The 72,089-nt window shown below is 36.4% G+C and overlaps 1 protein-coding gene and 1 non-coding gene across 4 annotated transcripts; one reads left to right on the top strand and one right to left on the bottom strand.

Annotated features, from left to right (window-relative positions):
* Positions 1–5,193: 5,193 nt before the first annotated feature.
* Ttc14 (tetratricopeptide repeat domain 14) lies at positions 5,194–14,281 on the bottom strand. Of its 3 annotated transcripts, none has more exons than XM_046466878.2 (12): positions 13,970–14,280; positions 13,412–13,536; positions 13,095–13,294; positions 11,636–11,720; positions 11,356–11,485; positions 10,567–10,722; positions 10,079–10,150; positions 9,612–9,731; positions 9,391–9,513; positions 8,360–8,477; positions 7,307–7,416; positions 5,194–6,519 (listed from the first exon to the last, which is right to left on the bottom strand). In XM_046466878.2, exons 1-12 carry the CDS (start codon positions 14,128–14,130, stop codon positions 5,607–5,609), a joined length of 2,313 nt encoding a protein of 770 aa, XP_046322834.1. In that variant the 5' UTR covers positions 14,131–14,280; the 3' UTR covers positions 5,194–5,606. The 3 variants fall into 3 exon arrangements, 2 of the variants coding, with proteins under 2 accessions (XP_046322834.1, XP_046322835.1); XM_046466879.2 differs by lacking the exon at positions 13,970–14,280 and adding an exon at positions 13,810–13,951; XR_006856671.2 differs by lacking the exon at positions 5,194–6,519 and having other exon boundaries at positions 7,288–7,416; positions 7,851–8,477; positions 13,970–14,281.
* Positions 14,282–39,950: 25,669 nt separating this feature from the next.
* LOC124108425 (U6 spliceosomal RNA) lies at positions 39,951–40,057 on the top strand. Its single transcript, XR_006856681.1, has one exon. It is a non-coding gene; the product is annotated as a U6 spliceosomal RNA (small nuclear RNA).
* Positions 40,058–72,089: the final 32,032 nt, after the last annotated feature.

The raw sequence follows: 72,089 nt of genomic DNA, 5'->3' as shown, positions 1-72,089 counted from the left end.
GAAGGGCAATAGCTGGGTCAAATGGTGGTTCCATTCCCAGCTTTCCCAGGAATCTCCATACTGCTTTCCAAATTGGCCGCACCAGTTTGCAGTCCCACCAGCAATGTACAAGTGTACCCTTTTCCCCACATCCTCGCCAGCACTTGTTGTTTGATTTCATAATGGCTGCCAATCTTACTGGAGTGAGATGGTATCTTAGGGTGGTTTTGATTTGCATTTCTCTGACTGCTAGAGATGGTGAGCATTTTTTCATGTACTTGTTGATTGATTGTATGTCCTCCTCTGAGAAGTGTCTGTTCAGGTCCTTGGCCCATTTGTTGATTGGGTTGTTTGTTCTCTTATTGTCTAATTTTTTGAGTTCTTTGTATACTCTGGATATTAGGGCTCTATCTGAAGTGTGAGGAGTAAAGATTTGTTCCCAGGATGTAGGCTCTCTATTTACCTCTCTTATTGTTTCTCTTGCTGAGAAAAAACTTTTCAGTTTAAGTAAGTCCCATTTGTTGATTCTTGTTATTAACTCTTGTGCTATGGGTGTCCTGTTAAGGAATTTGGAGCCCGACCCCACAATATGTAGATCGGAGCCAACTTTTTCTTCTATCAGACGGCGTGTCTCTGATTTGATATCTAGCTCCTTGATCCACTTTGAGTTAACTTTTGTGCATGGCGAGAGGAGGGGATTCAGTTTCATTTTGTTGCATATGAATTTCCAGTTTTCCCAACACCATTTGTTGAAGATGCTATCCTTCCTCCATTGCATGCTTTTAGCTCCTTTATCAAATATAAGGTAGTTGTAGCTTTGTGGATTAGTCTCTGTGTCCTCTATTCTGTACCATTGGTCCACCCGCCTGTTTTGGTACCAGTACCATGCTGTTTTTGTTACTATTGCTCTGTAATATAGTTTGAAATCTGGTATCGCTATACCGCCTGATTCACAATTCCTGCTTAGAATTGCTTTTGCTATTCTGGGTCTTTTATTTTTCCATATGAATTTCATGATTGCTTTATCTATTTCTACAAGAAATGCCGTTGGTATTTTGACTGGCATTGCATTAACCCTATAAAGAACTTTTGGTAATATCGCCATTTTGATGATGTTAGTTCTGCCTATCCATGAACAGGGTATATTTTTCCATCTTCTAAGATCTTCTTCTACTTCTCTTTTTAGGGTTCTGTAGTTTTCATTGTATAAATCTTTCACCTCTTTTGTTAGGTTGATTCCCAAATATTTTATTTTTTTTTGAGGATATTGTGAATGGGGTGGTTGTCCTCATTTCCGTTTCAGAAGTTTTGTCGCTGATATACAGAAATTCCTTTGATTTATGCGTGTTGATTTTATATCCTGCCACTTTGCTGAATTCATTTATTAGTTCTAGTAGTTTTTTTGTAGACCCTTTTGGGTCTTCTAGGTATAGAATCATGTCATCTGCACATAGTGATAATTTAAGTTCTTCTTTTCCTATTTTTATGCCTTTAATTTCTTTCGTCTAATTGCTCTGGCCAGTGTTTCGAGAACTATATTGAATAGAAGTGGTGATAGAGGGCATCCCTGTCTTGTTGAACTGTCTTTTTAATCACAATTAAATTTTATTTCAATTCTGCTTTTAAGGATTTCCTGTCTTCTATTGATTTGGGTTTTGGTTTGTTCTTTTCCTAAGGCCTTGACATGTAGTGTTAGGTATCTTTTTGGTATATTTCTATTCTTTTAATGTTTGAGCTCATTGCTGAGCTTTCTTTAGAACCACCTTCATAGTGTCCCAGAGATTTTGATATGTTGTATCTCTATTTTCATTTTCTTCTAAGTATTTTTCTTCCATCCCTGATTTCTTCTGCTCTCCATTCATCATTCAATAGTGAGTTTTTTAGTCTTCAGGTATTAGTTTCTATTTTTATCTTATGTTTTTAAATTTCATTCCATTATGATCTGTTAAAATGAAGGGTATTATCTCTATTTTTTTGTATTTGCTGAATTGCTTTGTAGCCTAAACTGTGGTCTATTTTGTTCCATGTGCTGAGAAAAAAGTGTGTTCAGTTATTGATGGATGAAATATTTGGTATAATTCCATTAATAGTCTACTTTAATATTTTTTTAGCTTTAAAATTGTTAGTTTTTCATCCACTGTGGGATCAATGGAGTCTGTTAAGGCATTCTGGGTTATTTGGGATGATTTGTTCCCTTACTTTTTCCCATTGTTTGCATGTCTACCCATCTATATGAATGGATTTGAAGCAGCAGAGTTTCTACCCTATGAACTTATAGTATACCTGTTGGTTTCTAGTACCTCACAGATTAGGGGAAGCCAAATAGCAGCAACCACCTATGTAAACAATATATGGCAATAAAGTACCTGGTTTCTATCATATCAACAATGTTAATTGGCACAATAAACAGAATGGCTAGGATCAGCAATTTCCATCAGTAGGAACAGTAAGTGATCATGTTATTATGTTTGATGTAAAATCCAAAGTAGATATTTGACTTCCATAGTATTACTACTACAGCATTAGTGATAGGGTCTGGTGTTATGTAAACCAACTAGTGCTAAGAGATATTTAGAATTAAGAGGAAAAATGAAGAGATAGGTGGATAGAAAAGGGTCTACAATTTCTGATTCTTCAGGTGAATGTGGAAATGCGAAAGCAACATAGGGTGTGATAATTATGAGGGCAGATTTAAAAAAAAAGAATAAAAAATTAAGAGTGAAGAAGAGAAAAATGGAATTAGGCTTTTAGCAAGATAAAAGAAAAAGAAACAAGAATAGAAAAGAAACCAATACAAAATCAAACTATAATAATAAAAAACGTAATCCTTAAGACAGAGTAAGCCTTCAAAAAATGCTAGAAATGAGAAAAACAGATACAAATGTGTATATCCATGAATCATTCAGCACACAAGAAAAAAAGAATAGAATCTTGATGAAAAATAAAAAAGGTTCTTTCCATTGCTGTTGACCAAATATCAGTGGGAATGTTTGCTGTCTGTGCCCAACTGTCTTTTTTCCATTTCTTCTTGAGGTATGTACCAGGTGCAAGAGTAAGGGCTGCAGTTTGTCACCTCCTTTCTTTTTATTGTGTTGCTCACCAAGATCTGGGTGTTAAGATGAAGTTTGGGATGGAAAATACTGTCAGCTTGCTCCAGAGTGAAGTCATTGGGAGATAATTCTTGAGATGAGGACCTGTAGATGGAGCTCTCAGGAACATGGCTTAGGTCTGGTGAGACCCCAGGTGCTATATTACATGGCTAGTTGTCATGAAGGTATTAAATCAATGCACTTTTAGAGTGCATCAGCTATCAAACTGTACTGGGAGACTGTACTCCAGGAGTCTACCCAGGCATCCACTCATAAGACAGGGAGCCAGTCCCTTGTCACTTCTGTTGCTCACAGCTACTGTCCTTCATGGCCTCCCACGGCCTGTCTCACATGCCATCAATTCAGGTTACTGACCCACTGCAGCTAGTCCTGTGTCCTTACTAGCCTCCTGGGGTTGGTCTCGAGTGCCCACACCCTTGCCTATTCAGATTCCTGACCCAAGGTAGCTGGTCCTGCAAGCCACAGGACTGAAGTGGGGAGGGAACTGGATTCTTCCCAATTTGTATTCCTGGGAGATAAATACTCTCTGTGCCTAATTTTCTCCAGATTTTGGTAGGCTTAATCTAGGTTATGTAGCTCGTGTCCCCCTTGACTGTGTATGGGAGCCAGCCCAGTTTTCCTGGATCCAATGCTGGCCAACAGTGTAGTTGGTAGGCTCAAGAAGGCTTCTACCCTGGTTCTCTGTGGACAACTGATAAACAGAGCATCATTTGTGTACCAATTAACTGTGCCCAATAGCTTCCTGATTGACCCAGGGCAGGCTGCCCCTCAGATCTCAGGATTTTCCATGCTAGAAGTGTCCACTGCATTTCTTGACTTTTTGTCCTTGTGTGCTAGTTCCACTGCTTCCATCAGCAGCCCAGCTCTTCTTTTTGTTCATTTTCCTTACTTAATATACCTAATTTCTAAGTCTCTAAGGTATCTTGGCTATCTAGTATTGAGTTTTAATAAAATCTCTTTCACACATCTCACAGAAAAGCAGTATTCCTGCTGCTTGACTACCAGGTTGCCAAGCTATGAAAAATGCTGTTTCCCTCTGGTCTCCCATCTTATTCTCTGTCTAGCCTATTTCTAATGCCGTAACTACCTCTTTTAACCAGTTTCTTATTCCTGTTCCACTACAAAATGAATTTGTTAGATTTTTATCACTAGGATTTGAAGGACACAAATAGTATACACCAATATTAAAACTTTATAATTTTGTGGCAAGCACTGCAACACAGAATAAGAAATGAGTCACTTCTTTGATCATTTTCTCACTCAAGCCTTTGCAGGAGATACCCATCTATACTCATCCTGTACCATCTTCAGCAGCAGGATTAAAAGCCCAATGCTGTTCACAGCTTATAGAGTCCTAATTTTTCTAAATATATCAGAAGCCCAGCACATGATTCCTATCTGTATCTCCCAGAGTATAAAATTTTCAATAATTCTGGGAATCTTTAAAATCCAAGTGCCTTCCTTCTTGAGTTCCAGCTGCTGAAATTTATTTTGAGTAAAATCAGGCTCTGGTTGAGACATCAAGTCATTTATTCAGTTCCTAAGATGGCAATATTGGAGAGGTGGTAAGTAGAAAATGGCAGATTAGCTCAAAACTTTAAAAACATGCCTAGAGACTTCCCAACTGAACCTCTGCATTTTTTCCTCCAGAAGAAAACCAGATTTAGTATGCTTCTCTGCTATTTTTGCTAAAAGGATTACTTTCTATTTTATCTACTCTTGCCTAGAACATAGTTTCTGAGGGTCTTGCCAATATTTAAAGTCAAAAAATTTCACAGGGCCATAATGGTACCAATAAGTAAATAAGAAATAAGCAAAACAGGCTTCTAATCATCTAATATGTTCTTATTCCTAAAGGATTTGTTAAGCTCAGTAGAAGCCACTGGAGGTGGCTCAGTGGTAGAAGGCTTGCCTAGCATGGGGATCCTGGGTATGATTCCCAGCACCACACCCACACATACACAAAAATTTAAAAAAATTAAATCAGGATCTAATTTACAGGAAAATTTGGACATAATCTACCAGTCTAAAATAAAATTATGCACAAAAGTAATACATGTTAGATATAAAAAACAGCACTCAAAAATCATCCAAACACACGATCTTTCAAAAGTTGAGGGCTTTTAATTGAATAGAATATACAATTTTTGATGAAAGTGATCCAAGCGTTCAATGCATGAATTTAATTTACTTGCATACGGCAAGGTAGGTGAGCCACAGAATTCTCACACACCATAATATAACAAAGAAACAATGCTGTCAGAGAATTATCTTCAAGTGAAGAAGTTTAAATAGAATAAGAAATACACTATACATAAACATACCCACAAAAAGCCTAAAACTCAGGTTGTGACAATGGGACCTACAACTGAAACAAATAAAATTTGAGAAAAGGGATTCAGTAATCTTTACAAATAATCTTAAGAGCAGACATTTCTGCATCAGATTGTTAATGACTAAAACACTCCAAAACTTTCAACAGCATTTTAGTGTAACCATGCAGATTTCCATGAAATATTAATTTTTTTGTTTATTTCCTTTTTCTTTCTCAAACTCAGCTATCTGATTAAATATATTGAGTAAATTTTGAGGTAAATTTTTTTTAACTCTGCTTTCTGATTGCTCTTTGCTATTTAGTCCATCTTCTTCTGGAATCTCTGTTTTGTTATCTTCCTCAGAATTGTCCTCTCTTTCATATTCTTGATTTGTATTTACCCGGTATCTTTGCTCATGTCTACTGAAATCACGTGATCCAGAATAAGTGTATTTTTTGTGTTTTTCAACTGACTTCCAAGAGTAGTCTGAACTTGCTGGTGAAGTGGAATACCTCACGGAACCTGGCTCCCACCTTCTATAGTGCTCTTTTCTTCCCTCTATGTCTCTTTCAAATCTCCTGTGACCATACATTTTTATCTTGTCCTCTGAATTCCTATAGAAGGAATCTGAGGAATTTCTTCTACTGGAAAAATGTCTTTCTGATTTATATGGCTTTTCAGTTTTGCTACTACTTGCCTGGGTTTTATAGCTATTGTAAAAATCTCTTGGATCTTCAGACCTACCTCCAAAATCATCTGGTATTTCAGCTGAAGAGGAAGAAAGAGGGCATTTATCTTTCTCTTTTACCTGTGTCTTTTGATATTGAAACCTGTCTTGCTTTTCCAGTAGTTTTTCCACTTCTTGTTTTTGGTTAAGAAAAGATGCAGAAGTATTACTTGGAACTGGATAGCACTCCTCTTTCCTATTCTGATCTATCTGACTTGAGGATGCCCTAGATGAATGCCTTTTGGAACTGCGAGAAGACTCTGACCGGTTCCTCTTTCGTTTCTTATGCCTTCTGTGATCAGAAGAAGAGGAGGATGAGGAAGAAACTGATTCATCAGCAGAAGAAACACTTGAAGAGGAGGATGATTTTCTTCTTTTCTTCTTTAGCCTAAAAAAAAGCCAGTTCACTCATCAGATAATGTTAAATACAAAACTGTTATTAAATTATCCATAGTTATTTTAATCCTATTGTTTCACTTACAGATTTCCTATAAGCTATAGCTCAGATAAATGATGTAACAATAATCTGTAACTATGAGGTCCAATTTTTATCATCAATCATATGACTTCTGGGAAAAATATCTATGTGGACAGGTGTCACTGTAAGCAGGTCAATTCTGAAGGATACAGTGACATTTTCAATACTACCTTAAAAACTAAAACTATATTAACACACAGGGAGAAAACTGAAGTTTTATATCTGACCCTCTCTAGTTTCATAGTTTCTCCACCTTAGCACAACTAACATTTTGGACCAAATAGCTCTTTGTGAGGGTGTAGGTCCTGTGTATTGCAGGATGTTGAACAGAATCCTTGACCTCTGTCCACCAGATGCTAGTAGCATACCACCACTTATAACAACCAAATATCTTCAAACACTGACAAAGGTCTTTTGGGGAACAAAACCATCCCTAGATAAGAACCTGCTCTTCTAAAACATTTCTTCATGACAGAAAATTAAAATAACTTATTCTATATATTTTAATTCTAAGATTAATTTTGTTTTTTTGCATAATCTTTTATAGGAAAACAAGTTGAACACATACTTGTTAAGAATTCTTAAGACATTATCATTTGAAATACTTTTTTTTTTTACTTACTTTACCTCCTTATGGCACTTTGGGCTCAACTCAGTAGTTGCTTTAAGTTAAAAAATATTGAATATTTTAGTTTACCTTTTCTCCTCTTTTAAGAGCTTACGCAACTTTTCTGCACTTGTTTCTATTTTCTTTGTTTTCTGCTTTTCTTCCTTTTCAGCTTGTTTTTCTCTTAATTCCAAAGATTTCTTTTAGAACCCAGATATCGGAAAAAACCACACGTTAAAAATAGCAGAATATACAAAATAATATTCAAAAGACCACCCCCAACCAGAAACCCAATTTATTTTAATCAAATCACCATATTGCCAGCATTAAACAAGTATTTGATTTTTAACATAAAAAAATTAATCACATAGATGTTTGGCATTAATCATTGGAATGGCCAGAACAGTATTGAGGACCATATTGCAGTTGGTATCCCATGAAAAAAGGGGAAGCCATTGCAGTGGTACCAATGACCCAGAGTGCAAGAAAGGGGGAAAAAAAAGCATGTGAAAAAAAATAATTTTTTAAAAGTTGAAAAATTTAAATAAGATATAAATTTTAAAGGTCAGATGCAAATACACATATTCCATTAATGTGAATTGAAGGGAGGAAATCACCACGTTCAAATACAAACCATTTTAAAAATAGCACAGCCCAGTTGGATGCATGATTACATAAGATATCATTTTCCAGTTTGTGGATGGGGATGAGCAGCACCAGATGTCACAGACACAGCAGCAATGGTCCAATTCAGAAGAAAATGCATGAGAAAACATCATCATCAGTATTACAGGAAAAGGCAGATGAAAATATGTCTCAAAAAGATTTTTATAATTAGCTCAATTATCCAGTAGCAACACTGATAATTTCATATTTACCAGGTAAGCCCATAGATAGTTTTCATACCTTTATACTGAATTTAGGCAAAAGGAATTTTCTTACAGGGCTATTTTTGCTTTTGAATATAAACAAACAAAAAGAGGAATAGGCACTATGAAGCAATGCCAAACCTAATCATGATAGCTAAACCTAAAAAGGAACTTCATAATGTTCCACTAGGTAATTAGAAGTTTTTCCTAGAACATTATACTTTGGTATTACTTTTAAATATCTCTAGGTTTCTAAGAGGAAATAAAGAATCACCTGCATATATTTATGAAGTTTCTGCAAAGCATCCTCTGCATCTTTAAAAGTCTCATCCAAAGCCAAAGCTTTCTTATAGTAACTTTCAGCATTTAAAAACTTTTCTTCTTCTTCTAGCCTAAAAGGAAGATTTAGCATTTTTATACAAACAATAAAAGCACCCAAATACACATATAGGTCAGAGGCTTATGTGATGGAACTTATTAGGGAAAAGTCATGTTTACCAAATTATTTTCCAAAAACCATACCTAAACTATGTTTCTCACTGTAATTTACTTGATAAAAAAGACTCCATAAAACAAATGAAAACCTATTACTAGTAACTAACAATATTGGCACATTTATTGTAGAAATACAGAAAGAAACATGATAAATTGATGTCTGCAAATTTAGTGTGATCTCAAGCTTTAACATAAAATTATGTATATAGGCTTTTCCTAGTAGTTTATAAAAAATTTTCCTTTCTATAAAAATTTTTTCCCCAGAAAATCCACTGTTAACTTTAGGAATACCAATACACACACACACACATAATTTTTTTTCCTCAAATATTTTTTAGTTGGTGAGGGACCTTTATTTCATTTATATTTATGTGGTGCTGAGAATCGAACCCAGTGCCTCACACATGCTAGGCAAGTGCTCTTCCATTGAGCTACAACCCCAGCCCCTTAATATATATTTTTGATGTTATATTATTAGAATGATAAAATCAGAAAGTAAATTCTTCATTATTAGAAAACTCCTAGTATATGTCTTGAAAAAAATAATACTCTGGTACTTTTCCATCTATATTTTTATGAAATGAGAATATTCACAGCAATAAACTTGAGACACCAAAATATACCCAAGCATAAAAACCTCGGGAATAAGGCAGGGAGGGGAAGAATTCAAAAGGACTATATTTAAAAAATATTTTCATCCAAAACTGAAATGAAAGGTGTTTTGAATTGAGTGAACTAAAGATGCTTTTTCCTTATGTAAGGTTTTAATAGTAGCTGGTTCCATATTAGATCTCTAAGTTTGACACTTACTGCCCTCCTCTTTCTACAAGTGTTTGGCAGAGGTATTTTCTTGCATTTCTGTGAGTTGGACAGTTTTCCAATGCAAGCTCAAAATCTTCTATGGCTTTGTTCAGACTTCCTTTTGTTGCATATCTAGAGATATTAAATAAGAAAAATGTAATCTTGAGCTATTTATAAATATTTTTCAGATTTATCTGTAAATATTCCTTAAAAATCCATAATTCACTTACAATGCTCCACGAGCTACCAAAGCTTCCACATTTTGCTTATCTATTTCCAGAGCTTTATTGTATTCATTCATAGCATCCACATGGCGTCCAACCTTAAAATAATCAACTCCAATCTTCACACTAAAAATCACAAACATTTCATAAAATATCTAATGTTAATAAGTTTTAAAAGCAAATGTCTTAAAATTTGCAATATACAAGAAGCACTCTGCATTCTGATATTTTCATAATAATTATGTTGATACTACAATCAATTTAATTCTGAAAGACATTAAAAATGGTGGATGAACTTAAGTCTGTTTTTTTACAATGTAAGACCAATGTGATACCTACAAAATAGGCTAATGACAAAAAAACTTTATTTTATACGTATGAACACACGCTGATCTTAATGATTTAAGAATGCCTGACTTTCCGTACTCTTTTAGACTACATAATATAAGTGTTAAAACAAAACATCTTCCTACCACTTTAAGGCCCAAGACGCAGACTGTTTCTTTCTTAATGCAGAAGCATAATCATCTTCAGAGAAATTTTTGCTATTAAAAGAAAATCAAAGTCAGACTATAAACACTTTAAAAATAACTATACTTCACTCTGCCTGACATATAGGCACTCAATATTGAATGAAACCCAAGCAAGAAATTAGTATTCCATTTACATAGCAAAATCCTTCAACTGTCAGAAATGAACATTACTGTTAAATATTATTTTTTCTTAAGCACATACAAAAAAATTTTTATAAAGTTTTTGCATCCCTCTTTACTTGGTCACATGATACACAACTAATCATCAATAAGTGTACTGTCCTGAAGCAGATGAAATCATCCAGTTCATTCAACCTGTGGCATATTTCTTTTGCTAGGCCAATGATGGTCAATATGTTCTTTATGTAATCTTTGAGTTTAGCCCATTCCCCTTACCACCTTAGAGAATAATACTGATGTTACTATACCTTTGTAGGCCTCTCATTAAAGATGGTGGATTAGATTCATCTATTCCAAGTTTTTCTAGAAGGAATTCAACTACTCCAGGATTAACAAATCCCAGAGAACTCTGCATGATATTTTCATAGGACTCCAAAGAATTACTATTTAGTTCAACACTCCTCCTTGGGGTGGGGGGAACAAAAATGCAAAAATTCAAGAATAACAATTAGCATATCCCATTTCTTTAAAGATACAATATCATAAGATAAGGTTTAAATACTAATAGCATTTTTTTGTCTTTTATGGAAGTAAGTGGCACTATTAAGATGGTTCATTCTACCAAATTTGAAATGCTTTGAGGATCAGAAAAATAAGATGAACTCATTTTATAATAAAAGAAATTAAAAGTGAGGGGAAAGGGGAAAATAATACAAGGGGGAGAAATGAATGACAGTAGAGGGGGTAGAGAGAGAAGAGGGGAGGGGAGGGGAGGGGGGATAGTAGAGGACAGGAAAGGCAGCAGAACACAACAGACACTAGTATGGCAATATGTAAATCAATGGATGTGTAACTGATGTGATTCTGCAATCTGTATACGGGGTAAAAATGGGAGTTCATAACCCACTTGAATCAAAGTGTGAAATATGATATATCAAGAATTATGTAATGTTTTGAACAACCAACAATAAAAAATAAAAAAAAAATAATAAGAGAAACTAAAATTCCACCATTTTCAGAAGCTTGACTTGACTAAATTTGCTATTTCAATTCAAGAAATTTGTAATGAGCACTGTTGAGACAGTATGGATAAATACCTGTAATACAAAGGAAGCTCCTCAGAAGTAATTACACCTAGTTTAATACCAGACAGGTGTGGTGGAAGAGCTGAGCTATAAAGAGATACTGCAAGCTTTTCATGGTATCTGTCGATATCCTTGATTCCAGCTTAAAAGAAAAAAAACTGATTAATAAAAAACAAACTAAAATATATATTAAATAAAACTTTCTCAACACTACCCTCATTAGACTACATTTTCAAAATTAATAAAAAATAAACAGCTCTGACTTTGTTATTAGTATGATGAACATGCTTACCTCGAATGATGTCACCAGTTTGGTAATATGATAAAGGATCCCCATGGTTACTGTGAGAAGGCACATCTCTTAATGGACAAAGAGCCTGCAATTAAAAATTCGTGAAAACACTATTCATTTCACTTTTTGTTGAGAACAGTATCTTTTCTCTTAGTTTTTAATTGTTCAGTAATAATTGACATGAACATTTAAACAACCAACATTCTACAGTCTATTTTTTAATAACGACACAGTGATAACTCAATACATGTATAAAATGTGTAATTATTACACCAAGATAATTAGCATTTCCAACTTTTTATCATTTCTTTCTAGTTGGAGCCTTCAAACTCCTCTAGTTCTTCATAAAGTATATAATAAATCGTTGTTAACTATAGGCACCCTACTATGCTTCAGCACACTAGAACTTATTCCTCTTACCTAATTATATTTTGGTACCCATTAACCAATTTCCTTCTATCCCCCCATTCCCCTCTCAGTCTCTGGTAACCACTATTCTAGCCTTTCCTTTGAGATCAACTTTTTAGTTCCACATTATAAAGGAGTTTGAACATGCTATATTTGTCTTTCTGTGTCTAACTCATTTCTTAGTAGAATATCCTCTAATTCCCTCCATGTTGCCATACATGAGAGAGTTTCATTCTTTTTTCAAGGCTGAATAATATTTTTAATTGTGTGTGTACATATCTCATTTCCTTATCTATTCATCCATTGATGGACTCATAAATTAAGCTAAAGTCTAAAATTTAAATAAGGATTTTAGTTACAAGAAATTTCCATGTCCAAACACAATAAACATTTTTAGTTCAGTTCAAAAGATAAAATCTCATGAATTGTTTTCTTTAGCTTTAGGAACCAAATACAGATTTTCATTTGACAACAATAAAACTATAATCTGCTCATAAAGAACAGGATTCCAATGAGAATGAAACTTGAATTCTTCAAAGTTCTGCTTTTCTTCCTTTCTATGTGTCTGGACAGACAGCAAATATCAAATCTTTAAAAGTGACACATTATTAATTTAAGACTATTTATCTTAGGCCTTATTATCAACAAATTTTATATTTATGTAAATTATAAATCACAGAATTTTTTTTTCTAAATTACCCACATTCAAATGTCTAATGCTAAATATAAAGTAATCAAGAATATGTTCAACTAGAAGATATAATTCCAGAATACCAATGGACTTCACCATGTCCACTGATATTTCTGAGTATGTAAAAAGGAAACCCCTCCTGTAGCCAGAGTCCACAAAACCTCTAAATTCAGAAATGGAGAAAGAAGCTGTAACTCTCTCACCAGTAACTTTTATTTTTTAAGGAAAACTATTTTTATCCAATGTTTAATTTCCAAAGCAGATATTCTTAAACACAACTGGATGCAAACACATAATTTTTTGCAGAGATGTCTATCAAAAACAGAAGTAATGTAGATAGGTGAAAAGACAGCAACTTACTGTGATTTCTAAGTGGGATATATCTCTCATGATGCCACTTCCTAAACAGATCAATACCATGAAAAAACCAAATTCTCGAATAGAACTAATTCTTCCAATCACTATATCACCACGCTCAATATCACGGAAAAACAGCTCTCTCCGATCCATACTAGGTATCTCCATGAATTGCTCTAAAGGTGGCATGACTGCATAATGATCTGAAAAAAAATAAAGAAAAAAAATTTAACATCACTAACAATAGTTTTGACTTGTTTTATCTGAAGGACTGTTAAATCAAACCTCCTATGTTAGAAAGGTTTGGAGACTAAACTGACCTTCATTGTCTTCATTAACTTCAGAAGTTGCAGGTGCATCCGATTTCCAGGAAAGTGCAAAAAGCAGATCTGCTTTTTTGGAGATGAATTTTTGTATTTCAATGTTGTCAACTCTTTTCTCTTTTCTTAAAAGAAACAAAAACTTATGAAAACTTGTTTATTTGCAAAGCCGTTTCATGTCTAAACTTCTGATTATGAAAAACCCACTCCGTACAGCCCAGGAAAGTTTTAACCAGGCACTCCCTCATCCGACAACTTGGAAGCGGAGGGCGGGAAAACCTAGAACGTGGCGCCTCCAGCTTCAGATAGGAAAGCCCAAGAGATTTTAACTAAGGAATCCGTGGCTCGATCTAGCAGTACCAGAAAAGTTCAGCTCGAAATCCTCCTTGCACACAAACCTGGTGCGCCAACCTTCTTTCACTCAGCACTCTGCACCAGCTAGCCAGTCTCACGTGCCACCGCTCCGCTTCTTTTAGGTGCAGCCCGGGGCTGCGGGAGCGGAGCCCGAGTGGAAGGCGTCCCCACCCCGGTCTCACAGCCGCGCAGCAGCACCATTACCTGCCCTGTAAGTGCTGCTGGGGCGGCGGGCCGCGGGCGGGCTCGGATGCCGACCCTAGGAGGCTCCGGAAGTGCGGATTGTCCTGCTGTTCGTTCCGCAGTAGGGAGAGCAACGACGACCCGTGGCAATTCAGCGACTGACGTAGAAGATCCCGGTCCATGGCGAGAGGCTGCGGGGTCCGACAGCCGGTGGGCTGCTAGGACCCAGTTCCGTGTCTACTGCTTGAGCCCGTGATCCCGGAGGCTGAGGCAGCAGCCTAGCAGCCGCCGGAAACACACACTTACTTGCTCACCTCCCGGAAGTGTTCCCGAGGCGCCCCCGGTGGCCGCGCGGCGGAGCTCTACCTCGTTCTCGCGAAACCCAGCGAGATTACGGAAGCCGGAAGGAGAGCGCTAAGCGTATTCTGTGTTGAGGACTGAGTGGGCTTTCAGGTAGACTGCTTTAAAAAATTGACGTGGTGAAATAGCCCGATCTCTAATCTAGGGTGAATAATTCATTTTCATGAGGCGGTGCAAAATGCCAGTACCTGAGTGAGAACGTAAATCAATATCTGTGTGGGGGACATAATCACATTAAAACTGCCCTGGAAATGTTACCTGGAAGACTAAAGTGCAGAAGAAAGGAAGGGAGCTAATATTTTTTAAGCAACTGAAGTTGTGTTTACTATTCTTACTCCATTTACTGTTAGCGATTTTAGAGTTACAAAAGACATATGCATATGCCATTCTAGTGTTATAGCTTTACACTAGTAGAGGATAAGCAGGATTCATTAAGGGTGATACTTATCGGATGCCTATTGTATATAGAGTAGTAACAAGAGAAATTAACTATAAGCAGGTGTACTTGAAACTCAGTTGGAGATTTTCTAACTTTGGTTAATATTGGTCTTAAGTGGAGGTAGCTACATTAGGTGTCAAGGAGAGACTTCTTCTTAACTCCCACATATACAGGCATATTTGAATTCACTTTCTGTTGGGGCATATAAGGTGTTGATTTTGAAGGGGACGGAACACTGGATCTTTAATAGGATTGGAAGGAATGAGGAGAGTAAGTGAAGGGACTAGTTTTGCTTCTCATTTTGGAGAAAGTAGTCTTGCTTATGTTGCTTCTCAAGGTGAGCACTGAAAGAAAATGCTTTTTTTTTCACTTCTTTGCTTTCTTAAAAAAAAAAAACTTTAAAAAATATTTTTTCTAAGAAACTTCCAGATTAAGCAATATGAATAATTAAGCAAAGGGGGGAGAGGGAACAGTTGAGGTGAAGAAAATGGGTAAGGCTGGCCAGGCAAAACACATCTCTGATGTCTTACTTTAGGCTGATTTTTAATGTGATGTCAAATTTCATCTTTAAATAAACACATATGTACATCCTTTAATAAACACTCTAGACCCTGGAAATATAAAGATGAAGAAAACACTTCTGGGATGAAATTATGTCATTTGCCAAAAAAAAAAAAAAAAAGGATGGAACTTGAGAACTTTATATTAAGTGAAATCAGCCAAATTCACAAAGTCAAAGATCAACAGTTTGCTCTCACATGTGGAAGCTAGGGAGTAAAAAGCAAAAGAAAAGTGGTGGGAACCTCACGAAAATCTAAGGGAGATCAGTAGAGAAAAAGTACCAGGGGGAGAGAGGAGGGGAGAGAAACACGAATTACTAGAGAATGACACTGGTCAAATTATATTGTGTGCATGTATGAATATGCAACAATGAATCTGACCATTATGTACAATTATAATGCACCAATAAAAAATTTGAAAAAAAACCACTTCTGTTTCTTGAGTGGCTCACAGTTCATTGATGGAATAGACATAAGAAGGAAGAAATTTGGCACAGTGAAAAGTTCTATTGTGTGAACACATACTATAGTGTCTGTTAGGTCTCTCTTCTCTGGGAAGTGAGGTAACAGAAGTTGCTGTGGATAAGAGGGAGAGGGGAAGGCAAGTATGTGTGGTCCAGGCAGAGGGACCAATATCATTAAAGATAAGAGGTATGAAAAAGCAAGATGCATTCTGGAGATCACACGTGTGATTGAGGTAGGTAGGGACATTTTAGTTTATGGACATTTTCATTACATAAGTGTGTCATTTGAGGAGGGGTACAGATGTTGATAAAACCTCCTTTTTCGTCTGTGTGCACATACACACCCAGTTTAAAATAATAATTTATTTAGCAAAGAACACAAATTAGGTTAAGTAAGGTAGTCACATTAAATAGGGGCAGAAGCAGCATATCTCAGTATAGCTTTTCTTGGATCTTCCAGGTTTCCCAAAATAATATGCACAGCTGCTAGCTTATCTGCAAAAGATAAGGTCTTTTTTTTAAATCTCAGGAACTTTCATATTACCATTTGTAAAGGACATACAAATAATCTATTCATTTATAAGGACTATCTGTTGACAATTTTTTTTTCTTTTCTTGTTCTTGATCCTGATGCAAACAATTTCAATAAGACCTCATTCTCATCTGGGGTTAAGGATGAGATGAATGTGTCAGGGAAGGCCGGTAGGAAGTAAGACCCCAGGGGGTCTATTATGTTATGTCTTCTTTTCACTTCTGAGCATCTTTTTATGGCTCTCTCTCTCTCTTTTTTTTTTTTAAATAGGCTTTTTTTTTTCTTAGAACATTTTAAGTTCATAGCAAAAAGGAGTAAAAGGTACAGAAATTTCCCATATATGTCCTATTGCTACATATACATAGCTTCCCCTATTATCAACATCCCCCACCCCCAGTGGCATATTTGTTATAGCTAATGAACCTACACTGACACATCCTATCACTCAAACTGTAGTTTACCTTAGAGTCTACTCTTGATACAGTCTATAGATTTGGACAAATGTATAATGACATGTGTTCAACATTATAATACCTTGCACAGTGTTTTTGCTATCCTAAAAATCATGTGGGTTCTGTCTGTCCTGACCCCAGAACTAGTGGCAACCATTGAACATTTTACAGTTTTTGTATTTTTTCTTTCTCAGAATATATAATTGTGATCATACAGTATGTAATTTTTCAGACTGAATTATTTCACTTAATAATTTAAGTTTCTTCCATGTCCTTTCATGGCTTGATGCCTCATTTGTTTTTAGTGTTGAATAATATTTAATTGTCTGGATGTGCCATAGTTTATTTATCCATTCACCTACTGAAGGGCATCTTAGTTTCTTCTAAATTTTGGAGATTATGAATGACATTGCTATAAACATCCATGTGCAGGTTTTTATATGAACATAAGTTTTAACTTTTGGGGGGGGTAAATACCAAGGAGTGTGATTATTGAGTCATATGTTAAGAATATGTTTAGTTTTGTGAGAAACACCAAAGCGGCTGTGCCATTTTGTATTCCCACCAACAATGAATGAGAGTTCCTGTTGCTCCACACCATCACCATTGGTGTTGTCAATGTTTAGGATTTTGATCATTCTAATTGGTGTGTAGTGGTATCTTATCTTAAGTTGCATTTCCTTGATGGCATACAATGTGAAACCCCTTTTCATATGTCTATTTACCATCTGTACATCTTCTTTGGTGGGATGTCTGTAGGGTCTTTGGCCCATTTTTAAATTGGCTTGTTTGTTTTCTTATCATTGAATTTTAAGAGTTCTTTGTGTATGTCTTTTGTAAATATTTTCTTCCAGCCTGTGGCTTATCTTTTTAGTCTTTTGATGGTATCTTTTGTAGAGCAGAAATTGTTAATTTTAATGAGGTTTAGCTTATCAATCTTTGCTTTCATGGATCATGCCTTTGGTATTGTATCTAAAACATCATCACCAAAACCAAGTTTATCTTGATTTTCTCCTGTGTTATCTTTTTGGAGTTTAGTGGTTTTGTGCTTTACATTTACATCCATGATACGTTTTAAGTTAATTTTGTGAAGGGTACAAGGCCCATGTGTACATTTACTTTCCTGCAAGTGGATGTTCTGTTATTTCAGCACTATTTATTGAAAGAATACTGACTTTTCTCTGCTATATTGTTCTGCATCTTTGTCAAAAATGAGTCGACTGTACTTATGTGGGTCAATTTCTGTGCTCTCAATTCTTTGGTATCTGTTTTTCTATTCTTTCTCCAGTTCCACTGATGAACCCAGCCTAATTCCATCTTAAGATTGGGAGCCATCTCATCACAAAGTCATGAAAAGTTAATTTCTGTTTTACTATAAATTACTGCAATTTCTAAACTTGCTTGGAATGCCTGCCTGTGCCTTGAACTCACCCATGCCTGGCTTTCCTTGACCAGATAACAACCCTCTCTGAAACCTTAGTGGAGCCTAATAAATTCTGATTTTTCCCTGACCAGATAACAACTCTCTCTGAAATCTCAGCAGTGCCTCATAAATTCTGGTATTGGGACACTAAATTTACTCCCTATCTTGAAATGTTGAACCATTTAGATCATTAACCTACCATCTGCCTTTGTATTATGTTTGTCAAAATCTTGTTATCTGTAAGTTCTCAAGACACCTCCCTTTTGCAACTTTTTTTTTGCCATGCTCAGAGAGCTGGGGTACTGTTCTCTAGCCAAGGGTTTTTTGGGAGAGAGTCCTGGACAGAATTACAAGCTTGCTTTAATTTGATTTAAAACTGGAGTCGGTGGTCTTTTCTTTACATCATGGTTTTAACACCACATGGTCTTTTGTTCCTTTAACAGTAAGTCTCGAAGTCAAGTATTCCAACTTTGTTCTCCATCTCTCCACCCCTACTTTTTTTTGGAGGGGGAACAATCTCTTTTTGTTACTTAAGCCACATTGAGTAAATTTTTGGTTTGGAACCAAGAGTCTTAACTAATACACTAAGAAGCCACAAATTAGTAGCCTCTGCCTCTTTCACTCTGCCATTTTGAGAATGAAGAAACAAATGTGGAGAGGTTAATAAATGCTTTTGCTGTTCAAACACTAACTTTAGAATCCTGTCCATGACTGTAAATCTAATCATCTTTCTACTATGCAGTGCAAGTTTAATGAGTTAGCTGACATTGTGTTTTTTGAGGATGTAGTTTTAAATATACATGTATGGAACTTATTTTATTTCTAAATATCGGGATAATTTTAGGTGTCAACCTGTCTGTGAAGATATTTTTGAATGAGATTAGCATTTGAATCTGTGAATACAGTAAGGTAGATTGCCCTCCCCAGCATAGGTGGCCTTCATCCAATACATTAAGGACCTGCTTAGAACACAAGGCTGAGGAAGGAGGAATTTGTGGCTTTGTCTTGACTCAGTGCTTGTGCTGGGACATTTCAGTTCATCTTCTGCCTTCAAATTGAGAATTACATAATTGGCTCCTCATTCTCAGGCCTTTGGAATCAGACTGAATTGTACTACCAGCTTTCCTGGGTCTCCAACTTACAGATATCAGATCAAAGGACTTCTCAGTCTCTCTAATGCTCCATAATCATGTGAACCAATTCTTCATGATATGATATAAATGTGTATATATCCCCTATTGTTTCCCTGGAGAATCCTGGCTAATGCACACATCCATTATTATGCTAATATTCAACAGTAGCCTTTAACCTTTTTTTTCCAATAATGGGGCATTTGGTTTCTTTCCTAAGCACATGGTGCAAGATATTTAGATTATAGTTTTGCTACCATATTATGTTGCTAGCTGTGTTCTATTCAAAATTCTATTTAAAGTCACCCAAAGTGACTCAAGAAAGATTGAGATATACTAATAGAAAGTCTAGCTAATTAGCCAAAACCCATCTCTATTAGAGGAATAATTAGAATATAAGTCAATCTGACTGATAAGGATTGATACATCTTCATTCATTCCAATAGTCTTTGAAAAGATTCTAACTTCTCTTTTTCCCATCTCTTCAAGATTGGAAACATTGTCAGGCTAATCCACTTGGGGGTGCTATAAGATCATTGTGGTATCAAGTGTATATACCAAAAATTCTGACAACCAAACAAGGAATCAGAGATGAGGAGCCTGCCATACAGAGTTATTTTAGATAATTATGTCTCTATTATTTCTCCATCTTTTAGTGACTGGTAAATGTTTTGAGAATATTATTTTAATGTAAATAATTCTCAATGCCCAGAATTGATTAACTTGGGATTTTTAGTTTACTTTTTTCCCCCTAGAGGAAAGTTCACTGTTTTTAATTCCAATCTAGGCTGGTTAGTTCTGAAGAGACCCAGAGTGAACATTGTACAATTCCAGGGTGAGGGGACAGAGTGGAGGTACTTTTGCACCCTAACCCCTGTATGGTATGCATCCTGGAGGTGTGCAGTGCCTGACCATATGTAGTAGCCATCTGCAATGCTGGCCTCCCAGCATTTCTTCCATGTTTGTCTTTGTTTACAAACAAAGCTAGGATATATAAGATATTTCAGAGTAAATCCATCATGATTTGGGGGGGGATGGTTGAAACACGTGTGTAATACTAACATGAAATAGGTTTGTGTGCTGATGTTCAGATAGTTATGACTGCTTATAAAGACACACTTCTTAAATTCTTAGATTCTCGTTTTGTAATAAATTTTCAGAATGCTATACAAAGAACATGGGAGGATTACAACCAAGAAAAATTGAAAGTTTAATGTAAATAGGTACTATTATTTGTCAATAATCCTGGATTGCTTTGATACCCATTTTAATGCAAATTAGCCATTTAAAAAAACATGAGAGTAATTCATTGTTAATTATGAAATAGCAATTTTTTAAAATTTTATTGATGACAGCACCAAGGGAATTTCAGGAATTAGAAATGTATTGGTTGGTTATCTTATTACCTTTCTTAATGGAATGCACAGGAAGATTCAGTATGAAGTTATATCAGGGGAAGGATTTAACTTCCGTCCTGGGTACTTTAGATATGGCATTTGATTATCTGTAGACAGAGTGATTAGCCTGTCAAATGCATTAATGCATTCATTCAGTGAATATTTGTGGAGAGTTAGGCACTGTTTCAAATGTTAGTGATGTAACAGTGGAAAAAAATATATTCTGGAGGGAGACAGATAATGAGCAATCAACATAATAAATGAGTAAATGATGTAGTAAATTAACATCCTGCAGAAAAAGAAATAACCCTAGGTAAGTGGCATTGAAAGTTCAGGGGGATAGGTGTAGTAGTTTTAATTAGAATAGTTAGGAAAGGTCTCATTGAAAAGGTGACATTTAAGCCAACACTTGAAGGAGGTGAGGCATTTGTCATTTAACTCATTTGAGAAAAAAGGCAGAGGAAACAGCCAGAACAAAGGCCATAAAGGGAAAGGCATTTGGTATATTTGAGGAACACCAGGAAGACAGGGTGGCAGGAACAGAGTGAGCATGCAGGTGTATGGTTTTGTGGCCACTGCAGGAACCTGGTTTTTACTGATAGTGGTTGGGAGTCACTTCAAGGTTTTAGGCAGAGGGGATTATGATTTTCATTTTAAAAGCATTACTTTGGTGACTTTAAGAGCTGAAATCAAGTAAATACCTATTGTTCATAAGTGGGAGGGAGTTTGATAGAAGGATAAATATCTCTTCTTATTTCTTAAGAAATATAATTTTACTTTAAAATTTACCTGTCATTGCATAGAGTGAGAACATGAAATTTTAATGGAATCAGACTAAGATGTAAGAAAGTATTACTCTGAGGTCTGTATTTATCATAGTGGAAAGAGCATCAGCCCAGGAGAATTTGGGGCAAATCATCTAATCTCCTACCCTTCTCTTGTCACTTTTAATATTAAGGGGTTAGACACAGTGAACTTTGAGATCTAACCCTCAATGCTCTGTCAGAAGATAGAAACAGTCCAAGTGATAAGACTGTGTGTCTGTCTTTAAGCCACTGTGCTTTTTCCATGAAATCAGTATGAAGTTATTTTCTTATTGTACTGCAGTGCTGGTAAGCGTGTGTTCCTACTGTGGCTGGTCCCTTTAAATGAATAAGATTCTGTTTTTCTTGTGGTTGTAGTTACAAAAGGACCAGCAACAGAAATCACAGGAAGAGATTGGCTAATCACTGTTGTAAAGTCTCAGTGTGATACTTCTATGAGGTATGAAGATTCTGGGCACTGATATTCCATTTTTCCAGTGCAGACATTCCCTAGCTGGGGATGTAGCTCAGTGACAGAGCACTTGCCTAGCATGGGTGAGGCCTTGGGTTTCATCCCCATTACAGAGTCAGGGGAACCTCAGTGTAGAACTTCAAGTCAAGCATGGCAGTCTGATATACTCTAATCCAACTAACTGAACAGTGTTGTAGAAATCACACTGATGATGTATTGATGGTTAGATATCATTGCTATGTAGATCAGGAACTCAATATTAAGTATCAATATATTCTACCATGGAAAGCCAGCTTTAGTTAGAAATTTGTTCATGAGCCTTGAATAAAAGAAAATGCAAATCAACAAAGACAAAAGGTAAAAAAGCAAAGAAAACAAACAAAAAGCCAATGTAGTCTATCAGGTGATGTTAATGACTGACATCATCAAACTATGTAATATTATGAATTTATTTCCTGTATGTGGTTATTCTGCTAAGGGAATCAATGGTCTGTTCACCTTGGCACACTTTCCCAGCTCTCTCTCTCTCTTTCTCTCTCACTCTCTCCATATATGTGGGTGTGTGTGTGTGTGGGGGGGCAGTATTTGAAAACTGCTTTCAAATGCAGTTTTCATTTTTAAAAAAACATTCTGAATATGGAAGTCCAGTGTACAAAACAGATGACAACCATTGAAGCAAGTCTGGAAGCAATGACAGGAAGATACTGAGAACTCAACCCAGTAATTCCTTTTCCTTTTAGTTCCCACCCTCCCATCCCGTGTGCACATCAAATTGTGGCTGGAGAGGTAGCTTTAAGAAATGTCTCAGACTTGTTAACAGATCACTTCTGCAGGCAGAGTTCTATATCTTCGATCAGGTTACAGTTTAAGTTAAAATCATATGCTAATCATTTGTCTCTGTCCATCCTTCAGTCACTTTGCAGTTGTGCATTTCTCATATACTCCAGCCACATGCACACATTTTTCTCTTCTACTTGTATCCAATTGATATTGGATGATGATTCCTGTTCATTATGCTTTGACCTTTCCTAGTTTCACTTTCTCAGAAGGTAATTTTATTTTTCAGTTCAGGAGGGCTCAATAAATCCCTTATAAAAACCTTCATAATCTGGTCTTTGCCTATGAGTCCTGAAATTCAACCCCTCTCCTTCAATGATCATTAGGATTCAATCACATAGATTTTGTTATCTTCTAAATACTCCAAATTTTTCTCACCTCATAGATTTTGTATTTGCTGTTTTCTGAAATGTGCTTCTTTTAATTTTCCTTCTTTTTATCTTTGGGTTTCACCATAAAGAATATTTCTTCTCTAGGCTGGGGTTGTAATTCAGTGGTAAAGCACTTGCCCGACATGTTTAAGGCACTGGGTTAGATCCACATAAAAATAAACAACAAAATGAAGGTATTGTGCCCATCTATAAATAATACATATATGTACATATACATGTATATATCCTTTAGAAAAAAAGAATATTTCTCCCTCATACATTCCACTTATTTTCTTGTTTTAATCAATTTATTTGTTTTAATTAGTTATATATGAGAGCAGAATGCAATTTGATTCATAGCACACAAATGGAGCACCATTTTTCACTTCTCTGGTTGTACATAAAGTAGAGTCATATTATTCGTACAATCATACCTGTACTTAGGGTAATGATGTCCATTTCATTCCACCATCCTTCCTACCCCCATGCCCCCTCCCATCCCCTCCCTCCCCTTTTCTTTTTTTTTTTTTTTTTTTTTTTTAATTTTTTATTGTGGGTTGTTCAAAACATTACAAATTTCTTGACATATCATATTCCACACTTTGATTCTAGTGGGTTATGAACTCCCACCTTCACCCCATACACAGATTGCAGATTCACATCAGTTACACATCCATTGATTTACAAATTGCCATACTAGTGTCTGTTGTGCTCCGCTGCCTTTCCCATCATCCACCCTCCCCCCTCCCCACCTCTCCCCTCCCCTCCCCTCCCCTCCCCTCCTCTCTCTCTACCCCCTCCACTGTATAACCCTGAGGGTCTCCTTCCATTACCGTGCAATTTACCTTCTCTCTCCCTTTCCCTCCCACCTCTCATCCCTGTTAAATGTTAATCTTCTTCTCCTGTTCTTCGTCCCTACTCTGTTCTTAGTTACTTTCCTTATATCAAAGAAGACATTTGGCATTTGTTTTTTAGGGATTGGCTAGCTTCACTTAGCATAATCTGCTCTAATGCCATCCATTTCCCTGTAAATTCTATGATTTTGTCATTTTTTAATGCAGAGTAATACTCCATTGTGTATAAATGCCACATTTTTTTTATCCATTCGTCTATTGAAGGGCATCTAGGTTGGTTCCACAGTCTTGCTATTGTGAACTGTGCTGCTATGAACATCGATGTAGCAGTGTCCCTGTAGCATGCTCTTTTTAGGTCTTTAGGGAATAGACCAAGAAGGGGAATAGCTGGGTCAAATGGTGGCTCCATTCCCAGCTTTCCAAGAAATCTCCATACTGCTTTCCAAATTGGCTGCACCAATCTGCAGTCCCACCAGCAATGTACAAGTGTACCCTTTTCCCCACATCCTCGCCAGCACTTGTTGTTGTTTGACTTCCTAATTGCTGCCAATCTTACTGGAGTGAGATGGTATCTTAGGGTGGTTTTGATTTGCATTTCTCTGACAGCTAGAGATGTTGAGCATTTTTTCATGTACTTGTTGATTGACTGTATGTCCTCCTCTGTGAAGTGTCTGTTCAGGTCCTTGGCCCATTTGTTGATTGGGTTGTTTGTTCTCTTATTGTCTAATTTTTTGAGTTCTTTGTATACTCTGGATATTAGGGCTCTATCTGAAGTGTGAGGAGTAAAGATTAGTTCCCAGGATGTAGGCTCCCTATTTACCTCTCTTATTGTTTCTTTTGCTGAGAAAAAACTTCTTAGTTTGAGTAAGTCCCATTTGTTGATTCTAGTTATTAACTTTTGTGCTATGGGTGTCCTATTGAGGAATTTGGAGCCCGACCCCACCGACTGTAGATCGTAGCCAACTTTTTCTTCTATCAGACGGCGCGTCTCTGATTTGATATCAAGTTCCTTGATCCATTTTGAATTCACTTTTGTGCATGGCGAGAGAAAGGGATTCAGTTTCATTTTGTTGCATATGGATTTCCAGTTTTCCCAGCACCATTTGTTGAAGATGCTATCCTTCCTCCATTGCATGCTTTTAGCCCCTTTATCAAATATAAGATAGTTGTAGTTTTGTGGATTGGTTTCTGTGTCCTCTATTCTGTACCATTGGTCCACCCGCCTGTTTTGGTACCAGTACCATGCTGTTTTTGTTACTATTGCTCTGTAGTATAGTTTGAAGTCTGGTATCGCTATACCGCCTGATTCACACTTCTTGCTTAGCATTGTTTTTGCTATTCTGGGTCTTTTATTTTTCCATATGAATTTCATGATTGCTTTCTCTATTTCTCCAAGAAATGCCATTGGGATTTTGATTGGCATTGCATTAAACCTATAGAGAACTTTTGGTAATATCGCCATTTTGATGATGTTAGTTCTGCCTATCCATGAACAGGGTATATTTTTCCATCTTCTAAGATCTTCTTCTATTTCTCTCTTTAGGGTTCTGTAGTTTTCATTGTATAAGTCTTTCACCTCTTTTGTTAGGTTGATTCCCAAGTATTTTATTTTTTTTGAAGATATTTTGAATGGAGTGGTTGTCCTCATTTCCATTTCAGAGGATTTGTCGCTGATATACAGGAATGCCTTTGATTTATGCGTGTTGATTTTAAATCCTGCCACTTTGCTGAATTCATTTATTAGCTCTAATAGTTTCTTTGTAGAGCCTTTTGGGTCTGCTAGATATAGAATCATATCATCTGCAAATAGTGATAATTTAAGTTCTTCTTTTCCTATTTTTATGCCTTTAATTTCTTTCGTCTGTCTAATTGCTCTGGCCAGTGTTTCGAGAACTATGTTGAAGAGAAGTGGAGAGAGAGGGCATCCCTGTCTTGTTCCAGATTTTAGAGGGAATGCCTTCAGTTTTTCTCCATTCAGAATAATGCTAGCCTGAGGCTTAGCATAGATTGCTTTTACAATATTGAGGTATGTTCCTGTTATCCCTAGTTTTTCTAGAGTTTTGAACATAAAGGGATGCTGTACTTTGTCGAATGCTTTTTCCGCATCTATCGAGATGATCATATGGTTCTTATTTTTAAGTCTATTGATGTGGTGAATAACATTTATTGATTTCCGTATATTGAACCAGCCTTGCATCCCAGGGATGAATCCTACTTGATCATGGTGCACAATTTTTTTTATATGTTTTTGTATCCGATTCGCCAGAATTTTATTGAGGATTTTTGCATCTAGGTTCATTAGAGATATTGGTCTGTAGTTTTCTTTCTTTGAAGTGTCTTTGTCTGGTTTAGGTATCAGGGTGATGTTGGCCTCATAGAATGAATTTGGAAGTTCTCCCTCCTTTTCTATTTCCTGAAGTAGCTTGAAAAGTATTGGTATTAGTTCTTCTTTAAAGGTTTTGTAAAATTCTGCTGTATACCCATCGGGACCTGGGCTTTTCTTAGTTGGTAGTCTTTTGATGGTTTCTTCTATTTCCTCAATTGATATTGGTCTGTTTAGGTTTTCTATATCCTCCTGACTCAATCTGGGCAGATCATATGACTTAAGAAATTTATCTATGCCTTCACTATCTTCTAATTTATTGGAGTATAAGGATTCAAAATAGTTTTTGATTATCTTCTGTATTTCTGAAGTGTCTGTTGTGATATTGCCTTTTTCATCCCGTATGCTAGTAATTTGAGTTCTCTCTCTTCTTCTCTTCACTAGCATCGCTAAGGGTCTGTCGATTTTGTTTATTTTTTCAAAGAACCAACTTTTAGTTTTGTCAATTTTTTCAATTGTTTCTTTTGTTTCGATTTCATTAATTTCAGCTCTGATTTTAATTATTTCTTGCCTTCTACTTCTTTTGCTGTTGTTTTGCTCTTCTTTTTCAAGGATTTTGAGATGAAGTATGAGATCATTTATTTGTTGGTTTTTTCTTTTTTTAAGGAATGAACTCCAAGCAATGAATTTTCCTCTTAGAACTGCTTTCAATGTGTCCCATAGATTCCGATATGTTGTGTCTGTGTTTTCATTTATCTCTAAGAATTTTTTAATTTCCTCCTTGATGTCTTCTATAACCCATTGATCATTCAGTAACCTATTGTTCATTCTCCAATTGATGTATGCTTTTTCCTTCCTTCTTTTATCGTTGATTTTCAGTTTCATTCCATTATGATCAGATAAGATGCATGGTAATATCTCTACTCCTTTATATTGTCTAAGAGTTGCCCTGTGACATAATATATGATCTATTTTTGAGAAGGATCCATGTGCTGCTGAGAAAAAAGTGTAACTGCTTGATGTTGGGTGGTATACTCTATATATGTCAATTAGGTCTAGGTTATTAATAGTGTTATTGAGTTCTATAGTTTCCTTATTCAACTTTTGTTTGGAAGATCTGTCCAGTGGCGAGAGAGGTGTGTTGAAGTCTCCCATGATTATGGTGTGGTGGTCTATTAGACTCTTGAACTTGAGAAGAGTTTGTTTGACGAACATAGCTGCACCATTGTTTGGGGCATAAATATTTATGATTGTTATGTCTTGTTGGTGTATGGTTCCCTTAAGCAGTATGTAGTGTCCCTCTTTATCTCTTTTGATTAACTTTGGCTTGAAATCTATTTTATTTGATATGAGTATGGACACGCCTGCTTGTTTCCGAAGTCCATATGAGTGATATGATTTTTCCCAACCTTTCACCTTCAGCCTATGTATGTCTTTTCCTATCAAATGCGTCTCCTGTAGGCAGCATATTGTTGGGTCTTGTTTTGTGATCCATTCTACTAGCCTGTGTCTCTTAATTGGTGAGTTTAAGCCATTAACATTTAGGGTTATTATTGAGATATGGGTTGTTCTTCCAGCCATATTTGTTTATTTCTGTTACTAAACATTGTTTGTTTTCCTCTTTGATTGTTTCCCCCCCCCCCTTTACTGTCCTACCTCCCCCTGTTGGTTTTCATTGTTATTTTCCATTTCCTCTTCCTGTAATACTTTGGCTAGGATGTTTTGAAGAGATGGTTTTCTAGCTGCGAATTCTTTAAACTTTTGTTTATCGTGGAAGGTTTTAATTTCATTCTCCATCCTGAAGCTTAATTTCGCTGGATACACAATTCTTGGTTGGAACCCATTATCTTTCAGTGTTTGAAATATGTTATTCCAGGATCTTCTAGCTTTCAGAGTCTGTGTTGAAAGATCAGCTGTTATCCTGATTGGCTTGCCCCTAAATGTAATCTGCTTCCTTTCTCTTGTAGCTTTTAAAATTCTCTCCTTATTCTGTATGTTGGGCATCTTCATTATAATGTGTCTAGGTGTGGATCTCTTATGATTTTGCACATTCGGCGTCCTGTAGGCTTCTAGGATTTGGGATTCTGTCTCATTCTTCAAGTCTGGGAAGTTTTCTTGTATTATTTCATTGAATAGACTGCTCATTCCTTTGGTTTGGAGCTCTGTACCTTCCTGTATCCCAATGACTCTTAAATTTGGTCTCTTAATGTTATCCCATATTTCTTGGATGTTCTGCTCATGGTTTCTTAACAGTCTTGCTGAGCTGTCTATGTTCTTTTCCAGTTGAAATACTTTGTCTTCATTGTCTGATGTTCTATCTTCTAAGTGTTCTACTCTGTTGGTAGTATTCTCCATTGAGTTTTTAAGTTGGTTTATTGCTTCCTGCATTTCTAGGATTTCTGATTGCTTGTTTTTTATAACCTCTATCTCCCTGTATAGTTGATCCTTTGCTTCCTGGATTTGTTTGCGTAATTCGTTGTCGAAGTGATCTTTCATTGTCTGATTTTGCTGTTTAATGTCTTCCTTGATACTCCAGATCATCTGAAGCATGTATATCCTGAATTCTTTATCTGACATTCCATCTGCTGCAGCTGTTACCTCTTCTAAAGTTGCGTTGACCTGCATTGCTTGTGGTCCTTTCTTTCCTTGTCTTTTCATACTGCTTGCGTATCTTTCCTGCAGGTGCGGGCGGCGGCTCTGCTCTCTCCTTATTCCAATTGGGGTGTCGTGGCTACCACGCCGGCAGGTCACTGGGCCTGTTCTGGGAGCTGGTGGCGGCTCTGTTCTGCCCCTACTCCAATTGGGGTGACGTGTCTGTCGTACCAGCAGGCCACTGGGCCTGTCCTGCTGGTCGGTCGCAGATCTGCCCACCTTTCGGGCACGAGTGGAGGCTCTGCTTTGCCCCTACTCCAATTGTGGTGTCGTGACTACCCCGCCTGCAGGATGCTGGGTCTGTTCCTGGCAAGGGAGGTGACTCTGCTCTGTCACTACTCCAATTAGGGTGGTGTTTGTACCCCGCCGGCAGGCTCCTGGGCCTGATCCGCCGGTCTGTTGTAGGTCTGCCTACCTTGAAGGCGCGGGCGGCGGATCTGCCCTGCCCCTCCTACCACGCCTGCGGACCCCTGGGCCAGATCTGCAGGTTGATCACTGGTCTGCTCACCCTGCGGGCACGGGTGGCGATTCCGCTCCACCCCCACTCCAATTGGGGTCACGTGACCACCACACCGGCAGGGCCTGATCCGGGCGTGGGATAAGGATCTGCTCTGCCCCTACTCGAGTTGGGGTGACGTGTGTACCACACTGGCAGGCCACTGGGCCTGACCCGCCAGGCTGTCACAGGTCTGTTTACCTTGCAAGCGCGAAGGGCGGCTCTGCCCTGCCCCTCCTACCACGCCCATGTACTACTGGGTCGTGGGTCTGCCCACCTGGCGGGTGTGGGTGGCGGCTCCGCTCCGCCCCCTCTCCAATTGGGGTCACGCGGTCACCACGCTGGCGAGCCGCTGGGCCTGCTCCGGGGGCTGGCGGCGGCCCGGCTCCTTCCCTCTGGCTCGAGGACAAATTGAGGAGACTCGGGTGACTGAGCCTCACCCCCCTTACCAGGAGACCAACTGCTTATGTCACCGCTGGTATTGATGAAGATCTCTCCTCCACCGCTTTCTGCTGACATCAGATCTCTGCCATGTTGGTATCCTATGCGAATGGCAGCATTTCGTTCCCCTTGCCAGGCAACCCAAGCAATGGGTGAGTCCTGACCGGCCCTCAGCAGGACCCGGACCGAGACACAGTTTCCGCGGGCTCCTAGCCCCGGTCCAGGGAAGTTCCGGGAGCCGGAACTCGGCCGCTCCGTGCTCGGTGTAAGCTCCTATAAGTGTAGGCTCCAAGAAGCAGTCCCCGCGGGCTCAGTTCCGGGAGCTGGAATTCGGCTTCTTGGTGTTTCGTGTTTGCTCTGATATTAGCAGGGTCCAAGAAGCAGCCTCCGCAGGCTCCGCAGCCCGGAGCCAGGGCGGTTCCGGGACGGTTCCGGGAGCCGGGACTCGGCCGCCCCGCGCTCCGTGTTCACTCCGATAAGATCAGATTTTAAGAAGCCCCCAGGCGCTGAACCCTAGCAATCTGTCTGCAAGCCGCAGGCGAATTGCAGCCTGAAATTACCTGTTCTATGGCTGAATGAGCTGCGGTCAGTCAAAAACAGGTGTGGTGACGTCAGTTTACCAACATGGTGGCTGCTGGCCTCCTCTGTGGTCTGACCGGTGTGGAGAACCGAGATGGACCGCTTCCTTCCCCGTCTCGAACCCAGAATTCAGCCCTGAGTGCGGTGCTTGCCCTCCCTCCCCTTTTCACACATTTATTTTCATTGTAATACTTAACATAGTTGTTTTTTTAAAAAATCTTATAATTTTTTAAATTGGTGCATTGTAATTATGTGTATTAGATTCACTGTTACATATTCATTCATGCACACAACATAATTTGGTGAAATTTTAACATAGTTAAAATAGAATACCTGTCCCATTAAACTCTAAGATATATAAAGGCAGGACCATATCTGTCTTGCTCATGACTCTGTACTCAATGATTCACTCAGTGCCTGGTGCACATCAGGCACTAAGTGAAAAAATAACTATTTACAAAATGAGTGAAAAAATAACTATTTACAAAAATTTGCATGTACATATTACATTTATTTAGAGTAAGGGATGGGACATAATATATCATATATATGACAGAGCTAGGCTTAGTTCACAGGCTGAGTGGAAGGGACCTGAAAATCAACTTCAGTTTGGGGCAATAGGGTCATCTGTTGGCTTGGGAGGTAGTTATGGCAAGCAGAGCATGACATTTGGAAATAATGGCATCAGACAAAGGCATTATTTTACAACATAGATACATTTTATCCACAATGCAGAATGGATTAAAAATGCTTTTTGGACAGGTGCACGGAACATGGTGACTCAGTATTCCAGGAGTATGTCACTTGATTTGTTTTTTAACTTGATTCTAAAGGAGGAGGGTTTTTTTTTTGTTTTTTTTTTTTTTTTGTAAGCTTAGGTATAGGTTAAATAATATACTAATCAGAAAAGCAATTGTAACCTTCTTTTCTCTTCTCTTTACCCCAGCACTTCCCACTCAGGTTTCCAGGTTTACATTTGGTTTTTCCTTTTATGTAGTTGTTGATTTAATTTTATTTGTGAGTAGGTATATTTTCTCTGTGGTGTTCTGTGCTTACAGAACAAATAGCACTAACAGGATGTATATTTAAAAAGAGACTTCGTGTAAGTAATTGACTGGTGACTATAGAGCTGGCAAGTCTAAATATATAGGGTGGGTTGGTATGCTGAAGATCAAGGAAGAGCTAATGCTGCATTCTGCAGGCTGCCTGATGGCAGAATTTCCTGTTGTTTTGGGAATATTAGTCTTGTGTTCTAATCAGCTCTTCAAGGGATTGGATGAGACCTCACATAATGGTGAGCAATCTGCTTTATTCAAAATCCATTGATTAATAAGTTAGTCTTATCTAAAAACACCAACACAGAAATATCCAGAATACTGTTTGACCACAGATTTGGGCACCATGGCTCAGCCAAGTGGACACAAAATTAACCATCAAAATTGTGTTCTACTTCAATGCCATATTTTAAAATGATGAAGTCAATCTGGAGCAGTGCATCACCATGATGGTGAAGCAGCTGTAAGCCAGGCTATATGAAGAACAGTTGAAGGAACCTGTAATGTTCAGAAATTCTGCATCACATTGTCCATATGCAGTAGCAGTGTGAGCTGAATCACTGCTTTTTACTTATAACAGAGGAGTAATATGAATTATAGAGATTTCATAGGTTTTTGATCTAAAATTGCATTGATTTCATTTAAAGGCCTTTATCAATAGATAAGTGTATAATTTTCTAAACCTGTAATGTTTTTATTTTGCCACTTATAAGATATAGGATTTAAGATATTTTTTTTTCTCCATGATGATTTCTGGAAAATAATTTTCATGTTGAATACTAGGTATAAAATCATCACCATTTTACATAGGTTATTGACCTGAGATGTATTCTATATCTGAACTATCAAATATCACTCCTAGTTGTAGCAATCTAGGGTTTTGCTGTTAAACATTTCATTCCCATTTCTGTGGCCATATTTCAATTCCTCTCACCAAAATAATAAACAAACCAACTATCATATGAGGAAAAGTTTTTGGCTTTGCTTTTGTTTTATTTTTTCTTGATTTTTCATTAGCAGATGATCCAAAATTTATTATACTCATTTTCATTGGCGTCATGGAGACTAGCATGAATATGAGAGTTGTAATTATTTCATTCATCTAATATTTATCAAATACCTACTTATTCCAAACAGCTGAAGGTGATGAGAATTCAGTGATGAGTAAATCAGAAAAATCCCAATTGAAAAATATAAGATGAGTGCCCATTGCTGATGTTTTGCTTTCATCTGAAGAGTCTTCCTTAACTCTAAAACCTATGGACTTGAGTATGAAAGGAAAGTAGACTATTTTTATTTATTTATCTATTTTTGTGGTGCTCGGGATCAAATCCAGGGCCTTGCATATGCTAGGTAAGCACATACCACTAAGCTACATCCCAAATCCTATTTTTAAAGCTTCTATCAGCTCCACAGAATAAAAATACTAGTATCCTTATATGATTTTAAGGGAAGAAAAATATTCAAAATAGCACAATGTAATTTCACAATGAAAAATACCATCACATTGATTGTAAAATAAAAAATATTTTCAAACCGTTGCCATTGCTTCTTTTTTTCTGCCCAAAATTAAAGATAATTCATTTCCTCTACTGTATAAAGTCTCTGTAGGACTCTTGGAGTGAGTGGCATAAGAATGATCAATGAAATTCTTATACCATTTACTAGAAAAAATATTATGAAATATTTTGAGTTTTACATAATCCCTTTTATAATACTCATGGAGCAAGGTTTTAACTGTAAGACAAGTATTCTCTTGATAGACTACCAATTATAATTAAACAAAAATACATTTTAGTAGGAAAGCAGATTGATAACAAATTATTGTTGTGATTTTCTTGGCTAATCTGTCTTTACAAACCTGCTTGTCTTTTTCAAATATCGATGCCTTATCTGTACAACTGAAACTTTTTGTCATGCTTGTCTGTTTGGGTTGTGCGCTCTCAATTTCCCTGAAACTTATAGGTGTTCATTTCAGTTTCTCTGAAAATCTATGCAAAACCCATCTTCACCTGGAGCATGTGGTGCACTTCTTTTCTAAGGTAAGCCCTACCACACCTACCATGTCACATCTTTTTTTTTTCCTTCCATATTTTTTATTGGTGCATTATAGTTGTACATAATGGTGGGATTTGTTGTTACATTTGCATGTGTACACAATATCACATCTTAAGTCTAGGGGGGAGTTATGCAAATTCTTACAGATCTTCCTTATGCAAGTCTCCTGTTTACTCTTCTAGTGCATTGTGTTCTATTCCCAAAGGCCACGAAGTGATCAAATAACACCTAAGAAATTTTTAAAACTTAATTACAATGTGAGAACTTAATCTTTCTTTTTGTTCTTCAGGAAATTGCTTTTCCTTCCTTCTTCCAAAAGTCATTTCTAAATTTCATCTCTCTCTCCTTTCTCTATTCTCGTATATTCCTTTTTGTCCTGGTTTGTCGAGCAGTCTTCTGGCCCTATCCCTTCACATTATATATCTGGTCTGTGGTCATTAAAGTAGTAATAAAATTTGACTACACAATGTAGCTTACAGACCTATAGAAATTGAGGATAAGTTATGACAGTACGGCTTATGAATTAATTATCTATTTTTGCTGTTCAAATGAGTAAATAGTGATGCAGTCTTCAGCTGGGCACTTACCATAGAAATTTGACCATTGTTTTAGGGACAGTAGTATTTTAAGTGAAAAGAAAAATCAAAAGCCTTTACTTCTCCTTGCAGCTATGACTGAGTAGCTGGTAACAGACTACTGTCCTGCTACTACCCCACAAGAAAACCTGGACAAAATATATGAACCAATTGTTTTCAGACACTGCGTAATAGTTAATGCAGGACTATCTCTGAGAGAAGGGAAATAAATTAGATAATTCCTGGAATTGTCCAGTTTTCTGGTTAGAAGCACTTAATAGGCAATGGTGCAGAGAGGTGAGACCCACTCAGCATGGCAGACTTGCTAAGATGAGGGAGACAGACATGAGAGATTGGGAGACCTCAAAAAACTGGAACTGATGAGGCAGAGAACCAAAAAGGGGGAAGCCAAGCAGGAAAAGAACTCCAGAAACTTGCATAGATGTTTTTTTTTGCATATCTGAATACTAAGCTACGTGTATATAGGAAGAGACCTCAAAAGGCCAGACAAAGAACAATGACCAGGGAAAGAATAACTACTGGGAAGCCATGAACTGAACAACCATAAGAATTTCACAGGGTGGAGAGATATTTTAATTCTGACCAACTAGTGTAGAAAGACCTGCTGAACATTAGGTCAATTCAGATCCCCAGAAGTCCATACTCTTAGTTTAGTACTAAAAAGAAGGACTAAATCTAATCCTCAAGTGTTCTAGATTCTTATTAACAAAGTTGAAAAAGAAGCTTCAAAATAATCAAGTAAATTCATTACCTGACTGAACAAAACTCAACTCTTTTTAAAGAAATAAATAAAACTCTTGCAACAATATAATTTACTATGTCCAACATTCATCAAAAGTCACTAGAGATTAAAAAAATAAAAAAGCATGAAAATGTGACCCATAACCAGATGAAAATCCCATCAACAGAAGCAGTCTTGGAAACAATAGAGGAGATAATAGAATGAACAAACAAGGATTTATTCATAAGTTATAAATAACATGTTAAGAGTAGGAATGATATACGATGGTGTGAGGGGGAAAGGGAAGGAAAGAGAGAGAGAGAGAGAGAGAGAGAGAGAGAGAGAGAGAGAGAGAAGTGTCACAGTAGAATGGGTAGAGAATAGTGACGGGAGGGGAGGGGGAGGGAGGGCAGCAGAATACAACTGACCCTAGGATTGCTGTATGTATACACATGGATGTATAACTAATGTGATCCTGCAATCTGTACATGTGGAAAAATGAGAATTCATACCCTATTTGAATCAAATGTATGATATGTCAAGATCATTGTATTGTCTTGAGCAACTAATAAAAATTAAACAAAGAGTAGGAATGAAGATGGAAACAAGGAAAGATAAATCAGCTTTTATTATATTTTAAATTTAAATTTTAAAAAAAATTTCTTTAAATGCAGGCATCTCCCTTAGAATGAATTCTGGTTCAAGTATCAGGAAGGAAGTGGGGGTAAATTACTTTTCCTCCTCTTTTACTGATAGATTTTCTCTTTGGCCTTAACCTTTCTCTCTGGAACTTTGGTAGGTTTGCTGAAGTTCACCATTGTATAGCAACTTGAAAGCAATGGATCAGAGAATGCTGGAGGCACAGTTTGCACAGGTGAGTGCTTGTTGACCATTCTTGGTTCAAGAGGTGTATGAAAAAGCAGTGAACATTCCACCAGAAAGAATATAGGTGAGGAGAGACTCAACATAGGTAGAAGGTTTATCCGTTTTGGCCAGGATGGGACTCCTGAGGAAAATGGAAAAGATCAGATTATATTGCTGCATCCTGGTAGATGAATCACTGTGGGGAAACATGATCTCCATGGATACCATTTCCCTAGAATGAGACCAGTTAAGATCCCAAGTGGACAGCTCTTCTATTCGGATGTCATAATGACATTTGTTTAAGTCCCTCAGCTCAGCAACAACCAGGAGGAGAAAGAGGACAAAAAGGAAGCACACTAAATACTGAGTTTTCACTTTGGTACACATCTCAGTTTGTTTCACAAAATGGTTTCCTGCTCCCCAGTTGCTCTTCTAAGCATGTAGCTCTGGATTCATTACTGGATAATTTTAGGGATGTGCTTATTTCTGTAAAGGAATAAACGTGAAGGCAGCCTGTGAACCTATGAAAAGCTAATATACTTGGTGTAGGTAAACAATTTGAAAACTAATATGTAGGTACATTATGGAAGGAAAAGTAAAAAAAAAATTGTAATAGATAGCTAAAAATAAATCGTGTTCTTCATTATTTTAGAGAAGCTGTGATGATAAAGTACTTCACTTTCTTTTATCAGCACATAGACAGCTGCAATAAAAATCTCCATTTCCCCCATCAATGTGATCTGAGAGAACTGAATTGGTTAAAGCTTTTCTTCTCCAAATACAGACTGAGTTAGGGGAAATACACATCCAGGCTTATTCCCAACAGTTCCTTGCTACTTACTTGATAAAGTTACTATGAGTTATAAAGTCATATAGTGTCCTTGATTAAAATAAAGCAGCTACATACTCTCTTTACAATTTATTTTGGAGAAAGATTTTCATTTATTCAAGATTTGTTTTGAGGGCTGGGATTATAGCTCAGTGGTGGGGCATTTGTCTCACATGTGTGAGGCACTGGGTTCAATCTTCTGCACCACATAAAAATAAATAAATAAAATAAGGGCATAAAACTAAAAATATTTAAAAAAAAAGATTTGGTTTGAAATGTTATCTAGTTTTAAGTCAGTTGAACTTTGTTGGTTCTTAGTTTCTAAATAAGCTGCTCCTTTTCATCTTAAATTTCTGTGACTATGCAACCCTTTAGGTTTCAAAACCACTTATCTTGAGAAAAAGTAATATATCTTTTTGAATAAAATAGTCCAAAGTATTGAGGCCAGAAGGCAAAATGATAGTTAGTGTAGGCAATGAATGATTGGGTCAGAAAGATGGGGGCTGATTCACGAGGAAATAAAATACTAATACTGCCAAAGCACTTCCCCCTCCTCCACCTGTTGCCAAGGTTACCTGCTTCCAGGGAATTGTTACTCCCTGCAGGGAGTAGGAGTTGTTAATGAATGCCCCCTGGGCCACTCCCTTCCCTCCTGTACCCTGGGCTGCTTTGTTCCCATCCTTGGTTCACTCCATCTTTTGGCTCACCTTTTGGTCACTAGTCTTTAGGCAGGATTGGGGGAGGAGAAGGCATGAGAATAAAGGAAATCTAAAATATATAAAATCTAAAATATATAAAACCCCCACTTCCTTTAATACCCAGCTCTGGGGCCCCTTCTCTTCAGAGAAGTCTATCTCTGTTCTATCCTTTAAATAAAAGTTGCTTTCTATACCTGCCTCAGTGTTTTTCTTATAGGGTGTTCAATCTTCATGTCAGGGAAATGGGACTTGGCCCTGATTCTCATCACTGATATCAGTATCATGCTAGCATCAAATTAATTCATTAATTCAGCCAGAAGTTTGGGAAGAAAATTTTACTAACAATTAAAAGAGAAAGGGCTCCTCTTTTTCTGTAGTTAGCAGCCAAAACAGAATGCCTGAATGCCTATGTTGTGAAAATGTGCTTACAGAATCTTGAGAACTAATATAGATATTTAATAGTACAACAAATCAAATTATTGTGATGGGAAATGTATTATGTACATTCATACAAATATGAATAAATGTGTGTGTGTGTGTGTGTGTGTGAGAGAGAGAGAGAGAGAGAGAGAGAGAGAGAGAGAGAGAGAGAACATATCTTTTGTTTCCTTGGTAATGTGGAATTTAGATGGTGGAATTTGTTATCATATTTTTTACTACTATTTATACCTAACATATAGGTTCACATATTCATGAACATCAAGATTAATTAAAAGCTAAGAAGTATTTTTGATTACTGAAGAGAACTTGAGTCATTTGTTATCTGTTGTCTGTCTAGCATCCATTTTTTTCTTCTAATATTGGTAACAGTACTCTAAATTTTCCTCAAAGGACATCCTTTCCTCACTCTCTGCCCTGGACTTTAGGTAGCCTAGAGCACTGAGTCTAAAGACAGGCATGTGACTCAGTACAGACCATTCACCATGTTTAATTCCTATAATTAAATTCTGGTTTAGGAATGAACAGGTGACTTGATTAAGCCAGTGAGTGTCAAGCCTAGAAACTGTGATTAAACTATTGAGTTGACTTTTTATTTTTATTATCTTATTTTTTTTTATTAGGACTTTAACCTAAAACTGCTCTCAGATATCTTCCCACCTCAAGAAGACTTTTGAGTGAATTCTACATGGAAGAGAACAGAGTTGAGAGATGAAAAGGTACTGAGTCTCAATGACATCCTTTGAGATACTGGGTCAAGCTGGACATGAAGACAGATCTATCCCTAAACTTTTCAGATGTATAAGTGGATAAATAGTTGTTTTCTTAAACTAACTTGAATTAGATTTTGTTACCAGAAGCAAAAATGTGCTATAATGTGTGTTTCCCTTGCCTTTTATGATATTCACTCTTACTCTTTCCAACCTCTGTGCCTCCAAGGATTGACCTGTGTGGACTACATCAAAGAACTCATTTGCCCTTTAACTTCTGATTGTGTTCAGTCACAGCCTGGAGAGTAGGTCAGATATTTATTCTTTAAAAGTTCTCTCTTCCTAAATCACAATAGATTGGTTGGTCTTCTAAAGGCTCCAGAGCCAGCCAAGTGCCCTTTTCTCTCCATGTTTGAGTAGCTGTTTTCTCACTTCAAACCATCAGACCCAGGGGACTAATACCTTTCACAATTGTTAGCCCCAAGATTAAACATTACTCCTAATTGATTTCCCTTAATCTTTTCTATACATTTATAAATATATTAAATTCCCTTAAATTTTCCTGTTTGTATGAGCTGTCTCTTTCTGCCAGGACCCAGAATGATACATACTTTATTCATCATAATTTTCAAAATAAAATGGAAAATGTAATAATTTTAAGACATAATCCAATTTGCCACTTGAACAATGTACTGCTTGATATTAAATGCTCAGCTGAATGTAAAGTATAAGCCTTCAGACTTTTTGCAATGCGTGCAATTTTAGGAAGTCATTGGTGAAGGGACTTGAGAGTTTTTGACATCTGTACAAACTGGGAATCATTTTAATATTTGGATTCCTTTCCATTCATGACTCCCAGAAACAACCTTTTAGTGCAACCATGGTGGTACCTTCTTTATTATCCATAGTTTTTCTAACTAAGCATCCCCATGTTCTCAGAAATTTATGTTTTCATTTTTCTAGATCTTAGAGGGCAACTTGAATTTCTGTGCATAAATGAAGAAAATAATTTAGAAATACACCAAATTAAAAGGCAACAACTTATAAGCAAGTAAAGAATTGATCTATAATCACTGAATTTATATCTCATGATTATTTGCTCAATGTTTTCTCTTATACCATCTATGTAAAAGGGATTCCTAATAAAATTAACAATATTAACAAAATTGTAAGTTTATGTCAAAAACTATTTATAAGAACAAACTTTCTGTGGGTTTTTATATACTTCTGAAAGATACAACTACAAACATGTTGATTTTAAGTTTATTAACTGAAGTAATTAATGGAGAACTCAACTAGGTTATCATGTAATTACTTTGTATATTTTAAATATTAACATTATTTCAAGATGATTTATCATTTAAACTTTTTGCATTTAGCCTTTAGCCTTTTCTTCAACTATTCTGAATTGGTGAACACTGATGAGTCTTTTAAAATGATATATTAGAGTGCTCGATTCGGCAGTACATATACTAAAATTGGAACAATACAGAGAAGATTAGCATGGCCCCTGCACAAGGATGACACGCAAATTCGTGAAGCATTCCATATTTTTATCCTGGAATAACATATTTCAAACACTGAAAGAAAATGGGTTCCAACCAAGAATTGTGTATCCAGCGAAATTAAGCTTCAGGATGGAAGATGAAATTAAAACCTTCCACGATAAACAAAAGTTAAAAGAATTTGCAGCTAGAAAACCATCTCTTCAAAACATCCTCACCAAAATATTACAGGAAGAGGAAATGGAAAATAACAATGAAAACCAACAGTGGGAGGTAGGACAGTAAAGGGGGGGAAAATAATCAAAGAGGAAAACAAACCATGTTTAGTAACAGAAATAAACAAATATGGCTGGAAGAACAACCCATATCTCAATAATAACCCTAAATGTTAATGGCTTAAACTCACCAATTAAGAGACACAGGCTAGTAAAATGGATCACAAAACAAGACCCAACAATATGCTGCCTACAGGAGACGCATTTGATAGGAAAAGACATACATAGGCTGAAGGTGAAAGGTTGGGAAAAATCATATCACTCATATGGACTTCGGAAACAAGCAGGAGTGTCCATACTCATATCAAATAAAATAGATTTCAAGCCAAAGTTAATCAAAAGGGATAAAGAGGGACACTACATACTGCTTAAGGGAACCATACACCAACAAGACATAACAATCATAAATATATATGCCCCAAACAATGGTGCAGCTATGTTCATCAAACAAACTCTTCTCAAGTTCAAGAGTCTAATAGACCACCATACAATAATCATGGGAGACTTCAACACACCTCTATCGCCACTGGACAGATCTTCCAAACAAAAGTTGAATAAGGAAACTATAGAACTCAATAACACAATTAATAACCTAGACTTAATTGGCATATATAGAATATACCACCCAACATCAAGCAGTTACACTTTTTTCTCAGCAGCACATGGATCCGTCTCAAAAATAGATCATATATTATGTCACAGGGCAACTCTTAGACAATATAAAGGAGTAGAGATAATACCATGCATCTTATCTGATCATAATGGAATGAAACTGAAAATCAACGATAAAAGAAGGAAGGAAAAAGCATACATCACTTGGAGAATGAACAATAGGTTACTGAATGATCAATGGGTTATAGAAGACATCAAGGAGGAAATTAAAAAATTCTTAGAGATAAATGAAAACACAGACACAACATATAGGAATCTATGGGACACATTGAAAGCAGTTCTAAGATGAAAATTCATTGCTTGGAGTTCATTCCTTAAAAAAAGAAAAAACCAACAAATAAATGATCTCATACTTCATCTCAAAATCCTTGAAAAAGAAGAGCAAAACAACAGCAAAAGAAGTAGAAGGTAAGAAATAATTAAAATCAGAGCTGAAATTAATGAAATCGAAACAAAAGAAACAATTGAAAAAACTGACAAAACTAAAAGTTGGTTCTTTGAAAAAATAAACAAAATCGACAGACCCTTAGCCATGCTAGCGAAGAGAAGAAGAGAGAGAACTCAAATTACTAGCATATGGGATGAAAAGGGCAATATCACAACAGACACTTCAGAAATACAGAAGATAATTAAAAATTATTTTGAATCCTTATACTCCAATAAATTAGAAGATAGTGAAGGCATCGATAAATTTCTTAAGTCATATGATCTGCCCAGATTGAGTCAGGAGGATATAGACAACCTAAACAGACCAATATCAATTGAGGAAATAGAAGAAACCATCAAAAGACTACCAACTAAGAAAAGCCCAGGACCGGATGGGTATACAGCAGAGTTTTACAAAACCTTTAAAGAGGAACTAATACCAATACTTTTCAAGCTACTTCAGGAAATAGAAAAAGAGGGAGAACTTCCAAATTCATTCTACGAGGCCAACATCACCCTGATACCTAAACCAGACAAAGATACTTCAAAGAAAGAAAACTACAGACCAATATCTCTAATGAACCTAGATGCAAAAATCCTCAATAAAATTCTGGCGAATCGGATACAAAAACATATCAAAAAAATTGTGCACCATGATCAAGTAGGATTCATCCCTGGGATGCAAGGCTGGTTCAATATACGGAAATCAATAAATGTTATTCACATCAATAGACTTAAAAATAAGAACCATATGATCATCTCGATAGATGCGGAAAAAGCATTTGACAAAGTACAGCATCCCTTTATGTTCAAAACTCTAGAAAAACTAGGGATAACAGGAACATACCTCAATATTGTAAAAGCAATCTATGCTAAGCCTCAGGCTAGCATCATTCTGAATGGAGAAAAATTGAAGGCATTCCCTCTAAAATCTGGAACAAGACAGGGATGCCCTCTCTCACCACTTCTGTTCAACATAGTTCTCGAAACACTGGCCAGAGCAATTAGACAGACGAAAGAAATTAAAGGCATCAAAATAGGAAAAGAAGAACTTAAATTATCACTATTTGCAGGTGACATGATTCTATACCTAGCAGACCCAAAAGGGTCTACAAAGAAACTATTAGAGCTAATAAATGAATTCAGCAAAGTGGCAGGATATAAAATCAACACTCATAAATCAAAGGCATTCCTGTATATCAGCGACAAACCCTCTGAAATGGAAATGAGGACAACCACTCCATTCACAATATCTTCAAAAAAAATAAAATACTTGGGAATCAACCTAACAAAAGAGGTGAAAGACTTATACAATGAAAACTACAGAACCCTAAAGAGAGAAATAGAAGAAGATCTTAGAAGATGGAAAAATATACCCTGTTCATGGATAGGCAGAACTAACATCATCAAAATGGTGATATTACCAAAAGTTCTCTATAGGTTTAACGCAATGCCAATCAAAATCCCAACACCATTTCTTGTAGAAATAGAGAAAGCAATCATGAAATTCATATGGAAAAATAGAAGACCCAGAATAGCAAAAACAATGCTAAGCAGGAAGTGTGAATCAGGCGGTATAGCGATACCAGACTTCAAACTATACTACAGAGCAATAGTAACAAAAACAGCATGGTACTGGTACCAAAACAGGCGGGTGGACCAATGGTACAGAATAGAGGACACAGAAACCAATCCACAAAACTACAACTACCTTATATTTGATAAAGGGGCTAAAAGCATGCAATGGAGGAAGGATAGCATCTTCAACAAATGGTGCTGGGAAAACTGGAAATCCATATGCAACAAAATGAAACTGAATCCCTTTCTCTCGCCATGCACAAAAGTTAATTCAAAATGGATCAAGGAGCTTGATATCAAATCAGAGACACGCCGTCTGATAGAAGAAAAAGTTGGTTACGATCTACATACGGTGGGGTCGGGGTCCAAATTCCTCAATAGGATACCCATAGCACAAAAGTTAATAACTAGAATAAACAAATGGGACTTACTCAAACTAAAAAGTTTTTTCTCAGCAAAAGAAACAATAAGAGAGGTAAATAGGGAGCCTACATCCTGGGAACAAATCTTTACTCCTCATACTTCAGATAGAGCCCTAATATCCATAGTATACACAGAACTCAAAAAATTAGACAATAAGATAACAAACAACCCAATCAACAAATGGGCCAAGGTCCTGAACAGACACTTCTCAGAGGAGGACATACAGTCAATCAACAGGTACATGAAAAAATGCTCACCATCTCTAGCAGTCAGAGAAATGCAAATCAAAACCACCCTAGGATACCATCTCACTCCAGTAAGATTGGCAGCCATTATGAAGTCAAACAACAATAAGTGCTGGCAAGGATGTGGGGAAAAGGGTACACTTGTACATTGCTGGTGGGACTGCAAATTGGTGCAGCCAATTTGGAAAGCAGTATGGAGATTTCTTAGAAAGCTGGGAATGGAGCCACCATTTGACCCAGCTATTCCCCTTCTCGGTCTATTCCCTAAAGACCTAAAAAGAGCATGCTACAGGGACACTGCTACATCGATGTTCATAGCAGCACAATTCACAATAGCAAGACTGTGGAACCAACCTAGATGCCCTTCAATAGACGAATGGATAAAAAAAAATGTGGCATTTATACACAATGGAGTATTACTCTGCATTAAAAAATGACAAAATCATAGAATTTGCAGGGAAATGGATGGCATTAGAGCAGATTATGCTAAGTGAAGCTAGCCAATCCCTAAAAAACAAATGCCAAATGTCTTCTTTGATATAAGGAGAGTAACTAAGAACAGAGTAGGGACGAAGAGCAGGAGAAGAAGATTAACATTAAATAGGGATGAGAGGTGGGAGGGAAAGGGAGAGAGAAGGGAAATTGCATGGAAATGGAAGGAGACCCTCAGGGTTATACAAAAGTACATACAAGAGGAAGTGAGGGGAAAGTTAAAAATAATACAAGGGGGAGAAATGAATGACAGTAGAGGGGGTAGAGAGAGAAGAGGGGAGGGGAGGGGAGGGGGGATAGTAGAGGATAGGAATGGCAGCAGAACACAACAGACACTAGTATGGCAATATGTAAATCAATGGATGTGTAACTGATGTGATTCTGCAATCTGTATATGGGGTAAAAATGGGAGTTCATAACCCACTTGAATCAAGTGTGAAATATGATATATCAAGAAATTTGTAATGTTTTGAACAACCAACAATAAAAAAATAAAAAAACAAACAAACAAAAAACAAAAAAAAAATGATGTATTAGAATAGTTAATTATACTGAACATAAATAATGGATTAACTGCAGGGACTTTCAATATTGGCTCAAGGCTATGAGTATATTAAATAGCCAAAGGAAGCAAAATATTCTTTATACTTTGAATTGAAAACACTTAAGTCAGTCAAGATGCTCTCTCCACATCTAGATTTCCCTGGCTTTTACAGTACAATTTTACATTAGACAACAGTTAAAACTAGTAATAAAGATATGATTGACATATTTTTATGAACCACAATATCTACTGATGGTGATAATCAAACAAAATATTTGACATTTCCCCTGACCCGAGAAAAAAGAATCTAAACCACAAGTTTGCTAGATGTATCTTGTCATGTGTATAGCACAGTTCCTTTTAATCTCAATAGCAAAATTTAAAAAATATGTGCCAATCTTCACAGAAATCTCACAGATAAAATGTTAAAGAAAAAAAATGTAATAGTAGTTAATCTTACATAAGAGTTCTGTAGCAGAAATTAGTGCTTTGGTTTATAAAAGTCAAAAAGTAGAAATAAGTGGCCTATTTTCACTTTCTAAGATTAAAAAAAGTTTAAAGTTAACAATATGGTGGAATTTCTTCCTTCTAAGTCATAAAGGATTTTGTTGATGACAAAAGTATAGTAACATGTGGCTTCTGCTCTGAAGGAGAGTGTAATCTAATTTAAGAGAAGTTAACTACTAATACAAAGCAGTACAAGTGGCTCTAACAGGTTCAAAGGCAGAGATTCTGGAGGACCGCTAAATGAAGAAATGTACAGAATGCTGGTCATGAGTATAACCTTGGCTTTAATACTGGTTGCTTTATATGTTATTTGACATTGATTAAATATTCTAATAATTTTTTTCCTCTCTCTCTTTTTAAAGAGTATTTTATTATATTGGGGTATAACACATTAACATGTCTCCTCACTAATCAGCAAAGCCACTGAGTCACCAAAGTAGAAAATAAATGGTTTCCTTTTGGAGCATTCAAACGTCTAAGATGCCAAGTCTGTAAGAAGACTTCCTACAGAAAGATGCAGTTGAACAGTGCTCTTGATTTAAGATAAAGTACTCAAAGAAAGTTACTTACCTGGCTATCCCACAAAATCATTTCGAGGATCTGTCTTATTCTCTGAACTTTTCTTCACAAAATTCTCTTTTTTTTCCTTTAAATTCTTTTAATAATCTTCATAGCCATCTTACTTTTTCAATTCTATAATGCCTTACAAAGAGACTACCTGGAGTACTTAAAGGCCCCTTAAGCCTCATATGTCCAAAACCTGAATGAATAGTTGGATTTATTAAACCAATTATGTTTAAACTGATAGCTGTAATTTTCATCCCTATACCTTCAATTATCCATACACCCAGATACCTTATACATCTTAACTGGGATATATTTTAAGAATAAAAGAATAATGAAGAAATCTTAAACTTCATTCAGTGGATTTAATGTTATTTTAGTAATTTTGCTACAGTTTTAAAAGAAGTCCAGTATTTTAAAATTATTGATATATAAGGAAAAGCAAATAAGTAAATATAAATATATTGATAAAATTAAGAACCAAGATTTTCAATGAGAAAAGAAAGACTGAAATCAAAGAAGTTAATTAAAAAATATGTTAATTTCAATTACAGATATCAATAGAAATAGGAAACTATACCTTTTGAAAAAATAGACTTTATTTTTTAGAGCATGTTTAGATTTGCAGGAAAATTCAGCAGAAAGCAAAGAGAGTTCTCAGAAGCCTCTTCCTACTACTCCTTATCTCTTAGTATTAACATCTTGTAATAGTGTGGTAATTTATTACTCTTGATGAACCATTTTGATATATTATTATTAATTAAGTCTATAGTTTAAGGTTCACTCTGGGATGTGAAGTTCTATGAGTTTAGAGAAATGCATGATGTCATATAATAATTATTTTTATAATATTATATAGAATTGTTTCCTTATTCTAACAATCCCCAATATTGCACTTCTTCATTTCTGATGAAGAACTTGCACTTCTTCATTTCTGCCTCAAACTTGGCAATCTGATAATATAACCGTTTATATAATTTGTCTTTTCCAAACTGTCATATACAGTAGATGGAATTATATAATACCTTGCATTTTCATATTGGCTTCTTTCAGTTAGCAATATGCATTTAAGTTTTCTCTATGCATTTACATGGCTTGATATCTTATTTCTTTCTTTATCACAGAATAATACTACATTGTATGGATGTAGTGAAATATTTTTCTTCTTTCATCCATTTGACATGTTGATTACTTCTATCAACCTCAGTGCTGAGTGGCAACTGCTATACAGGGTAGTGGAGGTGACACAAGCAATCTTGAAGGATTAGTGTGAGTAGAACTGGTATACAGTTATAACTGGGCCATTAGAAGGGGTGGGCAAGCGTTCCAGGTAGAGGAGAAAGAGTACAGAGATGTGAGACAGCATGGCACATTCGAGACTCTGCAGAAACTGAATATGTCTATGGCATATGGCAGGTGGGGGCTGGGCTTATAAGAGACTATCCTTAAAGAACTTTACATACCCTTCTAAAGATTTTAAAATTTATTCTGGATAAATGGATGGCTGGTAAAGGATTTTAAAGAGAGGGGATACAGTCAGGTTTTTATTTTTAGAAAGTTACGTTTATGGATTCAATATGCAAAAAATTAGAGGAGGAAAGGTTGGAGACTTCAGGTAAGAGATGATGAGAATCTGAGCTCAGGTAATCATTGGCATGGAGGATAGTGTCAGGTTAAAAAGATATTTAGGAGGGTAGATAAGGCAGTTTTTTTTGCCCTGCCCCTTTATTTTGGAACACAGAAACATTGGTATAATATGATCTCTGAAGGATTGTTACAATCCCCTTTTGAAACCATTTCATTTTAACTTGTGTGCTTTTTGGAGGGCTAGTGTTTTAATAAACTATTGTTGAGACCCACGGCTAGGTCAAGATGGTGCCTGGCATTTTGCCAGAAGGAGCGGTTCCTGCTGCCTTGGATGCCTGCTATTTTTGAGCTCTGGCAGAGTTCCTAGAGAGTTCGCCTGGGTGGAGTCCGAGGGTTGAGTTCCGGTTGAGTGCTCACCAAGTTCCACAGTTCTGGTGGAGCTCTTAGGGAGTTCCTGGAGAGTTCGCGTGGGTGGCCTGCAGCGTGAGTTCTAAAAATAAAGTTCGTTCCTGTGGCTCCTGATTTGTGCCCAGCCAGACTGCAGCAAACTATATTTCTTCAATGTAAATTAGTCTGTTTGACATTTTTTCTATTAAAAAATTTTATTGTATACATATAAGGTATACAGAATAATGTTATAGGTAAACATATAATAAAAATGTGTCTATAATGAAGCAAATTAACATTCATTGTCTCATATAGTTGTCATTTCACTTTGTTTTTAGTCCTTAAATCAAGTCATTTAGCATGAATTACAATGAATTATATTGATTTTTTTATTTTCTAAGATTCTGTGGCCTAAAGTATAGTCAGTTTTGGAAAACACTTCATGAGGAGGTGAGGAGAAAGTCAACTTGGCTTTTGTTGGTTGAAATATTTTATATTTTTATAAAAAATTAATTAAAAAAATTTTAAATGGATCTGTTAGGTCCATTTGATTTATAATATTTTTTAGGTCTGAATAGTCTTAAATGTTATGTCTGAATAGCCTATCTATTGGTAAAATTATCTAGTATTATTGTATTATGGTCTATCTGAACTTTTAAGTTGAGTAGTGTTTGTTTTATGTAGCTAGGCACACTGATGTTGGGGCATAACTATTTACTGTTATATATTCTTGTTGGATTGTTCTCTTTACCAGCATGAAGTGACTTCCTATATCTCATTAGTTTTGACTTGAAGTCTGCTTGACTTCATGACAGTAGATACTTCTGCTTGTGTTGGGGCTCCATTTGCATGGATTATTATTTTCCATCCCTTGATTTTCAACCTCTGGCTGTCTTTGTGTGTAAGATGAGTCTCTTGCTAACCCACAAAATTACAATTATCTTGTATTAGACAAAGATGCCAAAAACATGTACTGGAGAAAAGATAGCATCTTCAACAAATGGTGCTGAGAAAACTGGAAATCCATATGCAACAAAATGAAATTAAACCCCTATCTCTCACCATTCACAAAACTTAACTCAAAATGGATCAAGGACCTAGGAATTAAACCAGAGACTCTGTGTCTAATAGAAGAAAAAGTAGGCACTAATCTGCATCATGTGGGATTAGATCCCAACTTCCTTAATAAGACTCCTATAGCACAAGAATTAAAACCATGAATCAATAAATGGGATGGAATCAAACTAAAAAGTTTCTTCTCAGCTAAAGAAACAATCTGTGAGGTGAACAGAGAGCCTACATCCGGGGAGCAAATTTTTACCCCTCACACATCAGATAGAGCACTAATCTCTAGGGTATATAAAGAACTCAAAAAGCTAAACACCAAAAAAAAAAAAAAAAAAAAAAAACAACAACAAAAAAAAACCAAAAACAACAACAACAATAACCAAACAAACAAACAAAAACCCAATCAACAAATGGGCCAAGGACCTGAATAGACACTTCTCAGATGAGGATATACAATCGATCAACAAATATATGACAAATTGCTCATCATCTCTAGCAATTAGAGAAATGCAAATCAAAACTACTCTAAGATATCATATAATCTCACTCCAGTCAGAATGGCAGCTATTATGAAGACAAACAACAATAAGTGTTGGCGAGAATGTGGGGAAAAAGGCACACTCATACATTGCTGGTGGGACTGCAAATTGGTGCAGCCAATATGGAAAGCAGTATGGAGATTCTTTAGAAATCTGGGAATGGAACCACCATTTGACCCAGCTATCCCTCTCCTTGGTCTATACCCAAAGAACTTAAAAACAGCATACTTCAGGGACACAGCCACATCAATGTTTATAGCAGCACAATTCACAATAGCTAAACTGTGGAGCCAACCTAGATGCCCTTCAGTAGACGAATGGATTAAAAAAAATGTGGCATATGTACACAATGGAATATTACTCATCAATAAAAGAGAATAAAATCATGGCATTTGCAGGTAAATGGATGACATTAGAGAAGATAATGCTAAGTGAAGTTAGCCTATCCTAAAAACACAAATGCCGAATGTTTTCTCCAATATAAGGAGGCTGACTCATAGTGTGGTAGGGAGGGGAAGCATTGGAGGAATAGATGAATTATAGATAGGGAAGAAGGGTTGGAGGGGAAGGGAGGAGTCAGGGAATTAGCAAGGATGGTGGAATGTGATGAACATCATTATCCAAAGTACATGTATGAAGACAAATTGGGTGTCAATCTACTTTATATACAAACAGAGATATGAAACATTGTGGTATATATGTGTAATAAGAATTATAATGCAAGAAACAAAGTACATGTATAAACACATGAATTGGTGTGAACACACTTTATATACAAAGATATGAAAAATTGTGCTCTATATGTGTAATAAGAATTGTAATGCATTCCGCTATCATGTATTTAAAAAATTAAAATCAATTAAATTAAAAATAAAAAAGAGAAGACACCGAGAAGCAATAACCTTGGCTGACCCTCAACAGGCACACCTGATGTGTGAGGTCATCCAATCACGACTCTACAGTGGCTCCATTTTTAATCCCCATTTCCCAGATTGTAAAATTGGTTTGGAGAGGTTAAGTGACTTGTCCAAGGACACAGATTAGAAATATTGGAACTCAGGAATGCTTTGTCCAGATCCCTGTGTTTAAAGTCTGCAAAATTCTGCCTGGGCAAAAGGATGAGAGCTAAAAATAAACTGATTATTTCCTCATCTGAAAATAAAACTTTGCACAAGGATCAAAGAAAAAAGCAAATCAAGATCTGAGTCCTCTATTCTTAAGTCCATCCTTACAAAAAGGGTCAGCCTCAGCCTGGGGAAGGATGACCTAAACAGGAAGAGAGATGGAAAAGGTACAAGTGTTTGCCACACTCTGGGGAGCCCCTGCTGTTCTGCTGGGGAGGGAGGAAGCAGCCCCTGCTCCAAGTTAGTTCTTCCCATGCCAAGACTATTGATCCAGAGTGACAGTGACACAGCAGAATGAATTAAAAATACATGCTCAGAGCCATTATTGCTTCAGAATATTATAAGCAGCCAGCTAGTGTACATTTTAATATGAGTGGAGGAGTGCACGGAAACAGCAGGGAAGGATGGGGGAGATAATGTTGAACATTTCAAAGAGGCAGAGCAGTTCATCTGCTGGAGCTGAGAGATCACAGCTCCTTTGAGCAGAAAGAAGCCTTTAGCCACATCACTGCTTGGTTCCTTCTCTTAGAGGCATAAATGCATACTTTTGGGTTCTAAACATATTACACATAATATGTAGAAGCAGACTTGTTTATAGTAGTGGGTGGAAATGCCTTGGTCATATTTCTGAATCCAGAAGTATTATAATCACATTCAGAGAGTTCTCATATGGCTGGGAATCACCCAGAGGCTGGGGAAGACAATTAGGACTTTTAACCCATGTACTGCATTTCCAGACCTCACCTCTTCCAATTTTATCTCAAGTCCCAATTGAAAGATCAAAACTGGCTCTCCAATTTGTCACTTTGCCTGGTGCTAATGTGGCTTCACATTCAGTGAATTTAAATACATGAGATTTAAGAAATTTAAAAAAAAAGATGAGTCTCTTGAAAGCAGAATGTAGTTGGATTTTATTTTTTTTAATGTGTTTGCCTGTCTATGTCTTTTAATTGGACTGTTGAGACCATATACATTCAATCTTATTATAGATATTCTAATTCCTGCATTCTGATTGATCTAATGTTCAATTTGGTCCTATTTCTCTTTTGTTTATCTACTCTTCTAATGAAATTTGCCTTTTGTGAGCACTGGAGTGTATAATGTTCCTTTAAGTATAAGGCTAGCTTAGTATTAGTGAATTATTTTAATTTCTGCTTAGCTTGGAAGATATTTATTTCTGCTATAATTCTGAAGGGTGGCTTTTCTGGATATAGCAATCTTGGTTGACAATTATTTTCTTTCCTAGATTTTAGAGTTTATGCTAAGAAATTAGAAGTAATTCTGAATGATTTACCTCTAAGTATGACCTGATGTTTTTATCTTGAGGCTTTTAAAATTCTATCCTTGCATTTACTGGTAAATGAATTGGACAAAATAACATCAGGCTAGGTGAAATAAACCATACCAAGGAAGTCAAGGGTCTTATATATGAAAGCTAGAGAGAAACAAAGGAATAAAAAAAGGAGATCTTGTGAAAATAGAAGGAAAAATAGTTTAGAAACAGGTTACCAAGGGTAGAGAAGAAGGAAAGGTAAAGGGAAAAAACTGGGGAATAAATTTGACCAAATGATGCTACATCCATGTATGAATATATCACAATGCACCATATGTGTGTGTGTGTGTGTGTGTGTGTGTGTGTGTGTATATATATATATATATATATATATATATATATATCCTAATGCATTGATTAAAAAATAAGTAAATAGCAAGAAGACCAATGGAACAAAAGAAGAGGATTGGGGGAGGGAGGGAAAAAGGGATAATAATGGGGGATTTTAATGGAGAAAAATATGTAATATGCATTTATGAATATGTCAAAATGTACCCCACTACTACATATCTTATAATGCACTAAAAACAAAGCAAAATGAAACAAAAGAACAAAAACAAATTTTTAACCTTGTTCTGTAGGTTAGGTATTTTAATTACAACGTGTCATTGGAAGGTTCTTTTCTCATCTTGTCTATTTGGGGTTCTGATTGCCTTCTGTATGTGAGTGTCAATCTCATTTCCAAGGTTTGTGGAAAATTTTTGTTATTATTTCCTTGGAAAGGTTATTGGTGTCATTGACCTATATCTTAGATCTCTGTTCAAGTCCAATAATTGTTAAACTGGGTCTCTTAATGTTGTCCCATAGTTCTTGTATATTCTTATTATAGTGCTTATTTCATTTTATTATTTATTTATTTATTTATTTTAATTTTCACATATATATATTCCTATATATGTTGATATATATACACTAATGGCAACCAAATTCCTGCTCACACATTTTCATATACATTCAGTTACATAATCATAAACTATACCTAAAATAAATTATAAATACACATCTCAAAATAAAATTGACTATATACAAATTTATATGCATTTAAATATTTTCATGAATATTTTTACATATATTCATATTTGTATTCCTGTATGTGAATAAAAATGTTCAATCCAGGGGGTTGGGTTGTGGCCCAATTGTGGAGCACTTGCCTTTCCCATGTGAGGCACTGGGTTCAATTCTCAGCACCACATATAAATAAATAAATAAAGGGCCATTGACAACTTAAAAAATATTTAAAAAATATTCAATCCATAAACTAACCCTATTTTTCTACATTAGTCCTATCCCTACCAATAGAACACAGAGAAACCTCTATACAGGTTAATCATAACATTTCACATGAATGTACCTATGTAATTGGGAATGTAATTTAAAATTTACATAAAAACACATAGATATTTATTTATATATACTCATTTCCAAAGGCATAACCCAGCTTTCACATGTAATGTGACAATATTGCTTACCTTAAAAATGTCTATAGATCAAAGTGTATGTGTGTGTGTGTGTGTATATATATATATGTAAATTTTGATATATAATATTACCTCTATATTCATGTTTATATCTATGTATATTGAGATATCTATTCCAAAAGTAACCCATCTCCTAAACCAAGGCTGTAACTCAGAACTTAAAACCTAATCCTACCCATAATCATGAGCCTTTTAAACAAAAATTATAAATATAACTTTGAATATCTATATATATTTCACATATATATTCTTTATATGTTTATATACATTGATATATATAATATATATCAATGTATATAAACATATAAAATACATGTACCCTAATGGCAACCAAAATCCTACCCATAAGTTTTCACATATATTCAGTTACATAATTATATTATATTTTCCAAAATTGTAAATATCCATCTCAAAAGAAAAATAACTATATACAAATCCATATCAATTTAAATATTTTCACATATATAATCATATTTGTATTCATCTATATGGATAAAAATATTCAAACCCAGTATTATTGTGTTATGATATGCTTGATTCTTGAAGTTGAGAAGGGTTTGTTTGATATATGTAGATGTTCTGATCTACCAGTGAGCCACAACCACAGCCCCCTTCTTTGTTCCTTCTGATTAACTTTGGCTTAAAGTCCACATAGAGGATAGAATCCCTGCTTGTTTATGAAGTGATATGTTTTTTTCTCATCCTTCACCTTCAGTCTGTGATTGTCTTTGAGATGGGTCTATTGAAGACAACATATAGTTGGGTCTTGTTTTTAATTCACTCTGCCAGTACATGTCTTTTGATTGATGAGTTTAGGCCATTAATGTTCAAGATTATTATTGAGATATGATTTGTATTTCTGGTTACTTTGGTTTATTTCTAGTTTTTATTTGAATTAGTTTCTCTTTTGATTGACTGTTCCTTTAGTGTAGATCTTCCCTTCACTGGTTTTTACTTTTTTTTTTTTCCATTTCATCTTCATGGAATATTTTTTTGAGAATATTCTGGAGTGCAGGCTTTCTGGTTGTGAATTCTTTTAATTTTTGTTTATCATGAAAGATTTTTATTTCATCTTCAAATCTGAAGGTTAATTTTGCTGGATATACAATTCTTGTTTGACATCTATTTTTTTTTTTTTCAGAGCATGGTATATGTTATTCCAGGACCTCCTATCTTTGAGGGTCTAGGTTGAGAAATCAGCTGAGATCCATATTGGTTTCCCCTTATATGTATTCTGATGTTTTTCTCTTGCAGCCTTTAAAATTCTATCCTTATTCTATATGCTAGGCATTTTCATTATCATTTGCTTGATGTGAGTCTGTTGTACTTTTACACATTTGGTGTCCTGTAAGCCACTTGTATTTGATTTTCCATTTTATTCTTTAGATTTGGAAAATTTTCTGATATTATTTCATTGAAAAGATTGTGCATTTCTTTTCATCTATCCCAATAAATCTTAAATTTGTTCTTTTCATGTTATCCCATAATTCTTGGAAGTTCTATTCATGGTTTTTTAACATCTTCTCAACTCAGTTTTCAAGATTATATATTTTGTCTTCATTGCCTGAAACTCTGTCTTCCAAGTGATCTAGTCTGTTGATGATGCTTTCAATTGAATTTTTAATTTGGTTCATTTCTTCCTTCATTTCAAGGATTTCTTCCCCCCCCCACCCAGAATCACTATCTCTTTATTGAAGTGTTTTTTTTTTTTGCTACCTATATTTTATTTCTTACATCATCCTTTACATAGCAGATCAGTTTAACTATGTACATTCTAAACTCTTCCTCTGACAATACTTCCACTGTGGTGTTGATGGATTCTGTTATTGGAGTATCTTGGTTTGCTTGGGGTGATTTGTTCCCTTGCCTTTTCATGTTGTTTTTGTGTCTATCTACATAACAGTATGGATCTGAGGCAGTAGAGTTTCTATCCTGTGGACTTTTAGTGTCCCTGAAGATTTTCAGTACCTTGCTGTTTAGGGGGAGACAAATAATAATAATAACCAATGCAAACAATTTACAGCATTAAACCAAATAGTTCCTACTATTTGTGATGTGTACAATGAAAATTCTCACAGTAACAGAATTGATAAGTTATTGCCTTTAATAAAAACAGCAAGTTTGCAAAAGGGTTTACATTTTCAAATGGTAGACAGGGAGAAAACAGAAGTGATATAGGTTGTGATGATTATGAAGGAGGAGAGAAGACAGAAGTAAAAGATTAAAGGAAGAGTGATAGGGATTGGCTGTAAGCAGAAGAAAAGAGAGAATCAAGGGAAACAGGTAGGGTAAAAATATATATAAAGCAAAGTTAAAAAAAATTAAAATTAAAAATAAAAGAATACAAATCAACATTAAAATATACTAATCAAACATCCTAGTTCACAAAAAAAACAATCCATGTAAAATAACTGGCTTCACATATGCTAGAGATGAGGAGAAAAAAAATAGGAAAGTATATAAATGTCATGTACCAGTAAGGTTACAATTAAACAGTGAAAAAGAATTAAAAAAAACAAAACAAAAATCTTGATAGAAAGTTAAAGAATTCTCTCTGGTTGGAGTTGAAAATATTCTCAGCTTCTCTTCTCAGAAGTTTTAGATGGGGTCTTCTGGAGTATGATGCTCTACTCTCTGGATTGCTGAAGTGAGAGAGGTAATCCCATGGGTGGAATTCCTGGAAGCACAGTTTAGGCTGACGTGAGCTCTAGGTTCTTTGCTGAATGCTAATTTTTCTGGAGATTTTAAATCAGCACACCTCCAGGGCCCAACACTTGTTGGTTCACACTGGAAGACTATGCCCCAAGGAAACTCTCAGTCCTTAGTCCCTGCTTCACCTGAAGACCCCACATTTCCTGGTTTTGGGTTCAGTCTCCAAACAATTTCTCCCACCCCTGCCCTTCCGAGTTCCCAGCCAGATGCATTTCCCAGCCAGTCCTGCAAGCAGTTGGGTTGGGGGTGAGGGGGTAGAGCCAGATGCGTTTCTGTGACCAATCGTCTTCTGTATAAACCTCTCTCCACTTTTGATTTTCTCCTGGTCACTTAAGCACACTCTATGTCATGCAGCGTGTGTTTATTGGGCCTGTATTTCACACCAAACTCAGATTTGCCAGGAATTGGCCCTTGTGACACAGCTGCAAAACGGTTCCTTCCTTAGTCCTCTGCATGCCACCTGGAGAGATGACGGCTTCTTTTCCCATACATGGATATCCTACCACATGTCCTTCAGTTTTGCTGGGCAAAGTCCTTGGTCTCTAAACACTCTGTACTCAGACATGCCTTGGACCTCCCCAAAATTGGGGTTCCTTTAATTCCCTTATCTCTCTATTATGCTCACAGAGGGACCTCTCTGGCTGGAGTTGTTGGCCTGGCTGTGCCACTGGGGATCTTTCCCCTTATTTTATTATATCCACACTCATGTGTCCCCACTCTGCTTTTGAATGTCCAGGTTTAGATTCCAGTAAAAAAATCCACCCCCACTTTTGTTTGTTCACTTACCTTGAAGAGAAGCTTTCCACCTGCTTTCTTTGTTTCACACTGTGGAGCAGCCAGGAACTTGACCTCCTCTATTCTGCCATCTTGGATCTCTCTCCAAAAGGAATTCTTAATGAAAAATGAAAGAATTGTCTTAACTGAGTAGTTGCGATTGTGGTTAAGGATGTATATTTCCTGCCCATCTTTTCCATTTCTTCTTGGGCTCTGTAAGAAAAACCATTCTTCCTCTTGTGTTGACCCCTGCGCTGCCAGCTCTAGTGGAACTGAAACTGGTTGAAATAGCTCTGAGCTTCCCTGCTCACCAGTACAAGGTAGGATGGAACAGGAAGTACTGTCTATCAGAGTTTTATCTGGAATAGCTAGATCAATGCACTCCCAGGTTGGGTCTGGTGCAGAACTCTATATGAGAAGTTCTGGTAGCTGGGGGTTACCTCTGATTGGAACATTGGAAATTTGTTGGGTGGTATCTGTTCCAGAGGGATCAGAATAATACACCCTGAGGGCCAGGCAGATGCCAATCTCTGCTGGGTGTCTGGATCTCAGGGGCGTTCAGGGAATTTTACTTGAAGGTTGGGGTCAACCAGCCTGGGTGGAGGGGTTCCCATTGTAATTCTGTTAGCTGGTTTCCATTTGGATATTGTGCCATCAGTTTGAAAATTCTAGGTCTTATGTGAAAAGCATCATTTTGCTTTCAAAATCAGTCCTCTTTTCTATTTTGGCTGGTGGTGTCATACTGTATCTTTCCATTTCCTCATTACCCTAAATATGGCTCTACTGAGATATACCAGTGGCCTCATAATTTCTAAATCTAGTTTTTCATGCAACTGAAATCCCCACTTTCTTGTTTTCCTTCTTTGACTTCTGCAACTCTGAGCAACTATGGCTTTCATCCAATTTCCCTGATTACTTTTCCCCTGCATCTTTCACTGGCTTCTCTTCCTCTTTCTAAGTTAAAGGTCCAGCCATATACTCTGCTTTGTCTCCCATATCCTCCTTCAGATATTTCCTCTATCATGATGACATAACCATTCCATAAATTAAAATGATCAAATCACCATCTCTAGTCCTGACCCTTCTCTTTAGCTACAGAGTTACATCTGCATTTTATTTGCCAGATGTTTCTATTTGCATATCCTGTCATCAGCTTGAAAATTCTATGCCTAAAATGAAATGCATCATTTTGCTGTCAAAACCAGCTCTTCCCTTTTCTATTTCTGTGGGTGGTACCATGATTCTCTCTATCATCCAGCTTGAAACCTCTGATTCAGGTTGGAGCCTGTCTTCCCTTCCTAGCTTCTCCCATTCATTCAGTTGTGAAATCTGTTTTTTACCTCATAATGTCCCTGTACTCATTCATTTTCTCTGGCCCCACAGTTGGATGTCCTCATATACTACACAGACAGCTGCTTCTTTCTGGACCCAGAATATCTGAAGCATGGCGTGGACATGAAGGTATGGGGTGAGAAGTGATGATAGCAGCTTCATAGATAATTGTTCCAAAGTGATTTATTCATGCTACTTTTGTTTTTATTGCTGACAGGTATCATTTTATTTCATGAATGAAACTAGTGTTAAAAGAAGGAGCTATTCTTAATGTTGTCACAGTCAGAGATGCCATTCTTTACTGAGGGGAAGGAGTTAAATGTAGACATACAGGCAGAGAGAACAGAATGAAGGCACAAAATGGACATTAGAAGAGTTGAAGAGAGGAGATATGAGCCTTATCACTCAAACCACATTGACTAAGCTATATTGCAGGCGGAGTGTTCTGAAATCCTTATTGTAGCATAAACATTGGGACTGTCAAAAGGCTGTGTGAACACTAGAGCTTTTGCATCACTGACAATATTTTTAATTCATATTTTTGTTGCTTTGAATTTTAAACCCTCCTCCCATCCCTTGCTTTTTGATGGAAAAGTAGGTTTCTAAGAGATAAAAACCACTTTGTGCAAAATTCTTTGAATTTTGCTTGGATACTTTCTATATGATGTTCTTTCAGCTATAGGAAGATATTCCACGGTTCTGGAAGCTATGAGAGAGAAAACTGCAACAAAGTCAAGCATAAAGGTCTTTGTGTGGCTGTGGGCTGTGATTAAAAGTTACTTTGACAATTGAAATAAAATAAAAACACTATACTAAGTCTTATTTGAGTTTGGGCAGGCCAGCCAAGGCTGAACACTGCCAAGAGACTGCTCTGTTCTCTTCCTGCGGTTGACACATACACAATATGCAGCTCCTTTAGTTTCTCCAAGACACTTAACACAGATTGTCCCCGTTGGTGCATCTCCCAGTGAGAACTTTTGCTTCTTTGTAGTTTTAAATTTATATCTATGGTAGAGAGCTTGCCTAGCAATGTGAGGTCCTGGGTCCAATTCTCAGCACCACACACACACATAAAATCTGTGATGTGATTCTGGCATAATCTATTTTGAAGAGCTGTGAGTACAGGTATAGGTTTCTACAAAGAGATGTTGCAACTTTGATTTTGGTGTACCCAGTCTATATTTCTCTACTTTGCTCAGACTCCCATTACCCAAACTCCCATTTTCATCTTTTTCTGTTTTTCTAAGGAGGAAGATTCTTTATCCTGGTATCATTCACTGTGTTTTAGTTTGCAGTGCTGACAGCCATAGCCGAGTCCGAATGACGCATGGCATTTTTGCCAGAACGGAGTGGTTGAGAGTTGATGCCAGCAAGCCATTGAAATGATAATGGTTATGTTAAGCTGTGTATATTAGACCCCTGCTGTCCACCTGGGCCTGCTACTTTGGAGTTCTTGCGCTATTTGGAGTTCTCACTCTGGAGTTCTCGGCGGGGATTCCCGGAGAGTTCCTATTGGTTGGGGAAGTGCCGGAGGAGGGATTTCCGGTTGGTGGTTCCTGGAGGAGCCGCTTGGGGGCTTTTGGGAGAGTTCCCGGGGAGCGTGTGTGGAGTGTGCTGCTGGAGTTCAGAAATAAAGTTTGTTCCTGCTTCAGTGGCTTGTGATTTGTGCCCAGCCAGACTGCGGCATTGCAGGTTCTCAAACTTTAATGAGCATAAATATAACTTAAAAGAGCTAATTTAAAATGCAGTTTACAACTCTCTAGTCCCCAAAATGTTGATTTGGTATGTCTGGGATAGATTTTTTAATAGATTTTCTAGTTTCCTAGTGTATTGCAAAATCCTTCTGTAGAAACCAGCTGAAACCCTAGACCCACTAAACACTAACCCCCTGTTCCTCTTTCCTTGTGGCCCTTGGAAACCACTATTCTACTTTCTGTCTATATGAATTTAACTAACCTGGGAACCTCATATAAATGGAATCATATTGTAGAAATCACATTCAACACTGATTTAGTGAATTTCAGAAAATATCTTTTCTTTCTTAATTTTTGTGTATGTGAATTCCTGTTTTTCATTTTAGAACCCAAGTTTTATCCTTGTGCATGGAATTTCAGGTGTCAAAAGGTATAAGAAATATTTAGGGGCAGAGTAAGTAAAAAACCTACTTGGTTATGTGAAGATGATGGTGATTTAAAGTTTATAGTATTAGAATTTTAACACATTTGTTAAAATGTGTTATTTTAACATTTATTTATAAATATATTATAAAAATATGTTATATATTTATATAACTTATAAATATAGTATAACTTATAAATATATTATAATATATATTTGAATAATATTCTGTTATGTACGTGTGTATATCTATATCACATTTTGTTTATCTATTCATCCATTGATGAACACTTGGGTTGCATCTACCTTTTGGCTGTTGTGAATAATGCTCCTATGAACATGGCACACAAGTATGTTTAAGAAAACTAAAAAATTTAATTACGCATCTTAAAAAATATTTTAAATAGAAGATGATCAGGAGTCAGCGGTCTTTTTGTATCATCATCAATGGAACAACTAGGCTGTGGTTAGCCAAGTGAAGAAATGGGAAGCCAACTCCCTGCCACACCTTTTATTGTTCCAAATATGCATAAAATTTACCATTCTAATCATTTGGAGTATACATTTCTGTGGTGTTAAGCACATCACATTGTAGTAAGTCACCACCACCATCCACCTCCAGTGCTTTTTTCCTCTTCCCCAACTGAAACTCTAGGCCCACTAAACACTAACCCCCAGTTCCTCTCTTCTGTGTGTATGAATTTGACTAACCTGGGAACCTCATATAAATGGAATCATATTGTGGAAATCACATTCAGCATGAGACCAAGCACCACTTGGAAGTTTGGAGAACTTAGGTTTCTTACTCCAGCGGACCCAGGTGAGCTAGTGCTCTGAAATTCTGGGCCCTGATCTTTTATAGAAACTTTGACATCATTTCTTAACCATTACAACATTGGTGGGTTTGAATTCTTGGCCCATGTGACCAAAGCCCATGAGCAGTAATTCTTGCCATAAGCAGAACAAAGGCAGTGGAATATCTACCAATGATAGTTGGAAGTGGCCTTTACCACTGGCAGCAGTTTCTCAAGGTGGCTGCAAGTTTACACCCCTAAGAGATATAATTCAAACAAAACTGTTCTTTCTATATAGTTCAAACAGCAGTCAAGAGACATAGTGACCTATGACTCAACCTAACAATTAAGTGACACAGCTACATTCCTACAAAGTTCAGAAAGTTATAAGGCACTATATTTCCTTCTTCAAGGATATTTGTCCTTTTGTGATTGACTTACTCAGCGAAATGTCTTCAAAATTCACCCATGTTATAGCAAGTGTTAGAATGTCCTTGGTGAATAATATTCTGTTATGTACGTGTGTATATCTAAATCACATTTTGTTTATCCATTCATCCATTGATGAACACTTGGGTTGTATCTACCTTTTGACTGTTGTGAATAATGCTTCTATGAACATGGCACACAAGTCTGTTTAAGTAATAAAGCCCCTTTTCTAATTTAGGGGAAAATCCTTGAAGTTAATTTTTGTACTTTTTAGATGCATAAAGTTTCTCTTTCCTCAGCTACTTATAAATTTGTTATAATGCTATCACTTGTTTTCAGAACACAAAATTCCTGGATGATAGGTCGGCTGCATTATTTATTCATCTGTTCTGACACAAATAACATACTTGCTCAATAGACAGTAAAGTCTGCAAGTGAAATACCATTCCAGAATTGGAATACAGGTTTGCCAACCAGTTACCTGGAACCAATCCATATGTAGTAGTACCATGATATACATAATACTGAGGTATTAGAGAAAAATAAAAATATGTCAGAGATCCATTAAGCCTGTAACAAACTTGTTTCTAGCTCAGGTTTTTGTTTGTTTTTGCAAGGAAGAAAGGAAGGTGGTTTTATCAATGATGCAGAACTCAAATGATTGAGTATCAGGTGGATGTGCTTTCAAAAGGTATAGGTAAAGAGAGCCCAGAGCCTGTGCTGGAATAATAGGTTAGAGAGAGGTCTAGATGGATGTGTGAGAATATGTCTTTGGGGTATCCCGTGTGGGGAGGTTTTTCTAACTCTACAACTGTGTTAGTGTACTCAAGGTACCTTCTGACTAGCCACTGAAAATTCTCCTCGCCCTAGTCTGAAAGGAAATGAAACAGTCTCCTAACCCCCCTGGAATTTATACTCTGATTGTGGAGAAGTAGAACAGTTTAATAGACAAATAGCCAAGAAAGAAGAGAGATAACCAGTGGCCCAGACAATGGGAGAGAGAGGAATTGACATGAGCTGATGCATTTGGAAGTCAACTCAGAAGTTGGAGGTGGGAGGGCTTCACCTGGACCTGGAAGAACAGTTTTGGATGTTGACCTTTGAGAGATGTTAACTTTTAGACAATAGACCAAACACAGAAGGGCAATATTTGGCATTTTTTTTGGTGTTTGTGTATGTGTGTGTGTCAGGGGGAGGGAGGACTTGCAATATTATAATGATCTTTCTTTAAAAAAAAGGTAAAAATAAAAACACTTTTTATCCAAGCTGCTCTTTCCTTTATAAAAACGTCCACATTTCCAACTCACACACACAAAAAAACTCTAAGCTTTTTCTTTTTTAAGATAACTAGACATCATAGCTTGAAAAGATTATCTTTTCAAGGACATGTTGCAAGTGTCAGGAACCATTTAGCCACATCTCTCAACTTTGCATATTGGGTCAACCTGTTAAAACTTGCAGCTTAAATTCGGAGCACATATCAGAGTAACAGGTTGGTATTTGGCAGAACTGGGTCATTAGATTCATTGATAACTTTGTACAGAAGATGCCATAGGAGTTAAGCACAAAAGGGCTTTTAGGATTCTGTACATCTGGTAAACTTATTGGTAGTTTTGCAGTTTTCTGTGATGTCTGAATCAGCAATTCTGAAGCACAACTTGCATAATGTGCACAATAAATAGTCACTAAAGAGCAATTAGAACAAATAAGCATTGAACATTCAATGAAGAGGAAGTTTACACATTTCCCCAAAGTAATTAACAGTCCCTTTCCTTGTTTTGTTTAAATTTTGTTTTTACCTAAATTACCTTAATGCTGCCCTTAGTGAAACAGTTTAAAATAACTTGCTGGAGTTGGATCTTTCTTTAAGTGTTAGGAATACTGAGGTTAATTGGACCAACTTTGTATTTGAAGCTGTTGAGTACAAATCAGCAGGGCTGATGTTTTCCAAAGAAGCCTTTCTCCCAGTAGGCCTGGATTTTAAGACATGGAAATTTGCACAATCATCTCTGGTGCTCAATTTTGTTACCTGAATATTTATAAAAAACAAAATACACAGAAACCTAATTTTTTGGGATCATTTTCCTGGAATGGGAAGATTCCTTTCTTCTCACAACTTGGCTAACAATTAAACAAGTAAAAAAGTGGCATCACCTCAGGTGGAGCCCACGCAAGCTTAGCTATTCAGATAGTAGTCTTGTGGAAGAGAGGATGTAGGAATTTCTGAAAACAGAATGTCCATGGCCTTAGAACCAAGGTGTCAACTAAATAAGATATGTCCCTTTCCTTGACAAAGGACATCTTTTGCAAAAATAATGGCTCTCAATTTTTCTGAGTATACATATTGTACAATCACATTGGTCATACAGTCACATACATACATACAGTAATAATGTCTGTTTCATTCTACTATTTTTCTTATTCCCACATCCTCTGCCTTTCCCTCCTTTCACTTCCCTCTACCTAATCTAAGGTAACATTTTTTTTATTTTTAATTTTTTTGCATTATCCCATTTATGTATGATACATTGAAGTATATAAGTGCATTCTACTGTCATGTATAACTAATTAAAACAAAAAAAAATAAACGTGATTATTATTCACAGATGTAAAGTTGTGGAAAAAAGTGCCAGATTTAAAAAAGTTTTGTTGCCAATATTTAGAGACTATATTCTAAATGCTAGGCTACATCCAAATGCGGTGTATTTCCTATTACCTATTTAGAAAATGAAACTTTACTGTTTGATTGACTGAATGAATAAACACATCTTTAAAAAATTAAAAAAAAATAATGGCTCTCAAACCTTTTGATCATTGTCCAGTGGCATAAGAACTTAAGGGTAACAGTAAAGCATTCCTGTTAACATCTGCTCACCTACTACATTCCAGGAGAGAATTTTATGTAGCTGTTTTTAAAGCATTCCTATTAATTACTTCTCACTCATCACATTCCAGGAGAGAATTTTAACAATGAAAGTTGAGTAACTCAATTAGAACAACAATTCATCTTAAAGACCAGTGAAGAAATGTAGACTCCAAACATTACTTGAGTAAGCATATATAATTTTTTTAAAAAATTTTTTATTGTTGGCTGTTCAAATCATTACATAGTTCTTGATATATCATATTTCACACTTTGATTCAAGTGGGTTATGAGCTCCCATTTTTACCCCATATACAGATTGCAGAATCACATCAGTTACACATCCATTGATTTACATATTGCCATACTAGTGTCTGCTGTGCTCTGCTGCCTTTCCTATCCTCTACTATCCCCCCTCCCCTCCCCTCCCCTCCTCTCTTCTCTCTCTGCCCCCTCTACTGACATTCATTTGTCCCCCTTGTATTATTTTTCCCTTTCCCCTCACTTCCTCTTGTATGTACTTTTGTATAACCCTGAGGGTCTCCTTCCATTTCCATGCAATTTCCCTTCTCTTTCCCTTTCCCTCCCACCTCTCATCCCTGTTTAATGTTAATCTTCTTCTCATGCTCTTCGACCCTACTCTGTTCTTAGTTACTCTCCTTATATCAAAGAAGACATTTGGCATTTGTTTTTTAGGGATTGGCTAGCTTCACTTAGCATAATCTGCTCTAATGCCATCCATTTCCCTGTAAATTATATGATTTTGTCATTTTTTAATGCAGAGTAATACTCCATTGTGTATAAATGCCACATTTTTTTTTATCCATTCGTCTATTGAAGGGCATCTAGGTTGGTTCCACAGTCTTGCTATTGTGAATGGTGCTGCTATGAACATCGATGTAGCAGTGTCCCTGTAGCATGCTCTTTTTAGGTCTTTAGGGAATAGACCGAGAAGGGGAATAGCTGGGTCAAATGGTGGCTCCATTCCCAGCTTTCTAAGAAATCTCCATACTGCTTTCCAAATTGGCTGCACCAATTTGCAGTCCCACCAGCAATGTACAAGTGTACCCTTTTCCCCACATCCTTGCCAGCACTTATTGTTGTTTGACTTCCTAATGGCTGCCAATCTTACTGGAGTGAGATGGTATCTTAGGGTGGTTTTGATTTGCATTTCTCTGACTGCTAGAGATGGTGAGCATTTTTTCATGTACTTGTTGATTGATTGTATGTCCTCCTCTGAGAAGTGTCTGTTCAGGTCCTTGGCCCATTTGTTGATTGGGTTGTTTGTTCTCTTATTGTCTAATTTTTTGAGTTCTTTGTATACTCTGGATATTAGGGCTCTATCTGAAGTGTGAGGAGTAAAGATTTGTTCCCAGGATGTAGGCTCTCTATTTACCTCTCTTATTGTTTCTTTTGCTGAGAAAAAACTTTTTAGTTTGAGTAAGTCCCATTTGTTGATTCTAGTTATTAACTTTTGTGCTATGGGTGTCCTATTGAGGAATTTGGAGCCCCACCCCACAGTATGTAGATCGTAGCCAACTTTTTCTTCTATCAGACGGCGTGTCTCTGATTTGATATCAAGCTCCTTGATCCATTTTGAATTAACTTTTGTGCATGGCGAGAGAAAGGGATTCAGTTTCATTTTGTTGCATATGGATTTCCAGTTTTCCCAGCACCATTTGTTGAAGATGCTATCCTTCCTCCATTGCATGCTTTTAGCCCCTTTATCAAATATAAGGTAGTTGTAGTTTTGTGGATTGGTTTCTGTGTCCTCTATTCTGTACCATTGGTCCACCCGCCTGTTTTGGTACCAGTACCATGCTGTTTTTGTTACTATTTCTCTGTAGTATAGTTTGAAGTCTGGTATCGCTATACCGCCTGATTCACACTTCCTGCTTAGAGTTGTTTTTGCTATTCTGGGTCGTTTATTTTTCCATATGAATTTCATGATTGCTTTCTCTATTTCTACAAGAAATGCCGTTGGGATTTTGATTGGCATTGCATTAAACCTATAGAGAACTTTTGGTAATATCGCCATTTTGATGATGTTAGTTCTGCCTATCCATGAACAGGGTATATTTTTCCATCTTCTAAGATCTTCTTCTATTTCTCTCTTTAGGGTTCTGTAGTTTTCATTGTATAAGTCTTTCACCTCTTTTGTTAGGTTGATTCCCAAGTATTTTATTTTTTTTGAAGATATTGTGAATGGAGTGGTTGTCCTCATTTCCATTTCAGAGGATTTGTCGCTGATATACAGGAATGCCTTTGATTTATGCGTGTTGATTTTATATCCTGCCACTTTGCTGAATTCATTTATTAGCTCTTATAGTTTCTTTGTAGAGCCTTTTGGGTCTGCTAGGTATAGGATCATATCATCTGCAAATAGTGATAATTTAAGTTCTTCTTTTCCTATTTTGATGCCTTTAATTTCTTTCGTCTGTCTAATTGCTCTGGCCAGTGTTTCGAGAACTATGTTGAACAGAAGTGGTGAGAGAGGGCATTCCTGTCTTGTTCCAGACTTTAGAGGGAATGCCTTCAGTTTTTCTCCATTCAGAATGATGCTAGCCTGAGGCTTAGCATAGATTGCTTTTACAATATTGAGGTATGTTCCTGTTATCCCTAGTTTTTCTAGAGTTTTGAACATAAAGGGATGCTGTACTTTGTCGAATGCTTTTTCTGCATCTATCGAGATGATCATATGGTTCTTATTTTTAAGTCTATTGATGTGGTGAATAACATTTATTGATTTCCGTATATTGAACCATCCTTGCATCCCAGGGATGAATCCTACTTGATCATGGTGCACAATTTTTTTGATATGTTTTTGTATCCGATTCGCCAGAATTTTATTGAGGATTTTTGCATCTAGGTTCATTAGAGATATTGGTCTGTAGTTTTCTTTCTTTGAAGTATCTTTGTCTGGTTTAGGTATCAGGGTGATGTTGGCCTCGTAGAATGAATTTGGAAGTTCTCCCTCTTTTTCTATTTCCTGAAGTAGCTTGAAAAGTATTGGTATTAGTTCCTCTTTAAAGGTTTTGTAAAACTCTGCTGTATACCCATCCGGTCCTGGGCTTTTCTTAGTTGGTAGTCTTTTGATGGTTTCTTCTATTTCCTCAATTGATATTGGTCTGTTTAGGTTGTCTATATCCTCCTGACTCAATCTGGGCAGATCATATGACTTAAGAAATTTATCGATGCCTTCACTATCTTCTAATTTATTGGAGTATAAGGATTCAAAATGATTTTTGATTATCTTCTGTATATCTGAAGTGTCTGTTGTGATATTGCCTTTTTCATCCCGTATGCTAGTAATTTGAGTTCTCTCTCTTCTTCTCTTCGCTAGCATGGCTAAGGGTCTGTCGATTTTGTTTATTTTTTCAAAGAACCAACTTTTAGTTTTGTCAATTTTTTCAATTGTTTCTTTTGTTTCGATTTCATTAATTTCAGCTCTGATTTTCATTATTTCTTGCCTTCTACTTCTTTTGCTGTTGTTTTGCTCTTCTTTTTCTAGGATTTTGAGATGAAGTATGAGATCATTTATTTGTTGGTTTTTTCTTTTTTTAAGGAATGAACTCCAAGCAATGAATTTTCCTCTTAGAACTGCTTTCAATGTGTCCCATAGATTCCGATATGTTGTGTCTGTGTTTTCATTTATCTCTAAGAATTTTTTAATTTCCTCCTTGATGTCTTCTATAACCCATTGATCATTCAGTAACCTATTGTTCATTCTCCAAGTGATGTATTCTTTTTCCTTCCTTCTTTTATCGTTGATTTTCAGTTCCATTCCATTATGATCAGATAGGATGCATGGTATTATCTCTACTCCTTTGTATTGTCTAAGAGTTTCCCTGTGACATAATATATGATCTATTTTTGAGAAGGATCCATGTGCTGCTGAGAAAAAAGTGTAACTGCTTGATGTTGGGTGGCATATTCTATATATGTCAATTAAGTCTCGGTTATTAATTGTGTTATTGAGTTCTATAGTTTCCTTATTCAACTTTTGTTTGGAAGATCTGTCCAGTGGCGATAGAGGTGTGTTGAAGTCTCCCATGATTATTGTATGGTGGTCTATTAGACTCTTGAACTTGAGAAGAGTTTGTTTGATGAACATAGCTGCACCATTTTTTGGGGCATATATATTTATGATTGTTATGTCTTGTTGGTGTATGGTTCCCTTAAGCAGTATGTAGTGTCCCTCTTTATCCCTTTTGATTAACTTTGGCTTGAAATCTATTTTATTTGATATGAGTATGGACACTCCTGCTTGTTTCTGAAGTCCATATGAGTGATATGACTTTTCCCAACCTTTCACCTTCAGCCTATGTATGTCTTTTCCTATCAAATACGTCTCCTGTAGGCAGCATATTGTTGGGTCTTGTTTTGTGATCCATTCTACTAGCCTGTGACTCTTAATTGGTGAGTTTAAGCCATTAACATTTAGGGTTATTATTGAGATATGGGTTGTTCTTCCAGCCATATTTGTTTATTTCTGTTACTAAACATGGTTTGTTTTCCTCTTTGATTATTTTCCCCCCCTTTACTGTCCTACCTCCCACTGTTGGTTTTCATTGTTATTTTCCATTTCCTCTTCCTGTAATGTTTTGCCAAGGATGTTTAGAAGAGATGGTTTTCTAGATGCAAATTCTTTTAACTTTTGTTTATCGTGGAAGGTTTTAATTTCATCCTCCATCCTGAAGCTTAATTTCGCTGGAAACACAATTCTTGGTTGGAACCCATTTTCTTCCAGTTTTTGAAATATGTTATTCCGGGATCTTCTAGCTTTCAGAGTCTGTGTTGAAAGATCAGCTGTTATCCGAATTGGCTTACCCCTAAATGTGATCTGCTTCCTTTCTCTTGTAGCTTTTAAAATTCTCTCCTTATTCTGTATGTTGGGCATCTTCATTATAATGTGTCTAGGTGTGGGTCTCTTATGATTTTGCACATTCGGCGTCCTGTAGGCTTCTAGGATTTGGGATTCTGTCTCATTCTTCAAGTCTGGGAAGTTTTCTCGTATTATTTCATTGAATAGATTGCTCATTCCTTTGGTTTGAAACTCTGTCCCTTCCTGTATCCCAATGACTCTTAAATTTGGTCTCTTGATGTTATCCCATATTTCTTGGATGTTCTGCTCATGGTTTCTTAACAGTCTTGCTGAGCTGTCTATGTTCTTTTCAAGTTGAAATACCTTATCTTCATTGTCTGATGTTCTATCTTGTAAGTGTAAGCATATATAATTATCAACAATAGAGAAATCAAACAATCTTCAAAAAACTGGATTGATAAAGTTAAGCCTGAATCAAACTTCTGTATAATTAAAAAACGAAATTGCAGTAATTAACACCAAAAGCAATTCATTCATTCATTCAGCACACAAATTTATACATACACATACACATACACACACAGACAGTGAACACCTACCATGTACAAGACAAGCTATGACTATGATGAAAAAATAGACATTGTCTGGGAGCAATAGACTTTAAATCAATGAGTTGATAATGACTATGGAAAGTACTATGTAATCATAGCACAATGTTGGTTATGATGGGATGTATAATGTCCAAGAGGTAATTTGGGAGATGTAATCACATAATCTTTGTAAAAGCTAAAACAACACAGAGATGGTAAAATTCTGCTATTGAATTAGTTTTAGTTTCTTATAGCCAATTTTTTAAAAAAATATTTGTTTTGATAGTTATACATGACAGCAGAATGCATTTCGATTCATAGTACACAAATGAAGCACAACTTTTCATTTCTCTGCTTGTACACAATGTACAGTCATACCATATATGTACCTAGAGTAATGATGCCCGTGTCATTCCACCATCTTTCCTACCCCCATGCCCCCTCTGCCTCCCTTCCCTTCCCTCCTCTTTGCCCTATCCAAAGTTGCTCCATTCCTCCCATGCTCACCCCACCCCACCCCCAATTATGGATCAGCATTCACTTATCAGAGAAAACATTCAGCCTTTGGTTTTGGGGATTGTCTTACTTCACTTAACATGATATTCTCCAACTCCATCCATTTACCTGGAAATGCCATGATTTTATTCTCTTTTAATGCTGATGAAGACCCTAGGAAGAGTTAATGTTGTAAGCTCAAGTTCAAAGGCACTATACAAGAAAATTAACTCTTTTAAAATTTCTTCTTCCTTAGAGGACAAAAGAGGTAATCAATCTCTCTCTCTCTCTCTCTCTCTCTCTCTCTCTCTCTCTCTTTCTTTCCCCTCTTAAGACCTCTTAAGGTCCACCCACATTGTGGAGAGTAATGTTTTACTCATTTAAGTGTTAATCTCATCTAAATTATACCTTCGTAGCAACATCAAGAGTGGTATTTGATCAAATATTTGGGTACCATGACCTAGCCAAGCTGACTATAAAATCAATCATCACATTTTCTTAACAGATCTTAGAAAAAGATTTCCAGAGTAATGACAAAACACTTGTTTATAACTTCCCAATGACTGGGACTGATATATAAAGTAAAGCCAATAACAATGAACTGGTGTTGGGCCAAAGTAATTAAGAGTGATTTTTAGAAAATGTGGTGTACTAACTCATGAAGAAATATGTTGACTGTGTGGATATATAATAAATCAGTTGCCGCAAAAATCAAAACCAAACCAAACCAAAACAAAACAATACAAAAATACCAAAGTTCTGAATAAGCAGAGATTTTTGACAGAGGCACTATTTTAGGAACCTGAATTTCCTTAGAGTTTTTTTTTTCCTCAGCAATCAAGAGGCAATATGAAAATGAACTTAACTCAAGATGTCAGGAGGCCTAATCTCATATTTTGTTTATGTAACTGATTTAGGGGCCTGTTGCTTTCTCAGATGCTCTGAGACCTTAGATATTTGACCACATGAGCCTTGGACAGGGGCAGGGAATCTTTTTGAGCTCCCAGACTTTCTCTGAGCATTGATCTTTAAGGAGACCACCATTCCTTTCTGACTAGAGAGCCCTGTCTTGATTATCCCTTCGGTTTTACCATTCAATGGGCCATTGCCTCAATGCATCCAATTTCCTCTGAACCTTAAATATAACACTAAAATGAGACTAGAAGTCTTACACCACAAAAGAAGCAATCAGAAGACTGACCTCATGGCCTGTCTCTGGATTTTCCTGTTCATTTTTCCTCTGGGTAGCCCCATTTATTAGTCTACTAGTCACCTTCACTGAGTCTTTTTCTAGTTCCTGTAAACTGAGATTGCCATTAGGCCTGTTGATATCTCAGCCCAAGAATAGATGCCAATTCCTTATTCCTCTTTCTGTATTAAACCTGTTCACCCTTAGGGCCATTTCTTCCCTTTAAATTTCAAAATCTAAAATTAATTTTTTTTCTGTTTAATCTGATAGTCCATCAAGGCATACTTTAATGATATTAAACTTGGGCATGGTTTGAATATTTAACTGGTAAATGCTTACTGTTTGTCAAGCAATTTTTTTGAATCTTATAGCAATAAGCAGGTGAATCATTACTGTATTATTTTGCTGTTTAATGGAAAAAAAAAACAAGCTCTATAAGGTTAAAAATATTCTTCAAGGTTACCAAGCATGTAAATGTCAGGCACAGGATTGTGAACTCAGATTTGTTTGAAAAGTCTCTCTTCTTTCCACTATGCCATGAAAGCTGAGAGATCAAGCTTTTGTGTTTCTTGTTAGATGATACTTTATAGGACCAGCTAATATAATTTATGAGTATGCAAGACCACCATCTCTGTAACTTTGTCAGCTGTGTTTTCTCGGTACTTAGAGTGGAGTATGGCAGATGTCAGGAAGCAACAGGCATCTGCTATAGCCAGAAA

Source organism: Marmota monax, unplaced genomic scaffold (assembly GCF_021218885.2).
Source record: "Marmota monax isolate L192 unplaced genomic scaffold, Marmota_monax_Labrador192_F-V1.1 WCK01_AAM20220418_F8-fsc00074, whole genome shotgun sequence".
Classification (NCBI taxonomy): domain Eukaryota; kingdom Metazoa; phylum Chordata; class Mammalia; order Rodentia; family Sciuridae; genus Marmota; species Marmota monax.
This window is presented reverse-complemented; position numbering and strand designations above follow the sequence as displayed.

Bases quoted from the DNA above. Each gene is read 5' to 3' on its own strand.
- Ttc14 (XM_046466878.2), bottom strand. From the start codon at position 14,130: ATGGACCGGGATCTTCTACGTCAGTCGCTGAATTGCCACGGGTCGTCG. The intron at 11,486-11,635 runs GTAAGCATGTTC...TTTTCTTTTAAG, and splicing joins AACTGGTGACATCATTCGAG to CTGGAATCAAGGATATCGAC. The intron at 10,151-10,566 runs GTATAGTAACAT...TTCTTTTAATAG, and splicing joins TTAATGAGAGGCCTACAAAG to CAAAAATTTCTCTGAAGATG.